The sequence below is a fragment of the Hyperoodon ampullatus genome, assembly GCF_949752795.1.
Source record: "Hyperoodon ampullatus genome assembly, chromosome: X".
NCBI classification, from domain to species: Eukaryota; Metazoa; Chordata; class Mammalia; order Artiodactyla; family Ziphiidae; genus Hyperoodon; species Hyperoodon ampullatus.
The window spans coordinates 48542821-48614909 of record NC_136913.1 but is presented as its reverse complement, the minus strand read 5'-3'; the positions used below and the strand labels follow the sequence as shown (position 1 = coordinate 48614909).

Sequence of the window (72089 nt, the reverse complement as noted above, 5' to 3'; positions counted from 1 at the left end):
GCTGAGGTTGCTGTTGGCCTCCGGGGCTCTTCCCTGGGCCCCGTCTCTTCTAAGGTTTTTATTCTTCCCAGGCCCAGGGAAGAGCCGTTAGTATTCCATATCTTAGTGAAAGGGGTTACCATCCACACATTTGATCTCTCAAATGAGATTCCCAAAAGTTGCCTTTGACACTTCCCTCCTTCTCACCCCTTTCCCTACATCCAATTATTCATAAAGTCTTGCTTTTTATTTCTTTAATATCTTCTGAATTCAATCACTTCTCATGACCTCCACTGCTACCACTCTAGGCCTAACCACAATCGTTGCTTACCTGGATGACTACTCTCCCTTTTTCCAGGAAGACATCTAATTCATACTCCTAATGGGTTAGGCAGCTAGAGTGGTGTTCTTTTTGGAACACAAATCTGTGTTGCATCCAAGCCTAGAACCCTTCAATAATATCTCAGCGTTCTCAGGATCAAGAGCAAAGTCTTTATCTTGGCATTCAAGGCTTGCCATGATTTGAAAGGGATGGGAATTTGGGGTACTAGAACTGGAAGAAAGGAAGGGCTGTGTCTAGTGTGAAATAAAGCCCTGTAGATGGGGGGAGAGAACCTAGGAGGCAAGAAAGTGGTGAGCTGATGTCACAAACTTGGAGGGAGCAACAATTTAGAGAAAAAGTCAGGAGAACAGAAGCCCACCATGAATATCTGTGAAGTATGTGTGTATGTGTGCATGTGTATGTTGAATTGCCCATAGAACATAGGGATTCATATTTTATTTGCTTAATAGAGGAAAAGGTGATTTCATAAAGCAGAAGACATAACCATTTGAATTACTTTTGATATAGGAAACATATTGAATATTAATTCTATAACTGACCACTGTGTTGACTTTTATTATGGTTTCTAACAACATTAACTGATGCTCTCAGGTTGTCCAGGCCTGCATTCATATACTCTGTAATTAATGATAATGTTGTCTACTTTCAATTTTTTATACATCTTATTTTGTTCTCTTGAATAGACCCAGTTATTGATACTTATGTGAATTTATTACGTGGTAAAGGTGCCATTTCAAATCAGTGGGGGAAAAGATGGATTAATTTGCACATGGTGTAGGGATGAGGCTATATTTTTGGAAAATAATTAATCCTTATACAAAATAAATGTTGGAGTGATCAAACATTTAAATGTAAATAATAAAGCCATAAAACTGCTTGGAATAAAATCAGTGATTATTATAACATAAGAGTGTGGAAAGCATCTCTAAGCATGAAGCAGAATCTAGTCATGGTAAAGAAAAACCTGATACATTTCACTACATAATAATTAAACCTTTTTGTATAGCAAATATTATCCTAAATAACATGGAAAATATGTGTAGTATATGCAACACATAAACGTGCAAGAGACATTGCTGGTGGAAATGTTATTCTGTGTATCTTTTTAAAGTTGACAAGTTTTGTATCAAAATGGAGTCAGCACTGCTTGTAATAGTAAATAAAAAATGGAAACAATCTAAATGTCTATGTATCCTGGACTGGTTAAATACATTATGGGACATTTACAGAGAAAAGATTATAGAGCAGTTAAGAAAAATGTGCACTATGGAAAGCTGTTTAGAATATACAACTGGGGAAAAAAAACAAAGCCTGGTCACAGAACAGTAGGTATAGTGTACCATTTGTGGGGAGAAAACCCAAATAATTAGTATATAAATAGAAACAAATCTGGAAGAATGTATATCAAAACGTTAATAGTGGTTATTTCTGGGGCATGAGATAAGGGTGGCCTTTCATTAGTATGTTACATATTTCTGCATAATTTGAAATTTCACAACTACAACACGTTACTTTTGCAATAAGCAATATATATATATATTTATATATATATATAAACATATTCAATGAATGAATCGCTTTGAGACGGTGGTTTTGGTTTGGAATGGCTTCAGACCGAGCCTGGTACAGTGGCATAAACACGGGCTTCGGCGTCAGACAGCCCTGAGCGGGGCCCCATTGCCCCACCCCCGAGGAAGGAGAAGGGGGGTGGCAGGGGGCTGCGGAAAGGGGCTGGGCTGGGCTGGGCTGGCTGCAGCTCTAGTCCAGGAGGCTGAGACTTCGAGAGAGACTGAGAGAGGGCAGACGAATTCCGGACTCGCTAGAGGACAAGGTGAGGGACGTTGAGATTGGGGTTTCCAGACAGTGGTTCCAGTCCCCTCGAACCTAGAGCCAGGCAGGTGGTCAATTTTTACTGCACCACTGCAGCTAGGGGAGAGGTTACTCGGAGTGGGATGTAGGCAACGAAGAAGACCAAGAGAGTAGTAGGCTGTATGGACTGGAGAGCAGAGGCTAGTTGAGGAAGAGGGGGAGAAAAACTGGGAACCGGGCGTGTTGAGTGGTGGACGGAGAATATGAGGGGGAAGGGGAATACTGAGGGGAAGTGGAAATTCAGAGAAGAAAACAGGGGATGTAGAGAAGGGTTAAGGAATACTGGGGGAGGGGGTGCAATGGTAGCATGAAGGAGGATGTAAGGAATGGGAATACGGAATTCTGTGGGGTAAATAGGAACGGCGATGGAGAAATAGGGAGCAGGGAGCAACGCAGAGGGAATACGGAGTAGTACGGAGTGGGGGATAAGGAATGAGGAGCGGGCGGGGGGAAGGGCAGACTGGCTGGGACGGAGGCCCCCTAGGGAGGCGGAAAGGGGCGGGGCCACTTCCGGCCTGGCGGGGGGAGGGCAGTCTGAGTTTATGAGGGGCTCAGAGGGAGTGGACGAACTCAGGAGTAGTAGAAGGACGAGGTGAGCAGAGGGGCCCAGCTCTGGATCCGAGCCCGGGAGGGGTCGGCCCCACCCTCTGGGATCTGGAGAAATCCTGCTCTAAGGACCGGATCGTACCGGATCCATCCGGCCGGGAAGGGAGGGGACAGGACCCTGTTTGGCTGGGCCCAAGATGGAATCACTAGCTAAATACTGATTTGAGGAGGGGGGTGTATTAGGGAAAGGGCGGAACCAAGATGCGCTTGGCCCCTGTTTGGAGGGGGGCGTATTATGAAAAAGGGCGGGACCGGACGGTGCTGTGGACTTGGGCTGGATGTCAGTAGGGGAGGGGCCTGGACCACCAGACGCTGCGACAATTTGAGAGCGAGGCTTGTTGGGGAGGGGGCGGGACCGAATGGTACTACGAACTTGGAGAGGGGCGTGTTGGAAAAAGGTACTGGACTGAGTCTCTATTACGCATGCGCACTATGGATCGCTGGAAAGGGGCGTGTAATGAAAGGCCAGCTTGGAGACAAGCCAGCTGCCGAATGCGCATGTGCACGTTGGACATCAAAGAAAGAGCTTCTGCTGGGAAAGCGGGCGGGGCTGAGATGGGCCCTGCAACGGATGCGCATGCGCACTGTCGACTTGCGGCTGGGGGTGGGTGTGCACTGGGAAAAGGGGCGGGGTCCTCAGAGCTGCCGCGCTGGCACATCTTCCTGGAGTAGGGGAGGGTACGGCTGCAGAGAATTGAGATCTAGGCGCTCTGGATTACTGAATTTGAGAACGGAGTCCTTGGGGGGGTGGGGGGAGGGTTTGGGATTGGGACCCTAGGGAAGGTGGGTATCAGCCTCCAGGCAGAGCGGGAGAGAGGACGTTAAGTGAGCTCGCCTCTTGACCCAGGCCTTTTCTCCTTCAGGCTCAGCTCTTGCCAGGCCAACTTGAGACATGTCTGACACAAGCGAGAGTGGTACGGGTCCGACCCCCTTCCAGGTAAGCCCTGCTTCCGCCCTCTCCCTAGCTGCTTTTGCTCTCCAGCCCCTGTTGCTGCCGCAAATCTCTTGGCACCTCCCCTCCCATCCCAGCCCTTCTCCATCTACCTCCCTGCTTTGTTGCCGCCTCCCTCCCCCAAGTAGGGGGAGGGGGGAGGGGAGGAAGGAGGGAGGAAGAAAGGCGGGAGGGAGGGTAGGCCCGCCCCTCTTCTGCTCAGAGGAAAGGGGGGCCTTGTTGGGCTGAGGTGGTCAGAGCGCACTGCAAGTAGGAGTTACTATAGGTCAGAGAAGTGAGGCCCTGGAATTTTGGGGCCATTTGCCTAGTTGGGGGTGGGGAGAAGGTCTGTGAGCTTCCCTGCTTCCTCTTGCAGGCTGAAGCTTCAGAAGAGGACCGTGGCTTGAAGATGCAGACCCTATTGACAGTGACCCAGAACTTGGAGGTCTCAGAGGCACCGAAGGCCTCAAAGGCACCAGAGGTCTCAAAGGCCACGAAGGTCTCAAATGCTGCAGGAGTTTCAAAGACCACAGAGGTCTCAAAGGCCACAGAGGCTCAGGAGGTATCTGCCACTCAGGCCTCAGCTACCACTAAGCTGACTGATACCCCGGTTCTGGCAGCTGAAACGAAGAATCCGGCAGCTGACACCAAGATGCAGAATACTGACCCTCAGGCTGTGACAGTGCCTGCTACTGAGACCAAAAAGGTCAGCTGTGGGGCTGATACGAAGGTCAATACAAAGACCCTGGAGACTGAGGCTGCTGCCTCTCAGGCTCTGGCAGATGAACCTGAGCCTGAGGGTGCAGCTGCACAGGCTCAGGAGAATCAGGATACTCGGCCCAAGGTCAAGGCCAAGAAAGCCCGAAAGGTAAGACCCTTGCCTTTCTGTTTCTCTCAGTTGGTTCATGGTTCTGTAAACCTTTAGAAAGTTCCCTCTGCTCATCAAGGCTGTGGCGGGACACTAAGAGAAATGTGATATAATTCCTGTTTTCAGAAAGCTCACAGACTGGTGGGCACATGAGACAGGAATACGAACAGCTGCAATCTGAACAAAATGCAGTTTATATTTACATAGTAGCTACCATATGTCAGGCCTTGAGCTAGGCACATTCACACAGGTTATCTCATTAAATCCTGAAAGTAATCTAGTTTTGTAGAGAAGGAAGCTGAGTCCCAGAGAGGTGGAGTGACATGTCCAGGGTGGTATAAGCGGAGCCAGTGGTGCACACAGGAGGAGGAGAAGCCTCAGGCCCCACCCTTGGGTTGCTCCTGGCCTGGTGGGAAGATGAAACTTCTGCTTGGAAAACAGTGAAAGACAAATCCAAGACTCAGGCTGTTACTACAAGGGTGGGATTAGAGGGGACTTCAGGAAGGGAGAAGATGAGGAAAAAGGACCATCTGCATCATCTGGCAATGTTGTGCTTGCTCTCCATTGATGCAGGTGAAGCATCTGAATGGGGAAGAGGATGGCAGCAGTGATCAGAGTCAGGCTTCTGGAACCACGGGCGGCCGAAGGATCTCAAAGGCCCTAATGGCCTCAATGGCCCGCAGGGCTTCAAGGGGCCCCATAGCCTTTTGGGCCCGCAGGGCATCAAGGACTCGGTTGGCTGCTTGGGCCCGGAGAGCTTTGCTTTCACTGAGGTCACCTAAGGCCCGTAGGGGCAAGGCTCGCCGCAGAGCCGCCAAGCTCCAGTCATCCCAAGAGCCTGAAACACCACCACCTCGGGATGTAGCCCTTTTGCAAGGGAGGGTAAGAAACCTGTCCTCTGGATTCAGCGTTATTCACTGCTTTGCCTGCCCTCTTCTCTGCCATCCTCTCAAGTCTTCTGCAAGCATGTTTTGATCGTTCCATCTTTTCCTCCTCTCCCAGGCCAATGATTTGGTGAAGTACCTGTTGGTTAAAGACCAGACGAAGATTCCCATCAAACGCTCAGGTAGAGTTCTACTGACCCTCCCTTCCCCCAGCTCTGTTCTCCATTGCCCTCTCCCCCATGTGCTGAGGCATTTCTTGCTCTCCTGCTCCCACTTATGTCCTCCTAAAGTTCTAATTTGGCAGTAGTAGTATCTCTGTTCATTAGCTCAGAACCTGTTTGTGCCACCCACAGCAGGGTTGGTAAAGGGTCTTTAGTTTCGGTATGGGGGCCACGCGGCTCCACTTCCGCCCAGGTGCTCGCAACACTCTCCCCTTGCAGACATGCTGAAGGACATCATCAAAGAATACACTGATGTGTACCCTGAAATCATTGAACGAGCAGGCTATTCCTTGGAGAAGGTGAAGGGGCAGACCTGGGGGATGGGTGCAATGGGGTAGCCTTGAATCAAACAAAGGTGTACATGTCTCTTCTGGGGGGTACCACAGAGAGTAATCCAGCCCCATCACTGTGCAGATGGGCAGACAGTGGCCTAGCAAGGGGCATAGACTAGCTTGAGGTCACACAGCAAGTCAGTGGTAAAATCACAGCTAGGACCCAAGCCACCCAGCTTAGTCCTGACTTCTGCCCACTGCTGGACATGTCCTATAATGTACTTCAGATGCTCTCTCTCCCTTTCATTCCCCACTCTCTGGCTGCCTAGATTCTCACTAATCACAAAGATGATGTTGATTAAAAATAATGCATTTGTTGCCTGTTTGCAGTATGCTGGCCACTCAGCTAAGTGCTTCAAGTGCATTATCTCACTGATGTTTCTCTCTCTCTCTCTCTCTCTCACACACACACACACACACACACACACACACACACACCCCTAGGCACAGGGGGAGCTGTGGGATGCCCAGGAAGCTGAATTCTGTGATCTCACAAGTTGTTTTCCACATCCGCAGGTATTTGGGATCCAATTAAAGGAAATTGATAAGAATGACCACTTGTACATTCTTCTCAGCACCTTAGAGCCCACTGATGCAGGCATACTAGGAACGTAAGCTGGGAAAGGGCTGGGGTGGGAGGGAGGCTTCTGCTTTTGTCCGTGGTACTACTCCATCCCTGTCCTCTCCCCACATCCCCTTAGGAAGTCAAGAAAGACAGAGCCTAAAAACCCCTATTCCAGCTCCTGCACGTAGTTGGAGCCCTGCATACAATAGTGATACCTGGTTATGATTGACTGGAGGGTGTAGAAGCCTGGGGCAGGGCACTCCTACTGTCAGGTTTTCTGTTTCTCCAGAAGCTTCCCAGGAAAGCAGGCCTGTCATTGCTTATCTCTTCCTGTTGGCCTTGGTAGAATGGTTCTCACAGGAGGGCTTCCTGGTATGAGTGGCTCATGATGCTTGAAGGGCAGGAACATCAGTGGGGCCATGCCTAGAATTCTCTTGGAGCTGAGGGGTCTGGGAGAGCAAGAAGGGACTCACATTGGCTGGATGTCCGGGTTGTACTGGGTTGACAAATACAAGTACAATTCTATCCTCTCAGCAACCTGGGGAGAGGAGAATGTGATTTTCCCATTTTATGAATAGGAGAGTCTAAGTGCCTTGCCCAGGGTCACATAGAGCTTGAAGCATAGACTGGGCAGAATTCTCTCATATCTGAAGAATCTGGGAGAAGCTAGCCTAGTGAGCTGGCTGGTGTTTTTTTTTTTGCAGATTGCTGCTGGATATAAACCTTCTCTCTGTCCCATTATTCCCCTAGGACCAAGGACTCACCAAAGCTGGGTCTCCTCATGGTGCTTCTTAGCATCATCTTCATGAATGGAAATAGGTCCAGTGAGGGTGAGTGGCTGGGCTGGCAGCTGAATGGGGGTCATGGTCGGAATTCCACATGTTCATTTTCTATCCCTGTTTCCTTTTGCCTCCCCTTGCAGCTGTCATCTGGGAGGTGCTGCGCAAGTTGGGGCTGCGCCCTGGGTATGACTGGGCTCTGTCAGTGCTTGCTGTCTGTTTTGTCCTTTGGCAAAAGAAGATGGTCCCAGGATTGCCTCAGCCTGGTGGTCTGGTGGAGTGGGCAGGGTTGCTGGACTGGGTAGAGGGTCCAGGGTTCTGACCTGGGTGGATGGGGAAATGGTCCTGAACTCTGCTGTCTGTCTCACTGACTCTTGGGCTTCTGTGGAGCTTCCATCTTATGTTGGAAGCCTCTTTTCCATGTTGGAAATGTCTCTGCCCACATCTGGGAAGTGCAACAGCCCCGATTATATTTATCTATGTATGTAATTATGTATGTATGTATGTATGTATTTTATCATTTTCTGCTGTCAGGATACATCATTCGCTTTTTGGGGATGTGAAGAAGCTCATTACTGATGAGTTTGTGAAGCAGAAGTAAGTGTCTGTTTAGTGTTCCTGTGTTCCATGCATTTTGCCTGTCTTAGAACTGAGTAATAAAGCTGTGGTGCACGTGCGTGTGTATATGTGTGCGTATGCAGGTGGTAGTTTATTCCTGAGGTGGTGGCAGAGAACAGAAGCACACATTTCCTGACCTACTTGTACTCTCACATATGCCTTTGGAACAATTCTTCAAGGGAGGGATTGTCATCACCAGTATTGTACGCGTGAGGAAACTGAAGCTGAGAGGTGAAGTAATTTGCTCAGGGTTATTATACAGGTAGCAAACGGAAAAGTTGTATTTAGATCCTGGCCCCAATACCTTGGTTCTTTTTTACTATGCTAGCTAAGGCTTCATAGAAATTAATCTCCATAAAGAAATGCCATAGAATGGTAGCTTTAAGCAACCAGGTACTGTGCTGGGGTCTTGACTAATACATCTCATTTCATTTTCATAACTACCCTGCAGAATAGCTGCTGTCACCTCATCCCCTGTATCAGTTGAGGAGCCTAGGGCTCGGAGAGTGGAAGTCTGAGCATGGCCCCGGCTGGTAAAGGATCCATTTGGACCTGAAGCCCAGACCTCCTGACTTTTCTGGCCAGGGCCCACCCTATTCTTGGTCCTTGGAGAAAATGTGTGCACTCATACAGGTGTACCAGCACACACCTGTGGGCTCACACACAAATGGTCGAGAGTATGCATGGAGTCCACTGCTCTTGGTTGACCGTTTCTTCCCGTACAGTCATTTTCTAGGGTGGACTGTCCCAGGGTTCAGCCAGGCCACAGACGAGCCCCATGGTGGGGTGTGCTCAGAGCAGGGGGCCTGAAGAAATGGCTCCTCTGTTTACAACACACCCAACAGGAACCTGGGTTATTGTGACAAGGGGCACAAAACTCGTGGCCTTCCTATGAACAAATACCCTACACGTGCCCCCTGCACCTCCACGTGGCTGCTGGGCAGGACCAGTGAGATAGGGCTGAATATTGGGAGAAAAGCTGCAGTATTTAGTGGGGGAGTTTGCCACCTAAATGCATGAGTGGGCCATGAGTGGTCTTACAGACATAAAGGCTTTGAACCTCTCTTTTCAAGGTACCTGGACTATGCCAGAGTCCCTAATAGCAATCCGCCTGAGTATGAGTTCTTCTGGGGCCTGCGCTCTTACTATGAGACCAGCAAGATGAAAGTCCTCAAGTTTGCCTGCAAGGTAATTGGAGAGCTGTCCAAGCCTGGCATACCAAGAGCATGGGGTGCCACTGTTTAGGGTAGGCTGTGTGCAGAGCAGCCTGCGGCTCATGCATGAACATTCTGAAGCCTGTATTAATGTGCAAACACTCTATCTGAATAGTTTAATCCTTACAACTGACATGTCATTGCCTTACTGCAGATGAGAAAACTCAGGCTCAGAGAGGTTGTCAAGTGTTATGTCCAAGGTCACAGAGATAGTAAGTGTCAGAGCAGGGATGGAATATTAGGTGTATAATTACTAGTAGTATTTATTGTATTACTATAATTTGCATCCTGTAGGTGCTCAGTGTTCAGATTCTGATCCTTCAGATGGTTGTTATTCCTGTTTCAGGTACAAAAGAAGGATCCCAAGGAATGGGCAGCTCAGTACCGAGAGGCAATGGAAGCAGATATGAAGGCTGCAGCTGAGGCTGCAGCTGAAGCCAAGGCAAGAGCTGAGATTAGAGCTCGGATGGGCATTGGGCTCGGCTCTGAGAATGCTGCTGGGCCCTGCAACTGGGACGAAGCTGATATTGGACCCTGGGCCAAAGCCCGGATCCAGACGGGAGCTGAAGCTAAAGCCAAAGCCCAGGAGAGTGGTGGTGCCAGCGCTGGTGCCAGTGCCAGTGGCAGCTTTGGTGCTAGCACCAGCCTGACAGCCACTCTCACGTTTGGGCTCTTCGCGGGCCTTGGTGGAGCTGGTGCCAGCACCAGTGGCAGCTCTGGTGCCTGTGGTTTCTCCTACAAGTGAGATTTCAGGTATCTATTTAGACTTGGGGGCAGGCGGGCCTCATGGGAATGGGATGAGGAGCTGGGTGGTTATAGGAAGGCCAAGGTTGGAGGACCACATGGAGAGTGTGAGAAAACACTACTTTTGGCATTTTATTCCTTCTTTTTTGGTGGATATCAATTGACTTTTTGATTTTCTTTTACTTGTGTTTTCAGATATTCCTAATCCCAGCAGTCTTTCTCTTCGAGCCAGGGTGCATCCTCAGAAACCTACTCAACACAGCACTCTAGGCAGCCACTATCAATCAATTGAAATTGACACTCTACATTAAATCTATTTGCCATTTCTGAGTTTATTGCTTTTTTTGGTGGGCTGTCACATTTTGGTATCACATTTTAAAATGAATTGGGAAAGTTTCCACCTCAGTCTGTGCTTAGCTTTAGGTGACATTGTCAAATAGAGTAAAATTAGAGCAAAATTAGCATGTCTCTCTAGGATAGGTTGGGCCCCATCTCTAGCCTATAGAGCAGGCAGGATTGCAGTGGTGTGAGGAGTCGTGGGGATTATAGGCATAGAGGACACACTTTGAAGAAGAGCCCTGAGGTGGGAAAGTCTGGAGCAGAAAAATAGAGGAGATTGAACATCAAGTATAGACTCTCCTTTTGAGAAATTTGCGTAAGACAAGAAGGAAGGAGAGGGAGGTAGCTAAAGGGAGATACAGGAACAAGTAGGGATTTTCTTGGGAAAAGAGAGAGAGACTTGAGCAGGCAGGAGCCAAAAGACAGGGAGATGTTGAAGGCTGGCTCGTGCAGCCCAATCCCTGAGGAGGTGGGTGGGGAGGACCTGTGGGAAGGGACTGTACAGAAAGGACTTGGAGAGGGGACTGTGGAAGGATGTTAGGCAGTGGGGAAGCCCCAGTAGAGCATGAAGCCTATGGTTTTTGGGAGACCCCTTCCCCGTGGCAAGGTGCTCAGTAATCTTGTAGGAATCAAGATGAGTGTTAGTTTATTCCAAGGTTTTCGTTCTGTTGTTTGGTTGTGGAATAAGGACAAGACCAAGGGCAGTGAGTGTCTGTCTGAATCTTCGTTACTGTATCCACAGTGACACATAGTAGGTTCACAGAATGGTGGAAGAGATGGACCATGGGAACCAGGCAGGCTTGGTGAGGAAGATGAGGAGATTGTGTGACAGACTGGGAGACAATGCAGGGGTTTGTGGACAGGAGTCTCTGAAGTCTGAACAAGGCAGAACATTAAGTGAATATACTAAATGCCTGCTACATGCCATGTTCTAGGTGTCTGGGAAGGAATGTTGAGAGAACTGGCAGGATAAACTGGGGCACTAGTCAGATGGTCAGACAATGGGATGATTATATTTAAGAAGACAGCAGAGAGAACTCTGGGTGATGAGAAGGTCCAAGGAGTAGGTGGTTAAACGGGAGAGAAGGTGATGGTTCCTAGACATGAGGGGTCAATGGCCTGGGAAGATGGGGTATTGGTTGGGTTATCCATTTGGACTGTGAAATCACCCAAGATGGAGGCAGGAGTTGGGGTAGGGAAGAGCACTGTGAGGCAAGTGCCAAAGTCCCTTCGTGTAGTTGAAGATGTCCTCCCAGCTCCAGTGCCCACTAAGGCATGCGGCCCGCAGGCAATCAGAGATCCACCTTTGTCCTGTTTTAGGGAGTATTTCCCTCGACCTTTCTTTCCAGGAAGCTCATCATCTAATTGCCACATTACCAGATTCCTTATCTGGGACAGAGTCTTGCAGACAATGAGGCTCTAGTAACAGCTGCCTTTCCCCTCCTGTAGACTGTAAGCAGTAAAGGAACAAGGTTTGCTGCTTAGGGAACAGGATCTAAAAAAGAAAAAGCTGCACCTGGAGCAAGGTAGTTCCTTGCCTGTGGTCATGGATTGAGACCTGCTTTTGCTGCCGAGGTTGTTCTTCACTGGAAGCAAAGTTTCTTCCATTAATTCCATAGGCCATGGTTCCCTCGGGGTGGATAGTACCTGGGAGAGGTAAACAAGGCCAGAGGCAGCTTAGACCTAGGAAGGACTCTCTAGTGGGTGGGCACCACGTCCGGGGCCCTCTCAGACTTCCAGGTGATGTCCATCTGAAAATGGAATGGGTTGGGGGGTGATGGTGAGGGGTAGCAAGGAACTTGGGGACTATGATTCTAATAAAAATTGAGTTCAGAGTGCTTGATAGAGATAAGGGTGAATCATAGTCATGAAGAACTCTGACCTTCCCACTTACCTTCCCTCTGCAGACCACTAGGTTTGCAGGGCTTCCTACCTCTTCTCCTTTCCTACAAGGCTTAGACTTGGACAGGACAAGTGATGGACTTTTTCTCACTACCCAAGTGTAAGGACTGAAGGCATGTGAGGCAGGGAGGACGAGATCAAGTCCAGTTCCAGGCAAGTGGGGAGTGGCCAGAGCTAGGAAGAGGGAGTGCCAGGGGAAATGGGGATAGACCCTGGTTCATGTTTTTTGTCAGCTTGGAGGTCACTATTACAATGAAAGAACTCCCACAGTATATCATTAATTCCAGATAATTCTAGAATGTATCATATATCCTCCATTTGGCTAGGAGTGGGAAAAGCCTCTAGAGCAGTTTATCTATTTTTTATTATCACCCCTCAAGAAGCCTATTTAGACATTTTTGTCCTAATTGCTACCCCCCATGAAATTTGAGTACCACAGATATACTGTATATCTATTTAATAACTATGTACATTTGCACTTTATACATAAGCTATTTTATTCAATACAGGGTTTATAATGACTAAATAAAATGTTTAAAAGTTTAACAATTTGTAAAAGCTATGAACATTTAACTATTTGCTGAGCAACTTTAAATGTAACCTATTTACACTGTAAGGTATCAGAGTACATATGTAAATTAGAAATTTATATAACTGATGATATTAGCAGTGTAATCAAAATTTTAAAATACTATTCAAACTTATTTTTTCAGCAGAAGTAAAACAGATGAAGTTTTAAATTAATTTCTTAAAAATTATTTTTAGTGTAATTAACTTTTAAGTGTTGCTTGATATGAGAAAACTTTTAACTAGCTGCTGGATATTCATTCAGGTATCATCAACATTTTTCTTTTCAGTACTTGGCATAATTAATGATAGATTGAATAACTTTTGTAGAATTAAATGAAAGCCATTTTTCTTTAATTCTCAAAGCCCAAACAACACACAGAGCCACTGAGGATCAAACATAAAGGCAGTCAATGGCAGCCAAAAGGCACAAGCAGGTCACTTCTGCAAGAATGAGCAATAGATTGAAAGTCTTCCAATCATAGTCATCTATTTGCCATGGTTTTGGAGTGTTGATCTTGCATACATTTTGTGTATTTTCCTCATTGTTGCTCATGTGAAACCCAAGAAAACCCAGTAACAGAAATTAAATATTAAAGAGTAAGATTCCTCAGGTAGGGCTGAGCTTTAGAGGGCCAAAAACTATTATAATTTTTGTGAAAGTTTTTTTGTGATTTTTGTCCCCCACAAGGACCAATTTTCACTCCCTTGTGGGGTGATTACCCACCATCCTATCTGCTCTTTACCCCTGCATTGAGAATAGAAACCCTACAGCAACATTTCACCTGGACTGAATAAAACAAGGTAGAATGAATGCTGAGTTGGGTGCGGGGAAGAAGAGAGAGAGAGAGGGAGGGAGAATGAGAGGAAGAAAAGAAAGGAAGGGAGGGAGGGAGGAAAAGAAAACAAGAAATATCTACTAGAGACCAACCATTTGTGAAAACAAAATGGATAACAATATTTTTCTCCAAACTTACACTTTCAAAAATGCTTTGGTCCAACATAATACTATTAATCCATGTACAATTGCCATTCATCCCTTCAAAAGGAGATCACCCCAAATCTTATTACCTACTATCTCCAGCCTCCAGTCTAGGAATTTTTGGGTGATGTCCTTTCCTTTTCTACCTGCCTTGCAACCCATTCTAGATATGCTACAAGCTATGAACTAGGTTGTACATTGAACCACCATGTCCTGTGAGTGTATGGGTATTGTATCTTTTGGATAATCTTTGGATCATCACTGTGTATGATGTGGATGAAGGTACTAAGGGGATTTCCTGGGACTCATATACTCATATATAGAGGGTAGATTAAGCCCTGCTCCAGTGGGTCCAGCAATCCTGAACTGCAAGTTGTGCGTTATGCTCCTGAGACGCTAGAGGTTGCCTCCACAATGACTGTGTGGAATCTGAGCTCTTGGAGGTCCTACCTGTATTGGCTGGCTATAATATGCATTGACCTTTTGCCACTGGACATGGCAGTGGTAGGGTCATGCAGTGAATCTCCTGAGTTCCAAACATGCTCTTCCTTACCCCATTGTGTAGCAGAGAGATTCCCTTATTCCCCTTGATAGTTGGGACCACTCATCCCAGCCACATAGTAAACACCCTTTTTTTTTGGCTATTGGTTCAATGTCATGAGGAGCTCCAAATGGCCAGGTGGAAGTCTCAACTTCCTGTGAATCAAAATTTTGCAATTGTTTCACTAAGTGAAGTGATGAGAGGTTCCATTCCCATTTCCACCCTTTGGTTTCTAGACCTGTGTATTCTGTTTATGGGAGAAAGAGCATCATATATTGGTCGTTGATTCACAGAATACACTGAATTCTGCAGGATGGCCCCCAGACCTCACAAAGTGTTGTTTCCTAACTGTCACCAAAACTAAATCTTCCATAGACCATCCCACACTTCTGCAAAGGCGGTTGCTTATGGGTGATTGCCCATCATCGTTAGACCATTTGTTTTACCTCTTTCACCGTGAAATGTGTTCCTTGACCAGAAAAAAAATATTGTATGGGATATCTCAATGATGTACAAACTGTGTAAAGTAATTAGAAAATCCAAGGATGGTGGTGCTGGTAAAAGCACCAGGGAAGGCAAATCCATTCCAGAATATGTGATTATTTCCATAAGGATAAATTGATGCCCACTCCCTGATGGAATAGGTCCAATGTAATCCCTCTGTCATCCAAGGATTTGTTGGTCTCCCCAGGAAATGGTGACATATTGGGGTTTCTGCTGTTGAGAAATTGGGCATTCAACAGTGTTGGTAGCCAAGTCAACCCATGTGATGGTAAATCCATGTCAAATCCCTGCATAACATCCATCCCTTCTACAATGGCAGTTTTGTTCACTGGCTCATCTAACAAGCACTAGAATGTCTAGAGAAAGAGGCTGACAGATTTCCACAGGCTGGGTCATCATGCTCCCTTTTGTAAGCATTCACATGAGACACAAATATTCTCACACTCAGCCCATTCCGAGAGATCCGTTCACTTACTCCTCATATATACGTACGCAAAGCAATTAGACTGTGCCTTACATGTAATAAGTGCTCTCTAAGTATTTTGCTGCCTTTTTGTTATTGCTCAGTTCTCCATTCTTGTTCCTTCCCAGTGTCTGACCATCTGACCATCTGACAAGACTGTTAATTGGCATTGATCAGTGTGCTGGCCAGGTCACTTTCTGAATTAAGAGATCAACCAGATGCACAGCTCCGAGTTTTGCCTCCTAGGAGAATTTCCCTTCCTTACTTCCCATCAGGGTCACATCTAAGTGGGGCTTAGTTCCTACTTATCATACAGCATCATCTGCAAACCATGCTCCTAGGTTTTTTCTTCTTTAGTGAGCTGGTTATTGGGAACTCACCACAAGGGCCTAGAAGTGAGCTCAGGGAGAGCAAGCAGTGTGGCACGAGTAGGGACTATGGGAGTTTGCACCTCCTATAACTCACTTTTGCTTTCAGGACCTGCTCCAGACTGACTTTGTTTATACCTCTACTCTTTGGTGATGGAGTGTTGTTATTGCCTGTCCAAATTTATGACTTGGCGGATCAGATGGCACCAAGCCTAGGATGGGCAGCTCAGTTTGCGTGGTCACTTGGGGTCCCATGGTTAGGTGTTCAAACTCTACCAGAGCCAGTGATTTAACTTTGTTAACTCAATCATCAGGTGCCAGGAGCTGTTTCTCAAAAGGAGGGTAATTATTTGACAAAGAGCAGGGCTTATGCTCCAAAACTCTAGAGACTTGTGCTTTGATTCTCTGCTTGGGGCTGGTCACAGGCCCCACGCAGCATCCCAATCTGTCACAGACGCTCACTCAACTCACTCAAACATTTACTCGTTCATTCAACAAACCTCTGCTAGTGACTACAGTGTTCATGGCCCGTGCTGAGTACTAGGGTGGCCTGTTCTCAAGAACAGTGAGGGAAACAGTGACAGCACCAAAAGGAACCACTTGGGTTTGTGGGAGCCCAGAGGAGCAAGTGATTCACCCTTCTTCTGCATATAAGTGTGTTATTAATCACAGATGTTGTGTGAGGAACATCTGCACAAATGTACAGTTACAGGCACACATTTTCATGTACAAATATAGGCATTGTGTACACGCATTCTAATTATGGAATATGAGTCAGCAGTCAGTGTGCTCTGGTGGAAGGAGTCCTGACTGGGAGACAGGCGACGAGGGTTAAACTACCCCAGCTCCCTCACAGGGTCCCCGTGTGGCCTGGGGCATGTCTCTGGCCCTCTCTGGCTTCATGCCTGCTGCCTGTAACATGCGAACAGCATTAGCTCACCCAACCTGGTCTTCGGGAGCATCACATTAGATAGTAGACGGGGAGCATCCAGAGTACTTTGTGCCCCAGGAGACTTATGTCTTCGCTAATTTATCTTCAGTTTACCGATTGAGTAAGCCATCTGCTTTTTGATGGCATTCTGACTGATGAAGAGAGTAAATGGGAAGGAAAAGGGGAATGAGTGAATGTGTGAGTAAGGAAAGAGTGGGTGAATGTAATGTGAGCAAATGCATGAATGAATCAGTAAATGTGAATGAGTGAATGACTGAATGAGTTGATCAGTAACCTTTTCCTATTTATTCTACTAAGGGATTCAGAGCCCACAGTTGCTTTCCTCTGGAATCACCACTGAGAATGGAAGGGCAATGGGAGGACAGTGTGAAGTGCAGGCTGCCCCAGAGGACATCATCTCAGGCCCTGTATGCCAGAGAGACGTCCTGGCTGCCAAGCTTGCTTCAAACTTCATCTCAAGGTGTTCGTTTTTTCATCTCAAGGTGTTTGAAGGCCACGCTGGCTACAGCAGAATCGCTATGTGAGCTGTGAGAATACAGATTCCTGGACCCCACCCTCCTGAAGTCTGCTTCAGGGGGTTGGGGAGGGGCCCAGGAACCTATCTTTTTAACCCATTTGCAAGTGAAGTTGATGTCCAGTCATATTGGAGAGCCACAGATCCGGCCTAGACGCCTCCGCTGAGGGACAAGTGGACAGGCACAGAGAAATCACCCATGTCATGTGGCCACTCTCACTAAACTGTTTAGCTTCGGATGTCCTACCTACTTGGACCCTGCTGACCCAGAGAGACAGTATGGAATACAGACGAGAGAGACAGACACAGACCTGGGTTCAAATCCCAGCTTTGACCTTCTCCAAAGGTGGGGCAGCAGGCAAATCACTCACTGGCTCTGCTTCAGTTTTCCCGTCTGTACGATGAGGACGTGCAATCGATGGCCCAGGACCACTGTGAGAATTTGAGAAAATTCCTCTCTGCAAATCACTGGTACAGAGTAATGAAGACCTGATGATAACTGTAATCATTAGCATTATCGAGCACTTACTAAGATCCAAGTATGGTTCCAAATGCTTTACATAAATGATCTCATTGAATTTGCACAAACACTGTCTATGAAAGAGGAGCTATTTTCCTTCCCGTGCTACAGATGAGGAGCCTGAGGCTTAGAGAGTGTGAATCACTTGTCCAGGGGCCCACAGGCAGCATCTGAGTCCTTGGAGCCTGCATGCTTAAACCCTAAGCTATAAATGGCAGCTCCCTCCCCCCTTCTCCTTAAAGGTTAAAACGGAGGGGAGAGCCAATCCTGTGGGGATAAAACAGAACAAAGACCTCTGAAAGGAAGGAAGCCAAGGGAATGTATGTAAGCAGGCGCCTCAGAGAGTATGGGGGCTCAGTTTGCCCCTAAGCTTCCTGACAGCTGTAGCAGGAAAGGGGGGCGGGGAGCAGAATTCCCTAGTTTCCATTTTCTGGAAAAAGGGAGGCACAGAGGCATGTCTAAATGGACATTTGTCTTGGGCTGAAATTCCAGAGGAGTTGATCTTGTGGCCAGCTCAGCAACCATCCGGGACCGGAAGTTCATCTGTGATTTCATGAGGCTCTAAAAGTCTTATTCACACACGTGATTCTGAGAGTCAAGAAGCCAGAGCGGGGAGGAAACACATGAAATTCTATCTAGAAGAGAACGTTGCTGGGCTGCAGTTTCCCACAGCAGTAAGGGGCATGGGAGGAGACCGAGGCCCTGACTGTGTATCTGTCTCTCTCCACAACACACACGACACGGTCTCTCCGGGAGGAGATCCAGGCTCCTGGGGACGTGACACTCCTCCAGAGACTGGGCTTGCGGGATGGATGGCAAATGAGCCAGGATGAAGTTGTGAGTGAGGGCCAGGCTGCCAGAGGCTGGGAGCTGAGTGGGGGCTGGGTCTGTCAGGCTGGGCCCGTGGAAGAGGCAGAGTAGGGGGAGCTGGTTGTAGGACTGGGAGAGGAATGTAGCATTTGGGCAGGTGGAGGGGCGTCGCAGGCCAAAGGAACAGCAGGCGGTGCAGGGCTTACTTCTCACCCTCCCCAGATATTGCCTCTTTTGATGGCCCTTTACCTGGCTTTCTGCCTGGCGAGCTCTCCATCCCACCTACCCCCTCCCCACCCATGCAGGTGAGGCTGAATCGCCCCCATCCACCAGGATTGAGAGGGGAGAGACCAGTGTCCGAATTACCTTCTGCGCGACACTGCAAGACCAGTCTGCCTTCTCCAGTTCAGGCATCAGGGCCGACTTCGTGGTCCAGTATGATGTAGTCATGGAGGACATCGTTGGAGACGTGCAGGAGAGAGGGCCAGGGGAATGGAAAGCGCGTGGGCTCTGCAGTCGGACAGGCCTGGGAAACAAGGCGCTGGCCCCCCCCAAGGTGTGCGTTTGTTTCTCCCTAGGGATCAGTGAGGACTAGTGAACACGGACAGGACGGTGTGTAGCGACACATGACTTCACACCTGGTGAGGCACATGTGTCCCCCAAAGCGTTGGAGACCCGGAACTGCATAAACTGAATCAAGATCCAGGTGAATACATTCCTAACTGAAGCAAGTCATAGCCCACTCTTAACCAGACCTTTTGGAAAGGAACCATTGGTCAGTGATTAGTCTCTCACACTTTCTGCAGCTCTGATACTCTCATGTTCCCTTGGGCTTTCTGGATGTCTCTAAGTTTTAAAAATTCTTTCTGCCTCACTTGAGCCATTTGCCTAAACAGGGAGCCCTTAAATTCTGAGCTCACACACTCACGAAGAATGTGAAGAGGTCCCTTCAGGCTCTACCAGACGGATAGAGGCTGATCCGGGACGCTTGGCTTGACAACAACAATTGCATGGCAGCCTGAGATGTCTGGTCCCAGCCTGCTTCTCCCACCACACCTCTCACTACCTCCAGCACACAAACCATCCTCCAGCTGCCCCACACTACGCCACACCACACACCAATGTCCCAAAGCACCTGAACCTGCCAGTCATCTGTGCCTGAGTATGTGCTCATACTATCTGCCACCCTGGGAATGTCTTCTCCCTCCTTTTTCCACTGGCAAGTGTCCTCCTCATCCCTGAAAACCTTGCTTCAGTGCCACCTCCATGATGACCCCACCCCACTCACAATTCCTCTCTCTGTTCTGGGCTAATATAGTGCTTTGGTTACACCTCTCCTCATGCACTTACTTATTCATTCATTCATTCACTCATTCATTCATATGTGGACTCCTCTCCATCAAGCAGGAAACTGCTTTAGCCCAGTCCTGCCCTCAGTGACTCTGGGAAGTCAGGAATGAGTTGGACACAGCCCCTCATCTCCCTTTGGAAATGTCCCATCCTGAGGTAACCCGATACATAGAGCCAGAGCAGTCATAAAAGGTTCTAAGGGCTGTGTATTAATCTGTAATGGGTTACGTATGCATACCACTGAGGAGGGTTTCACGAGAGCCTTCATGAACGAGTTGGCCTTTAAATTAGCATAGGCAAACTGAATAGACTTTACCCCCACCTGGGCCGATAGGATGAAGGGGAGGGCATGCAGAGAGAGGGGAATAGCATATGCAGAGGCACAGAGGTATGACAGAGGCCTGTTGTGTAAGGGGAATAGAAGGAATTCACTCTCTCAGAATAGGAGCTGAGGGTATCATGCCAGTAGGTGGCAGCAGGGCCTTAACCTGGTGTTCTGGGCTGTGTGTGTGTGTGCGTGTGTCTGTGTGTGTACGCGTGTGCGTGCACATGTGAACTGAGGCATTGTCTGCTTGTTCATTCTTTACCTCTCCACCATTGCCTGGAGTAAAGATACAGATAGAACAGATGGAACGAGACATTAAATAGTACGACTGATACTCCCATCCACTGTGTGCTATGATTCCTGCATCCCCCAACCAAGAACCCCTCAATTCACCTACCATTTTAATTGAGTATGCCCGCCTTTCAAAGCCCAACACACTCACTCCATGGGCACCTAATCCATTATGCCCACTGCTGGCTGATGTCAGGAACCCTGAAGTGAATCACACACAGAACTTATTCACTGTCTCCAGGTGAAACAGAGAGACACGAGAATGACACAAGATGAGAAGTGCTTTGTCAATGACAACATAAGTATGATGGAAGCCATCATGAGGGGTGAGGAGGTCAGGGAGCCTGACCTGGGTCGTAAAGAATTCAAAGAAGCGTACCAAGTTGGGAAGGGGGCTCTCAGAAGGCAAAGGCAGTCTAGTAAACTGAGGGCTGCATGATACAAAGAATGGAGGCTGGAAATATCCAGGGGTGTGTAGGGAACTACAAGTGGATTGGAGTTCCTGGAGTGTTGATTTGAGGCCCAAGAAATGCTAAGAGGTGAGACTGAAGGCCATGAGTGCTGCAGGGGCTTGATAAGGAACATAAAATTTATGTTGAACATGCCCAGGGAGCCCTGAGAGGGAATGACGCTATGAGGTTTGTGTTTAGAAACACCAGACCGTGCAGCTGCTGCAACGATGCATGGATGGGAGGGGCCCCAGGAGAAGCCGGGAAACCAGAGGGAAAGGAGCCCTAAATTTGGGCTTCATTAGTTTGGGATGGTGAGGAGGGTTGGGCCTGCGACATATCCAGCATATCAAACCAGCATGAATTTGTTGCTGGTTGGATGTGAGGAGTGAGGGACACAGGAGGATTCAGGGGTGACACTCAGGTTTGTGTCTGGAGTGACCATGTGGATGATGGTGCCTCTAAATGACAAAGATACACAAGGGTTAGATGGGAGGAAGGTAATGAATTTGTTGTTTGGGCAGCATACATTGGAGTCTTCAGCCATCCAAGGGAACAGGTCCAGTGGTGAGTGGGTATGAAGTTGTGGAGGGGGAAGTGTGAAGAGCATTGGACTGGGGAAAGAGTTGTGGGGTCAGCAGTGGAGATTCAGAGGTTGAATCCAAGAGAGCTAGGGAGGTGACCCAGGCCAAATGTATAGAGCCAGAAGAGCAGATCCAGGATGGCAGCTGCTAAGATAGAGTTTCCCAGTCTAGGTGCTCTTGATCTCCACAGCCCTTGGGGTATCTGGCTCCATGAGCTGCCATCAGCCTATTCAGGGCGGTAAATCCCCACCGCTTCCATCCATTGTGCTACACAAATGTAATCATTTTCTTTGCATGCCACGACAGACATATATTAGGCAACACTGTTTAAGGGATGGGGGGCGGAAATGGAGCTGAAGAAAGAGACTGAATCCGATGGGCCTGAGAGCTGGTAGGAGAATAAGGAGTGTTCATCCTCTCTGGATCCCAGGGGAAAAGATTCTTCTGAGGAGCAGAAGTGATTGTCAATTGTGAAATATATCAGGGAGGTGCAGTCTGATGAGAACTGCAATACACCCCCTGAGCTTTCCAACCAACTGGTCGTTGCTACCTTTGGTGAGAGATGGATCAGCGGTGGGGGTGGGAGCCAGTCTGCAGTGGGCAGAGGAGTAAACCGGAGGTGAGAAGATCATTGCAGCTGTTGAGTTCATTACCTTGGCATGCTACCGGGAAGAAAGGAGCTGATTTGAAATTTGCGTGGGATCGGGATGAATGGAGGTTGTCTTAGTGGATGGAAAAGACACCAACATTTTTAAACTCTAAAGAAGACCCATTTGGGTGCATGGGCTAGGTTGGAGAGTAGGAGTCTGGCTGGTGGAGGAGGTACTGGAGGCTGGGCATGCATGGGGTCAGGGAAGGATTGTTTTGTCTTTCAGTAGAGGGAGGAGGCATATAGGTGTGTGGACCCTGCGAAAGGGTGGGGTGGGCATTCCAAGGGACATGGCCTGATGCCTTTAATTTTTTCATGAAGAGGGAGGGGAGGCATTTCCTGAGAATGGGGTGGCATGACAGCTGAAGGGAGTGTGAGAGGTTGGTGACCTGGGTCATGCCTCTGGTTTATACAATAGGATGTGAGGTGTGGGACCACTGGTGAGCCTGGGACCATGGAGAGGTAGGCATGTGATTTTCCCAGAAGCTCTCACCTACCCAGGTATGGGAAGAACACAGAAGGACAGCTGGACTCTGCCTGTGGCTTGGGCAGTTGCAGGATGGTTGACCCAGGGCTTGGGGAACTGCTGTAGAGTGCCCGAAAATAGTGCAGACAAAGCCTACGCTTGTGCTTGTGAATTAATTCAAAGGCTGGGGTGGAGGGGAAGAGCAAGATGTCCTCCCATCTCCTTCCTGCTCTCCACCACCCCCCTCCCGCCCTCCAAGATGGGAGGAGATAGTGTGTCCAGCTTTGTGACCAGAGAATGCCTGAAGGGCTGAGAGGAAAATAAGCTGGTTATCCCAGGACAGAGCTTGCTTCAGGCTCCTGGGCAGCACAGACCCTCAGCAAGCCTATACTTCCTTAGGCTGAGCTGCCACTGGTCCTGGGGGCCCTTCCAGCTTCCCCCTCCCCTTCCCTCAACTGTCCCAGGCCCCAGGCTCTGCAGAAGGAGAGATGGAGTGGGGGAAGGGGGTCAGCAGCCAATCATATCCCCGATAGCCCAAGACATCTGCACCTGGTCTAACCAATCCCCTCTGAACAAATAGCTCACTCAGCCTCTGCTCCCTCCTCCCCTCCCTGCTCTGCCCAGCAACAGCAGAAGGGAGGTTTAAGGAGGAGAGGGAGGCCCTGCAAACTCCCAGCCCCTGGCAGCAATGGAGCCGGGCCTCAGGCTCACTCTACAGAGGGAGGTTAAAACAACACTCTCAGTTCCTGGAGCCCAGGCAAAACGTCCCTAGGGGCCCTCAAGACTATGCAAGCCCAGCTCTCACAGACAGGAACTCACATATTACAGAGATCCTGATCCCTGGAGCCTTGGGCCACAAGCCAGTCTCATTTTCTCCACAGCTCAGGGGCAGGCCCTGGGCTGGCAGCCTGACCAGCAGAGATACACTTCTGGGGGAGGAGATGGACATTGAGCAAACAATCCCACAAATGCCTATTTAATAGCAACCGTGATAAGGCCTAGGAAGGAAAAGAGCAGGGTTTTATGCAGCAAAATAACAGGGGACTTGATTTAGTCTGGCTTTCACAGTTTTTGTTGATTCCACTTCTTTTTTTCCAGATTTGCGATGGCTATTTTGTTCATTAGTTTGCACCCAGAAGCCTTCCACCTGTTAAGAAAAATGTGGTGTTTGTTATCGACGCGAGCGGCTCCATGTTTGGTACCAAAATGTAGCAGGTAATAAGGACCCCGGGGACCGTTCATTACTCTTGATTTAGAAAGCTCAGAAAGCAGAGAGTGCTGGTACAGTGGTTCCCTGAGACAAGACACCCTGCCATCTCATCACCTTTGGACCTTATAGGCCTAGGCCTACTTTAGAGTCTTGGTACCTTACATATCAGGAGCCACGTAGACATCGAGCCACAGAATCCTGGGAACACTGAAATATAGGAGTATGGGGCCTGAACCCATCAAGAGCCTCAACCACAAACCTCCAGGTCTCATAAAGGCTCAGAGTCATAGCGACTTTGGGCTAGAGTACTCTGGCATCATAAAGCATGAGTCAAAAACATTAAAACTGTAGTCATTTTAGATTCAGAACTGTCAAGGGGCCACAGCTTTGTTTTGTTTTGTTTTGTTTGACTATATAGACAGAAGAATACAGTGCACTGTCTTTATAGTACTTAGAAGCCATAGAGTCTTGGGTCCATCTAGGCTTCAGCCTTGTACCCCACCTACCAGAGCACCCTTGAAACAGAATCCTGGAGCCATAGTTCAAAGAGATTTTTACTTTAGAGCCTGAATCCATAAATTTCTGGATGCAGCATTTCAAAGCATCATACTCTAGGGTTCTAGAAATATACAGTTCTAGTGTCTTGGGACAGTGTAACCTTTTTACCTTGACATTTTGAACCACAGAGCCCATGGGACCTAAGGCTAACTGACTTGTGTTTTATGAGAATATAACGAAACTGGGAGAAGGAAGTATTGAAAACTGTCTCCTCTAGCCTTTAGTGTATGGGAAGGGATATACCCAACTCCAAACCTTTTTAGTCTTCCCATTTCATCTAAGGCAGGAAAAAAACTGAAAGAACTTATGATGAGCATATTCCAGGGGCTAGGTGCCCTAAAAGACTGAGACCTAATCCTAGAACTATAGAATGTTTCTCCTCCCCCCATGCATGACCATCATATCAGCTGGGTTCTTGTGTAAAAGCAGTAGGTTACAGTTGAAAGAACTGGAAGCCTGTACTCTATTTATGAAAGAGTCTCTAGGGAAATCCAAGATAGCATAGGAAACAAAAACAAGGACTCTAGAAACACTTTTAGCCTCTGACACCCACAACTGCAGCAACCAACAAACACAACCTAACTCCTAACAAGATAAACATAAAACCTCACACTAAAGGTCTATTTACTTCAGTTCCTTTTACCTCATACCCCATGTCTGGCTTTCAACAAAAATATACAAAGAGTGCTAAAAGGAAAAACACAATCTGAAGAAATGAATCAAGCATCAGAACCAAACTGATATGGCAGAGCTTAGAAATTATCAGACCAGGAATTTAAAATAAGTATGACCAATATGCTAAGGGTTCTAATGGGAAAAGTGGGCAACATACAAGAACAGATGGCAAATTTAAGCAGAGACGGATATCCTAAGAAAATTAAAAATAATACTAGAAATATAAAACACTGTAACAGGAATGAAAAATGCCTTTGGTGGGCTCATTAGGAGACTGAACATGGCCAAAGAAAGAATCAATGAACTTGAAGATATGACAATAGAAACTTCCCAAACTGAAAAGCAAAGAGAAAAAAAGAATGAAATATATATATATATATATATATATATATATATATATATATATATATATATATATATGGAATCTTAAAAAAAATGGTTCTGAAGAACCTAGGGGCAGGACAGGAATAAAGACACAGACGTAGAGAATGGACTTGAGGACACGGGGAGGGGGAAGGGTAAGCTGGGACGAAGTGAGAGAGTGGCTGGACTTATATATACTACCAAATGTAAAATAGATAGCTAGTGGGAAGCAGCCGCATAGCACAGGGAGATCAGCTCAGTGCTTTGTGACCATCTAGAGGGTTGGGATGGGGGGGTGGGATAGGGAGAGTGGGAGGGAGACGCAAGAGGGCGGAGATATGGGGATAGATGTATATGTATAGCTGATTCACTTTGTTGTAGAGCAGAAACTAACACATCATTGTAAAGCAATTATACTCCAATGAAGATGTTAAAAAAAAAAACAAAGACAAAATATCCAAGAACAGTGTACATGTACAAAAGTGTAACATGTGTAATGGGAATACCATAAGGAAAAGAAAGAGAGAAAGTAACAAAAGAAATAGTTGGAGGAATAACAGAATCAAATTTTCCAAAATAAATTACATCCATCAAACCACAGGTCCAGGAAGCTCAGAGAACACTAAGCAGGATAAATACCAAGAAATGTGCATGTAGGCATATCCTATTCGACCTGCAGAAAATTAAAGACAGAGAAAATCCTGTAAAAGCCCACAGAAAATAATATCTTACTTATAGAGGAACAGGAATAAGAATTACATTGAATTTCTCTTGAGAAACCATGCAAGGAAAAGGAGAGTGTAGTGAAATATTCAAAGTGTTGAAGGAAAAAACCACTCACTTTGAATTCTGTATGCAGCAAAATTGTCCTTCCAAAGTGAAAAATAAAGACTTTATCAGCCAAACAAATATTGAGAGAATTGTCACCAGTAGACCTGTCTTGCACAGCTAAATGTTAAAAGAAGTTCTCCATAGAGAATGAAAACGGGATAGCTCAGATACTTGGATCTACATAAAGAAAGGAAGATTGTTAGAGAAAGAATAAATAAAAGTAAAATAATATATTTTATTTTTTAACTAATTGATCTAACAGATAACGATTTGTTCAAAATAATAATAGCAACAATGTATCCAGTGAATATAGTTTACTGATAAGTGACATTAATGACAGCTATGTTATAAAGGACAAGATAGAGGAATTGGACTACTCTGTCACAAGGTATTTGAACTATTCATAAAGCTGTATAGTGTTATTTGAATGTGGACTGGAATTAGTTGTAAAGGCATGTTGCAAACTCCAGGGCAACCACTAAGAAATTTTCTTAACATAATGGATATGCTAAGAGACAAGAGACAATGGGACCATATAATACACTCGACTGAAACCAGAGAAGGCAGGAAAAGAGTAGGAGACAAAGAAAAAAAAAGGGAAACAGAGAAAACAGTTTAAAATACAGCAAATATTAATCTAATTATATCAGTAATCACTTTAATGATGACTTGTCTAAATATACCAATTAAAAGACAGAAGCTTCCATATAATATGTTTATGTATAGCTGATTCACTTTGTTATAGAGCAGAAACTGACACACCATTTTAAAGCAATTATACTCCAATAAAGATGTTAAAAAAAAAAAGTACGGCCGACTTAAAAATTGCTTAAAAATTTAAAAGACTAGATCTCATGTTAAGTGTTTTTACCATAACAAAATTTTAAAAATTAGGAAAAAAAGGCAGAAGCTGTCAGTGTCAATTAAAACAAAACAAAAACAAAAACCAACTATGTTTTCTACAAGAAGCCCATTTTAAATATAAAGACACAGATAGATAAAAGTAATGGGATGCAAAGAACATATACCATGCTAACACTAATCAAAAGAAAGCTGGAACAGTTCTATTAATTTCAGACCAAGTACACTTCAGAGCAAGTAAATTGTCAGGGATTAAAAGGTGCATTATATTATGGTAAAAGGGTCGATTCTCCAAAAAGACATAATAATCCTTAATGTGTATGCACCTAACATTAGAGTGTCAAAATACATGAGGCAAAAATTGATAGAACTGCAAGGATAAATGGACAAATGCACTATTGTAGCTGGAGACTTCAACTTCCCTATATCAGAAATGGACATATCCAGCAGGCAGAAAATCCATAAGGACATTGTTGAACTGAACAGCACCATCATTTAATTGAATCTAACTGACATCTACACAACGCTTCATCCAACAACAGCACAATACACATTTGCCCCAAGCTCATGTGGAACATTTGCCAAGATAGACTACATTGTGGGCCATAAAACACATCTTAACAAATTTAAAATAATATAAATCATACAAAGTATGCTCTCAGACTAAATGGAATAAAACTAGAAATCAGCAACAGAAAGATAGCTGGAAAATCTCAAAGTAATAGGAGATTAAACAACATACTTTTAAAAATGTAATCTGTCCCTGGATAACAGGAGATTCTCAGAGAAGGCCATCCTTTATGTGTCAGCCCTCTCAATGGAAGCAGGAATATGGTGCTCAGATCCTTTTTTCTTTTTTAAATATTTATTTATTTATTTATTTGGCTGCTCCAGGTCTTAGTTGCAGCGTGTGGAATCTTCTTTGTGGCATGTGGGATCTTTTTAGTTGCAGCATGTGGGATCTTTTTTTTTTTTTTTTTTTTTTTTTTAGTTACAGCATGCAGGATCTTTGTTGCCGCATGAGAACTCTTAGAAGCGGCATGTGGGATCTAGTTCCCTGACCAGGGATTGAACCGGGGCCCCCTGCATTGGGAGTGCAGAGTCTTAGCCACTGGACCACCAGGGAAGTCCCTGGTGCTCAGCTCCTGATCCCAGAATGTGTGACCTATCCCCTGAGTTCATCTTACGGCAGGAAAGATTTTGATCCCCTTAAAAGCATTCAAGGCATCTTCTATCAGTTTAAGATGTAGAGAAAGGCAAGCCACAAATGTCCTTCCTGTGGTTTCTAGAATCCACACCTCTATAAAAGGTTGAAGGTGTATATTATGCTTAAAATCACTGGATTTACCACCTCCAAAATACAGATTTGAGTCCCTGGTCCCTCAATGACTAGCTGTGTGACCTTGAGCTAGCCACTCCACTCTCTGAGCCTTAATGTCATCCCTTGTAAAATGAGGATAATATTAGTACCTTCTTCATTGTGTTGCTGTGAAGATGAAATGAGCTGATGCATCTAAAGTGCACTGCCAGGAGCATAGCAAGTATCCTATAAATGATACCCTAATACTAGAACCTACATATTGTATTCCCTGAGCGTAGCCCTATACTAAATTTTGTCAAGGAGAAAGGAGCCAAGAAGAAGTAGCAATCTCAGCCCTGTTCTCAGAGGACTCAAGATCTGTATGGAGAATGAAAATATTCCACGTAAGATAGTCAGCAAATAATGTGGGACAGGGAATATCTGGGTGCGAAGGGCATGGATCAGACTAGGCAATCAAGGAAGGGTGGCCCAGAGAAAGAGCAACTGAAGGAACTATGAAGGTATGAGTAAGTAAAGGACAAAGTTGTGGAGATGAAATGGAATCTAGGTTATCTGGAGGCTGGTGAGAAGACCAGCCTGGAAGAAACAAAAATTGAGGTAGAAGAACAGATTAGAGAGAACAGAGAACCAAAGCATGCAAAGTCATTGAAAGGTAGCTATAAATACCTGCCTGGAGTCATAAAGCTCTTAAACTTTAGGGCCCTCGAATCATTGAATCCTTGATCATGGGTTCAGAAACCATAGAACACATGAATCCTAGCTCTCTGAAAGCATAGAACTTGAACCTTCTAGACCACCACAGTCCAGTAGAACTTTTTTGATGATGGAAATGTTCTAAACAGTGTCCAGTACAGTAGCTACTGGCCACATGAGGTTATTGAACCCTTGAAATGTGGCTACTGCAAATGAAGAAACAGAATTTTAACTTTTTCTTTAATTTCAACTAACTTACATTTACATTTAAATAAATACATGTGGCTAGCAGTTACCATTGGACAGTACAGTTCTAGGCGTTCAGCCATTACAGCCTATAGAGCCTTTTGACCTAAGAATCCTAGACTTAAAGTGCTAGAGTCAGAGAACATTAAAACCATACAACACTTAGTACCTTGTATAGAAAGAGCCTTTCAGTCTTGAACAAGACCTCAAGTCTTGGTCCATCTCCTTCACATCATCTATATCCCACAGACTAAAAAGGCCATGAGTGTGATTCTTGGTAACCTGCCAGCCAGCGACTACTTCAACATCATCTCCTTTTCTGACACAGTTAGTGTCTGGAAAGCCAAAGGCTCCATCCAGGCCACCATCCAGAATGTCCACAGTGCCAAGGACTACCTGGGGCACATGGAAGCTGCTGGCTGTGTTAGACCTACCCACCCAAATTGGCAGGCTGTGGTGACATGGGAAATTCTTGAAACCCTCCCTTCATGCACCCATCCACTTCACCTCTCATAATGTCTGAAATATCACTGTTACATTTTACACAAATATGTCCCTTTTTCCTTCCGTGTTTCTTTGCCTAGTGGAAAGAGCACAGCTAAATCTCCATGTATTTTAGGACACATTCCTCTTTGGGGCTGAATTTCCTCCTCTTTAAAGCACATACTCAAAAGAATTTGCTGAAACTTTTGTTTTATATTTTATCAATAATCTAGATATTTATTTCTTAGTATTTGAGCAAGCTGCTGCCCTGATTGTGGCTTCTGATCAATGCTCTCTCAGACGATTACTGAAGTCTCCCCCACCCACCACCTCCTGACAACTCAGCCCTTTTTTCCCCTGTAGCATGGAGGTGGAGATGCTATCCTTGGGGATCTGCCAATCTGACTAGAGAATGAGACATCCCCCCAGGAAACAGTCAGAGCAGTCTGAGACAGGGAGTGATAAAAACCAAGGACATGTGGGCCCCACTGTCAAATCTCAGAGAGCCTGTGTGGGGGTGGGGATTTGAGAAGGATAAGCAACGGAAACAGTGTGAGCAAAGATAAGGAGATATGACTCTGCCTGGGAGGTTGGTGAGGTACCCAGTGTGTCCAATGGGGGTAGAAGTTACTAGAAAAAATGGTCTCACAGTCTGCTCTCCAATTAGGGACTGACATCAATGCAGCTCTGCTGGCAGCTGCTTCAGTGCTGAACCATAGAAACTAGGAGCCTGGGAGGGGCCCCAGTGTGGGAAGGATCCCTCTCATTATCTTCCTAACAGATGGGGAGCCCACGGCTGGAGTGATGACTCCCAGTGTGATCCGCTCCAACATCCATCAGGCACTGGACAACAGAGTGTCCCAAGGTCAGCTTGGCCTTTGGGGATGATGCTGACTTCCCACTGCTGTGTCGCTTGTCCCTAGAGAACCAAGGAGCAGCCTGGCGCATATATGAGGACACCAACACAGCCCTACAGCTGGAGGGCCTCTATGAAGAGATCTCCATGCCTCTGCTGGTAGATGTGCATCTGGACTACCTGGGTGGCTTGATTGGGGCCTCCCCTTGGGCCTTTTTCCAACTACTTTGGTGGTTCAGAGCTGGTGGTGGCAGGCCAAGTGAGCAGGAATTGGACATCTACCTGGCAACCCGTGGCCCCAGGGGTCAGCTTCTTGTGGCCTGCCACAGTGAGGTAGCCACCAACAACAGCCAGAAGGTCTTTGGTTGCCCAGGGGAGCCAGCCCCCAATGTAGCCCACTTCATACGCTGCCTCTGGGCCGACATCACCTCTGGAAAACTGCTGGAGACACACTTCCAAGCTCACGATGCCAGCACTCACCACCTGCTGGCTGCCAAAGTCCTCAACCTGTCCTTTGAATAAGATTTTGTCACACCTCTGACTTCACTGGTCATGGTGCAGCCCAAAGAAGCCACTGAAGAAGTCAGGAAACAGACTTTCACCGCAGATGGACTAAGCACCATCATGCCCTCATCCACCAGCAGTCATGGCCTAAGGGCAGGCACAGCCCAGCCAGCCTTGGTTCCCAAGGTTTCTCCCAAATCAAGGCTTGTGAAACCAAAGTTCTACTTATCCTCAACTACACCTGCCCAGTTCCAAGGAGTTGGAGCCACTAGGTCAGAGCCCTAATACCCTAGCCACCCTCACACACCCAAAGCCCCAAATTCCAGCACAACAGGATTCTGGCAACTTGGCTCAGCCAACATTTAGGATACCACCTGCTGCCATTGTGCCCTCATATTCTGGTGGTCTATTGCTTCTGAAGACCAGCACGCCATTACATCAGAATTCTGGTACCCTATTACCCATGAATTCCAAGACACAAGTCCCACCTCTGAATCCTAGCACCCCAGCCCAGCCCAAAGCTGGCTCTATGAAACATGTTACTTTGCTCTATTCCAAACCTGGTTCTCCATCACAACCTAAACTAGATGCCCCATCACACCACCAACCTGGGGTACTTACATCACAGTCACCCAAAAGCCCATCATAGCCCAGGGCTGGAGTCTCCACACATCAGATTGTCAAATACCCATCACACACCAGAGCAAGGGTTCCTGCTCCTAAGACCCCAAACAACCTGCCGTACCCTAGACCTGGGATCCTCTCACCCAAGACCCCTAAAATCCCATCACCTCTTAAACCTAGTGCCCCACCTCATCAAACTTCCCTAAGCTTATCACTTTCCAAACCTAAGACAACAATCCCCAATAAACCCAAAATCTCATTACCCCACAGGCCTGACAAACTCAGGTCCCCACCTCCTCAGAGCCTTAGCATACTTCCGAGCACTATCTCAAGTCCTACAAGTCCCAGCAGTTCCATGACAATTTCTGTCCTTGGAGAGCCCCTCCCTACTCTCTTTCACCCCACTCTGCCCTCTCTGCTGCCCCCTGGAAGGCTCTGGCATCAGCATGACCTGTTGCCAGAGCCCCAATGCACCAGGAAAATTCTGGGACCATCTGTGTCAGGAGTCCCGATGATGGGCCTACCCAACAGCTCCAGGCCTATGCCAGAAGGCAACCCCCCAAACCTGCCAGTCTTGCTGCCTTCTAGCACCCTCTCTGAGGCGGTCAGCCTGCTCCTTATCCCTGAGGAGCTACAGCTGCTCTCTGAATCAATGGAGGAGTCCAAATTTGTGGAGTCCTTGAACCCACCGGCTTTCTATACCTTCCTCACTCCTGACAAAGATGGTGAGTGCCATAGGCAAAAGGTCAAGCCACAAGGGGGGGGCAGTATGAATAGAGGGAACCAGGAACTAGAAGTATACAAAGCTTGTGCAGATTCTTGTGATTCAAGCTGCTTGCTTGCTTACTTTGAGACTTTGAACCAGCTACTTAACTTCTCTGGGCCTCAGCACATAGGCACAGAATTAGAGGCCCTGGGAGAGAAGGGATGTTAAGACTGGGGAATGCAAAGAAATGAACTGGCCAAGCTATGGCTTTGACATTTGCTTTGTTGGACAAGAGGATTGCTTATGCTTCCCAAGCAGAGAAGGGATGTGGGGTTATAAATTGGAGTATCACTGGGCAAGTCAGCTCTGATTGGTTCTTTTGTGCTCTATGAGCAGCCCTGCTTAATGAAAGGGATACAAAAATTGGGGAAGATGATGACAGTTGTCTTTAAATTTCCCAAAGACTGTGAAATAATAACAGTTTACATTTTTTAGCTCTTCCTATGTGCAGGTACTGCTCTACATATTGTACTTGTAGTCCTCATTTAATCCTCACCAAAAAACTCTTAATATCTGCATTTTACTCATGGGGAAACTGAAGCACAGAGAAGTGAGGTAACTTGTTCCACATCACATAGCTAGTAAGAGATTTGAACCTACATAATCCAGTCCCATGCTGAATGTGATTCACCACTTCACTATTCACCTTCCTGAGAGGAGTGACATTTCCTGGGGTGGCCTTGTAGGGCAGGATTAGAACCAGTTTGTGGTGGCAATAAGTCATAGAGAGAGAAATTTGGGCATGACATCCTTGACCTACCCCTCTCCTTCACCACCCTCCCTCCCAATATCCCATCCATCTTCAATTCCTGACACTGTTATCTTTAATATGCTTGTCAAATGCACCCACTTCTCACTACTTCAACTGTCACTATCCTAGGGCGACTACCATTGTGCCTCACTGACAAAACTGTTCCAGCCTCCTCACTGGTTTTCTTGCTTCCTCTCTTGAGATATTCTCTTGGTCATTCTCCCCCAGCAGCTGAAGGGATCATTTTTAAAATAAATTTATTTATTTTATTTTATTTTTATTTTTGGCTGTGTTGGGTCTTCGTTGCTGCACGCGGGCTCTCTCTAGCTGCAGCAAGCGGGGGCCACTCCTTGTTGCGGTGCGTGGGCTTCTCATTGCGGTGGCCTCTCTTGCTGTGGAGCACGAGCTCTAGGTGTATGGGGTTCAGTAGTTGAGGCACACAGGCTCAGTAGTTGTGGTGCACAGGCTTAGCTGCTCTGTGGCATGTGGGATCCTCCCGAGCCAGGGCTCGAACCCATGTCCCCTGCATTGGCAGGTGGATTCCTAACCACTGCGCCACCAGGGAAGCCCAAAGCGATCATTTAAAAACATAGATCACTTCATGTCCCTTCCCTACTTATCTCCTCTCAAGGGTTTCCTATCATACCTAGAATAAAGTCCAAATTCCTCTTTATGAGCTTCAAGGCCCTGCATGATCTGCCCTCTATCCCATACCTCTCTGACCTCACCTTCTCCCACTCACCTTCTGAACTCAAGCCCCAATGGCCTCCTGTTCCTCCAATGGGCCTTACCCCCATCCCTGCCTCCACTCAGGGACCTCTTCCAAGCTGTTCCCCCTGCTTGAAAATTGCTCTGACCTGCCTTGCCCTGCTCCCTCCCTACCACCCTCATCTCTTCCATTGCCACTCAAACTCCAGCTCATGCCTTAAATCTCAGGTCAAATGTTCTTCTCACCCCTTCCTACTGCCCCAGACTACGTCAAGGATCTGCAACTCCCTCCATCAATCTGTTCTTTTTTCTTATAGCATTTGTCACCATTAGTAATTATAATTTCATTCATGCCTGCCTTCCCAACCAAAATATGAGCTTCACCAGGTCAGAAATCATGACTGACTTTTTCACCACCATATCACTGATACTTGAACAGTGCCTGAATGAATAAATAAATGATCACATGAAGGCATGCATAAATGCTATAAGGAAAAATTTTGAACATAACTGAGCTTGAAAGACTAAGGTACTATGGAGAACATAAGGTCTCAGTCTTGGCAATGTGCAGGTCAGATTGGGAAGCCAGTGAAGACTCTCCCGGTCAGAAGGAGAGTCTCCCCTTTGGTGGGCCGAGGACATCTTTGCCCTCAGAGTGTGAAGGGTTTCTCTTATTTCTTTTACACTTGGCAGAAAATCCACATTGGGACAGCAATTCTGAGGAGATCCTGGGAGGAGCTGGAGACAGCATGGAATCTCAGGGAAGTTCTTCAGGGCTAGCACAAAGTGAACAAAGAGCTCCCCTGACAAAGATCCCTGAGCTTTCATTTCCATTCAGTTAGAATTTTCACAGGCATTGTGTGAGCCCAGAGGAGGGGCAATGTATTAATTTTCCATTGCTGCATAATAAATTACCACAAACTTAGTAGCTTAAAACACTCCTATTAATTATCTCACAGTTCTATGGGCCAGAAGTCTAGGCAAGAGTTAGTTAGGTTCTCTGCTCAGGATTTCATAAGACTAAAATAAGGGTGTCTATCAGACTGAGTTCTCATTGTCTTCCACGTTCGTTCAGGTTATTGGCAGAATTCAGTGCTTTGTATTAAGACTGAGATCGCTGTGGGATATTTTTGGGGTTTTTTTGTTTTCTTTGTTTTTTTCTGATTGTTGGCTAGCAGTCACTCTCAGCTTCTAGAGGCTCCTGGGGCCACTTTCAGATCCTAGAGGCTTCCTGCATTCCTTGCCATGTGGCCCCGTCCATCTTCCAAAGACAGCCATGGAGAATCTCCCTCCTGTTAAATACTTCTCATACTTCAAATCCCTCTGACATCTCTGCCTCTGATCTCCAGACCCAGATTTAAAGGGCTCATGTGATTAGGTCACGCCCACTTGGATAATCTCCTTATTTCATCAACTGCACCACATACCATGACCTATTTATGGGAGTGATAACTCACCATATCACACCCTGAGGATTTTACAGGGTGTGTATACTGGGGAATCTTGGGGGGCATCTTAGAATTCTACCTACCACAGGCAGAGAGCAAGAGAAAATAACATTTGAGTTGGCCTGGAAGAATAACTAGAAATTGATCCTTAGTAGCTAAAGGAAGGAGAACATTCCAGGTGGCAGGAAAAAACAGAAGCAAAGGGTCACTAGCAAGATAAGGCAGGGCACTCATAAGAATAGTCAGTTCAGTTGGGCTGGAGCACGCAGAGAAGTCTGGAGAGCTAGGCAGGGACTAGATATCAGAAAAGACTTAAATGCTGAGCTCAGGATTTTGGGGTTTATTTTGGAGGAGGTGACTGAGAGGCCAGGGGGCCCCAGAGTACCTAGGAATGTAATAGATCAGTCTCTTACCAACATAGTCCCCCCCCCCTTTTTTTATTTTTTGCAGTATGCGGACCTCTCACTGTTGTGGCCTCTCCCGTTGCGGAGCACAGGCTCCAGACGCGCAGGCTCAGCGGCCATGGCTCATGGGCCTAGCCACTCCGCGACATGTGGGATCTTCCTGGACCGGGGCACGAACCCATGTCCCCTGCATTGGCAGGCGGACTCTCAACCACTGCGCCACCAGGGAAGCCCTCCTCCTCTCTTTTGTAGGCACGTTACCAAGCATCTTCACCTTCTCATCCTCGGGCAAGCCAGCCACCCTCGCTGTCCTGTTTGAGTACAGGACAGCTTGTGCACTAGAACTGGGGCTGGGCTGTCTCTCTGGGGAAATAGACATGGCCTCCTACCTTCTCCTCTCTCCTTCCCTCCCCTCCTCTCCCATTCCTTCTGATCTCAAGTGACCTCAGCGTGCAGTGACTTGAAGCAGGGTTTTGGTTCCCAGTCAGAGATTGAGGTCAGGTCGTGACAGTGAGAGCACCAAATCCTAGCCACTAGACCAGTGGCCCTAGCCTTTCAGCTTTGCAGAAAAGAATTCCCACAAAGATGGAAAGTAGTGAAACAAGTAAAGTATTTATTAGAAGGAAAAAGAGACAGTACATGTGGATAGACACAGGGGCGGACTCAGAAAGAGAGTAACGCCCTCATGGTAGTTTAAATCACTTATATGGGGCATTTCTTCTGGGTTTCCTTTGGCCAATCATTTTGATTTGCCTGGTTCAGAGTCCGTATTTGGTATACCTCAGGATCCTCCCAATGTGTGCACCAAGATGGATTCCACCCAAGAGGGCTATGGGTAGTTTTGTGTCACTCCCCTTTTGACCTCCAAGGACCTTTCTAGTTGGGAAGATCTCCTTGACTTTGAGAATGAGAACTATATGGTCTCTTATCTTCTATCTGAGCAGGGCCCAGCCTCCTCTCTCAATTGTCCTGTTATTCTCATCTTAGAGTATTGGTCCACAGGTATTGAATCTCCAATAGCTTACCCTGGGGGGGGGCATCTACCTCCTGCCTCAAATACCCCGTGAGAGACATAGCCCCCAAGAAATATTTAAGGGGAAGATGAAGGACAAAGGTCTATCTTCCATAGCTTCTTCAGGCTGGCAAGGGTCTTGTAGACCCTACCTAGTTGGGGTCACAGAACTCTTGCCCTGTCTCATTAAGGGGACCCAGGGTGATTTCTGTTGTTATTTCGGCAGGATTGGCTGTGGGGAGTGGTTGGAGTCCCTGCACCAGCATTGTCCCATGTTGCCCTAGAGAAAACAAACTAAATAATTAGATTAAAGAAGCAGGGGCTAAAGACTAGTAAAAGACTACTATAATCAGAGACTCAAGCAAGGGTAGGAAGCTGGTTATACAAGGTCAGCATATCTTTGTTAATCTCAGGCTTAAAATTTTAGTATATTTCTCTATTTCTAAAATGGAAGTTCTGAACCTGTTGGTTCCAGGTCTCCTTCTTGGACTGAAAGGTCTTGGTGCAGATTTGCAACAGTATGGAAGACAACAGAGCACTAGGCAAAATATAACATAAATCAGTATGGCTGAAACAAGGAAGGTTATAAGAAAATGGAAACCTCCCACCAGAGAGGTTCTTTTTCTTTGGTTCATGATTTTATTTTTACACAACATTGTAAAGCAACCATACTCCAATAAAAATTAATTAAAAAAAAAGAATGCTGGTATAGGAAGGCATGACAGTTCACAATTGCTTAATTCTTAGATATCACTAGAAATTAAAGTTTTTAAGATTAAAGAATTCTAATGAATACATGTAATTATAATTACTAGAACCGATAAAGGAAACAACTGTGTATACCAAAAAATAATTAATTAATTAATTTATCTTTTGAGTGAACTTAATTAGAATCTAATATTAATTCTATTTTTAATTTCATTTTAAGAATATTACTATACTTTTACTTTTAAAGCCACTTCCTGTTACATTTTTTAAATCCCTTTCTTTTTTTATTAATTTTTATTGGAGTATGGTTGCTTTACAATGTTGTGTTAGCCTCCACTGCACAACAAAATGAATCAGCCATACGCATACAGATGTCCCCTCCCATTTTGGACTTCCCTCCCACTTAGATTATCACAGTACATTAGAAATGTTTTAATATCTTGTGGGATCCAGGAAAACAAGCTGGAGAACCAGTTTTCAATTTTCCCTCCCATAATAGCGAGGATTAGTGGTTAATTGTCTGCTGAAGCCAGGTGGCTTGTTGTTGAATTTTCTCAATGTTGATCTCTACCTGGGAAGAGGTGTTAATGTATGTGCAGCAAGAAGTGTTGGCAACTGCACATACCCCTCCTTGTTCTGCCAACAGATAATCCAGGGCCAGTCGGTTGTCAAGTACCACTTTGGCCAGCGAATCTAGAGACTTCTGTAAACTAGTGAAAGAGTTAGCAGTACTGTTACCTATGGTAGTGAGAGTATGAGACAAGTTTCGAAGGACATGTTGGTGGGTGGCTACTCCCCGCCATGGTAACAATGTATACCTAAAGAAATAGGCATCTCCATCTGGGATGCCACCAGGTAAATCTCGAGTTAATTGAGTGAACAGTTTTAATTAAGTGGCCCAGTGTTTGGATTCGTTTAAGGAGTGGATTAAGAAAGGGGTAATCAAGGTTCCCAGCATACACTGTGTGGGCATAGAGTTATTTTGTAGGCAATTAATGGTGCATGGTTTTTTATCTACCTAGCATATGAAAACGTATCCTGGCAGGACACGGTAGACTAACTCACCCAAAGTTTTAAAACCTAGCCATCCGGTGGGGGAAGGGTAAGCTGGGACGAAGTGAGAGAGTAGCATTGACATATATACACTACCAAATGTAAAATAGGTAGCTAGTGGGAAGCAGCTGCATAGCACAGGGAGATCAGCTCGGTGCTTTGTGATTATCTAGAGGGGTGGGATAGGGAGGATGGGAGGGAGGCTCAAGAGGGAGGGGATATGGGGATATATGTGTACATATAGCTGATTCACTTTGTTATACAGCAGAAATTAACACAAAATTGTAAAGCAATTATACTCCAATAAAGATGTTAAAAAAAAAAGACCTAGCCATCCAATTCTATTGTTATGGAAAACTTCTCCAGCTACAAATACAACCTGTTCCATCCACATCCGTCCTGCTATCTGCTTCTCCTGTGTGGATCGTTCTTCCTTTGGGTAGTGAGTTAGAGTTTGAGCACAAATAAGTAACTGGAATTCTGGCTTGGGGGGTCATTATAAAACGCTGGGGTGCTTTAATACCAGTTCTTTGTCCTCCCTGTTTGACTTCATATTCTTCTTCTGTTGCTAAGGGGAGGGTTAGGCAAGAGACATTAGAATTTTCTTCAGTAGGAAAATGAACAATTCTGACTCTGTACATTACTGTTCTGAGCCTTGGGTCTCTGGTAGAAGACCATTTTCCATCAGGAACTTGGCTAAAATTCCTTACAGGATGGACAAGAGGGTTGCTCTGGTCCACAATGGACTTAGCTCAGGGTAAACAAATCCAGCATTCTGTCAAAAGAGTGGAGGAAGCAAGAGTTTGTACAATGCGAACCAGAGTTGCTGTCCATCCTGTGGATAAGGGAAATAGGCATAGAAAAGCTAAGGCTTCATAGTAGCACCAGTCAGAGTCATATTTAAATCACCTAGCGTGGGCAGAGAGGTTTAGTACATTCCAAGAGCAAAGGTGAGAGCAAAGAAGACAATAGTTATCTAAATCTACCAGAGCCTATCAATTATTCTGTAAGTGGATTGGAGTACCGGAAGGCAAGAAGGAAGATAGTGGCTATGGGTACTTAGCCTAAGGTCTAAGAAGTCTTTTTGTCCTTTTCAAATAAAAGTTTCAGGTCTTGGAGAGGTTCATTCATCCACCTGGAATTTTCAGGCTTTCCTGGGTCCTCCGGATCCTGTGGAGACTCGGAGGAAGGGGTGGATTCACAGGAATGGCTGGAATGTGGGTCTTCAGGTTCTTGCAACGTATCAGTGGAAACAGGTTTAACCCTGGACAAATGAACCCAGCTGGTGACCCCCTGGAGTTTAACTGCTATAGGAGTGCTCAGCAGGACTTGGTAGGGACCCCTCCATTTTGTGAGTAGCTGATGACCAGGGGACTCATTTTTCCAGGTCTTTAAAAGTTCCCAATCTCCAGGTTTTACAACAGAGTGACTGGGACTGTCATCTGGAGAGGGCTGTACTCTGTTGCCATGCTCTTGTATAGCCTCTGCACCTGGCCTAGGTTTATAATGTATTTAAGATGAACCTGGGTTTCTGGGTCAGTTAGCATGTCCAGAGTAAGGAATGTCCTTCTGTATGTCATTTCAAAAGGGCTTAACTTAGTGGTTGTTTTAGGAGCTGCTCTGACCCTTAAGAGGGCTATTGGCAGCAAGCAATACCACGACTCTTTTCCTGATGGAGTTTGCCCAAGGTTTTCTTCAATTAGCCTGTTCCACTTTTCCTGAAGACTGCGGTCTCCAGGATGAACGGAGGTTGTATTTAATCCCTAAAGCCTGAAAAATCTGTTGAGTGATCTTTGCTACAAACGAAGGTCCATTGTCACTCTGAAGGTGATGGGGCAACCTGAATCTAGGAATACTTTCCTTTAGGAGAGCCTTAGCCACTTCAGTTGCTTTCTCTGTTCTAGTGGGGAAGACCTCTATCCATCCAGTAAAAGTATCTATAAAAACTAGTAAGTACTTGAAACCCTGGAAAGAGAGCATCTGAGTGAAATCTATTTGCCAGTCCTCTCCTGGGTAAGTCCTACATTGCTGGACTTGGGTTAACAAGAGGGGGAGGCTTGAAGTTGCCTCCTGCATTATGGGTGGCACAAAGGGCACAGGCTCAAGTAACTCTTTTCATTGTCTCCGGGAGCCTTTTCCCTGTAAAAAGACAGAAAACAATTATAAACATTGCATCTCTCCCCAGATGGAGAGAATCATGTAGCCCTTTAATAATTTTCCATTGGTCAGAGAGAGGTATGAGCAATTTCTGATCTATGTGCCACGAGCCATCCATTCCCTTAGTTCCTCCTCTGTCTCATGCCCAGTTCTCTTTGGAAGTTGAGTACCTGGGTATAACGTTAGAAGGGGTAAGAGATGGGATTAATGCCATTTCGGTTATGGGCATCAAGACTGCTTTCTTTGTTTCCTGATTTGCCCTGTTGTTTCCTTGGGAAATTTGAGAAGTTCCCTTTTGGTGCCCATGGCAGTGAATGACTGTTATCTGTTTTGGTTTTTGAACTACTTCTATGAGATGTAAAATCTCAGCCCTATATTTTATAGGGAAATTTCTTGCATTTAGGAGTCTTCTCTCTTTGCAGATAGCTGTGTGGTCATGTAAAACAAGGAAGGTATATTTTGAGTCAGTGTATATATTTACAATCTTTCCTTCCCCTAGGATTAAGGCTTGGGTTAGAGCTATCAGTTCAGCCTTTTGGGCTGAGGTGTTAGGTGGCAAAGGTTTTGCTTCTATGACACTATGCATGCTCACAACAGTATACCCTGTCCCCCTAACTCCATCTTTAATGAAACTACTGCCATCAGTAAACCATTCTTCCTCAGGGTTTTCTATGGCCTGGTCTGTTAGGTCAGACCTATAGGCATAGACCTGGTCAAGGGTTTTGAGGCAAGAATGTGTTAGCTCTGGGCTTTCGGCAGACATTAGTGTAGTGGCGTTAAAAGTGTGGCACGTTTTGAGGGTTAGCTCTGGGGAGTCAAGGAGCAAAGCCTGGTACTTAATAAGACGACCTCCAGTTAACCAGTTGTGGCCTTTTATATCTAGAATCCCTTGCACTTGATGAGGGGTCTGGACTTCCAGTGGCTGTTCAAAGGCGAGCTTGTTGGCTTCTTCCACTAATAAATCAGTGGCAGCTACTGCCCGGAGGCAGCCAGGCCAAACTCGGGCCATGGAGTCTAGGTGCTTGGAAAAGTAGCCTATAGGCTGAGGAACTTCCCCTAGATTCTATATAAGGACACCAAAAGCTGTCCCCTGCTTTTCAGCCACGTACAAGATCAATGGCTTTTCAAACTGGGGAGACCCAGAGCAGGGGCTCTGGTGATGACCTGCTTGATATCATTAAAAGCCTTTTCTTATTCCCCATTCCAAAGTAATAGTTCTGTATCTGGGCCTTTAGTGTCTTCATATAGGGGCTTAGCCATTAGCCTGAATCCTGGAATCCAAATTCTACAAAATCCTGCCATGCCCAAAAAGGTACGGAGATGTTTCTTTGTCTTTGGTGCACTTAGGCCTAATATAGCTTGTTTTCTATCTGGAGATAACTGTCTACTTCCAGGGTTTATAATGATCCCAGATATTTAACTTGTTGCTTTGAGATTTGTGCCTTTATCTGAGAGACTCTGTAACCCCAGGCCCCAAGGATATTAAGGACTTCAATGGTATTTTGATCTGAGGCCTCCATGGAGGGACTACATATTAATATATCATCTACATACTGTATAATAGCCCCTTCTTTCAGGTGTATTTCCCTTAGTTCCTTTCCTAGGGCTTGGGTGAAAAAGTGTGGACTGTCCCAAAACCCCTGAGGCAATGCTGTCCAGGTATATTGTTGCATTTGGCCTGAGTCGGGGTTAGTCCACTAGAAGGCAAATAGATATTGTGATGAGGGATGAACTGGGATGCAAAAAAAAGGCATCCTTGAGGTCAAGTACAGTAAACCACTTAGTGTCCTCAGGGATTTGGGCTAATATGTTATAAGGATTGGCCATGAGGGGATGTATAGTGACCACTGCGTCGTTTACTGCCCTAAGGTCTTGTACCATCCTATAGTCCCCATTTGGCTTAACAACTAGCCTAATAGGAGTATCGCACGGAGACTGGCAGGGCACCAAGAGGCCATGCGTTAAGAATTTATCTACGAGGGGTTGTAAACTCTTCTTCACTTCCAACTTTATAGGGTATTGTCTCTTGTTAGGGTAGGCAGCTTCTGGTCTATGGCTAATTCTTACAGTTGGGCATTTATGGCCCTCCCAGGGATTCCTTTGTCCCATACTGAAGTGTCCACTCCTTGTAGAATATGGCTGGGAATAGGACCTTGCTCTTCCAGTTGGTCTGCCTTAGTCAGAGTCAAGATAAGGGGCTGCTCAGGGCCTCCTAACTGGAATATGGCCCTGAGGGAGCTCAGAAGGTCTCTCCTCAGTAGTGGGGTGGGACACTCAGGTACAACTAAAAAGGCATGCGAAATAACCACTGCTCAAATTGGCAAGTGAGAAGCCCGGTAAAGTAATGGGTGCTAAGCTTTTCATCAACACCAGTCACAGTACAGCTTTTGGAGGAAAGAGGTCTAGAGTGAGAAATTAAGACAGAGCGAGCGGCTCCCATATCAATTAAAAAATCAATCTTCTTTCCTGACACATCAAGGACTACTCAGGGCTCCTCGATGAAGATAGACATATCATTGGGGGGAGCCACCAGAATCCCCAGCCCACCTCAGTGGTCGAGCATGGCCATCTTGGGAGCGGGAGCCCCCCTTCTCCTTTGGGACTGAGGGCAGTCCCTCTTCCAATGACCTATTTGTTTGCAGGTTGGGCATGACCTGGGGGACTCTTTCTGGCAATCTTGGGGCCACTGGCCAGTTGACTTACATTTGTAGCATTCCCCCTTGTTGGTCTTACCTCCAGATGGAGAGTTGGACTTTCTTGGCCCCCTTGGTTTGTCCTGAGGTTGCAAGGCATGGCTGACAGCAACACCTATCAGTTTTGCATGAGCCCTGGCCTGTCTTTTCTCATGTTGGGTTCTCTCTTCCCTCTCAGCTTGATCTTGATTATTAAATACCCCAAATGCCACATCTAGGAGTTGGGGCATGGGTGTTTGTAGGACTAATTGTAATCTTTGGAGTTTCCATTTCATATCAGGGGCGGACTGACTAATAAAGTGTTGTGTTGTCCCAGCAGGGGCTGACTTTCAGAAGTGGAGGGATCTATGTTGCTATACTTCCTAAAAGTCTCCACAAGCTGCCCATGAAAGAGGGCTGGATTTTCTTCTTCTTCTTGGGTCATTCCTTTAACCTTTTCATAATTAACCGACTTTTTGATACACTTTCTCATCCCTTCTAATACACATTGGAGCATATGCTTCCTGGCTTCTGTTCCTGCCTGCAAATTATAATTGCAAGGGGGTTCCTGATTTGGGACTGCATCTCCACCCATAGCATAATGTTTGGGTTGGTGTCTGGCAAGCTGGTTGGCATGTCCCTGGGCTGCTGTCCAGATTCTCTGTTTTTCCTCAGGAGTACAGCAAATGGATAGAATTACTTGGACATCCTTCCAAGTTAAGTCATGAAACCCTTCAACAAACTTACTAGGGTCTTCAGAAAATTGGCCCCGTTTCTGTTTGCATTGGGCTAAGTCAGTTAAAGAGAAGGGCATATGTACTCTGATTGTCCCTTCTCCATTTGCCACTTCCATAAGAAGGCATAGTTTCCCTGATCCTGGGTGATAGGAAGCTCCACTGCGAGTTACCCAGGAAGGACTAGCCTCTCTTGGGGTAATGGAGGGTCTGGTGGGACATAAGGAGGTGCAGTTTGGGGTCAGTCAGAGGGAGCAAGAGAAGTAGGTGGCTGCGGAGAAGTAGGGATACTGTCAGGAGTAGGAGGAGCTAGGTTTCCCCCTGAGAGATGGGAGAGCTTAGAAGGGGGATCATCTAAAATGTCAGGACAGTTTTCTGGTTCCCCAGGTTTTGAATTATAAGAGCCATATAAGGCGGGATTTTGGTAAAGGACCATGAAAGCCTGAATATAAGGAACTTCAGTCCACTTTCCCATCCTGCAGCAATAGAGATCCAATTGCAGAATGGTATTGTAATTTAGAGACCCATTTTCAGGCCATTTTTCTCCATTCCCTAACTTAAACAAAGGCCAGGCACCATTATAGTAGAACTTAAGTTTTTCCTTTCTTAGCCCTTCTATTTTAAAAAATTTCCGATTCTTAAGGATACACTCCAGAGGTGTCTCTTCTTGCTTGGAGGGGGATCCTCCTATGTTGAGTAACTTGCAAGTGAGAACAAGAGAGAGCTTCTAGAATTGAATCTGGCATTCTGGAAACATTTATCAGGAGGCTTTAACCTGAAGGGGTTCAGGGCATCGCCCAAATTCTCTTCAAACCTGATGAGGTTTCAAGCGTCCTCTACTCTCCCATCGATTTCTGACCAGACATCTCTGGTCTTCCATGGTAACTTGTGCAAGCCTTCTCCCCCAGCATGGCCAGGGGAGGACCTTCGAACCAGTGCAGACCAGTTGCCAGGACTTTCCTTAGGAGGGATCCCTTGTCTATAGAGCTTATGTCCTGTAATAAGTCTTCCTATGCTGGAGTGTATTCCTCGTGACTGAGCATCTACAAAGTTTATAATTCAGGCTTCTGGGTAATGGCCAGCCAGATAGGCTGTCCATAGCAGTGTGTAGGCTGCCAAGACCTGGAGTGAAGGGGGGTCCCATAGATGCAAAGAGGAACCCTTGGAGAAATTGGAGTTGGGTGCTATGGAAGATGCCACAGGGTTCAAGGTTCCAGGGCCGGGAGGTGGAGAAATTCTCATAGTAAATTTCTGGGTGTTGAGTGAGGTGAGAGACTAGACAGCAAAAGAACCCAAAATCCTTTGCCCTGTCTGGCAGCTAAGATAGAACTGGGAAGGGTCTGACAATTTTGTCTCATACAGGCAGCACTGGGTTTGTCAGTGGCGGGGATGCAGTTTAGGAATGATGTCCAGGAAATCCTTCCCTAAAAGGACTCGGAGATATGAAGTGAGAAAGAGACCTTGTTGTGCAAGTAATTTCTGAAAGAAAAGCGTAGTGGAGGGTTCCATACGGGACAATGAGAGAGAGAGAGTGAGAGAGAGAAAAAGAGACCCCTTGGGTTCCTTCTCAGTTGGAAATCACGTTTCCACCATGTCCCAAAGGATAGCATCAGCTGTCACCCAAGTGTTATTTGAATCTGCACGGCCTGGGGAATCCGCCTGCCACCCTCAATGTTGTTGGGGGTAGCCACAACGCTGTGAGCAGACAGAGGTTATGCCCTGCAGGTCTTGAAAAGAAAGTGAAGTGGAGAGTGAGAAAGAAAATAAGAGCGAAAATCAGGGGCCTCAAGCCGCAGCTGGGTGAAACCCACTGTTTACCTTGAATGCCTGAATTCCCAGGTTTCGGAACCAAATATGATCTTGGGTGCCTCAGCCTGCAGCAGTTTGAAGCAGAGTTTCTGTTCCTGGCCAGAGATGGAGGTCAGGTCATGGCAGTAAGAGCAGCAAATCTTAGCCACTAGACCAGTGGTCAGTGACAAGGCTCTGGCCCTTCAGCTTTGCAGAAAAGAATTCCCACAAAGATGGAAAGCAGTGAAACAAGTAAAGTATTTATTAGGAGGAAAAAGAGTACAGTACGCGTGTATAGACACAGGGACTGACTCAAAAAGAGAGTCACGCCCTCGTGGTAGTTTAAATCACTTATATGGGGCATTTCTTCCAGGTTTCCTTTAGCCAAACATTTTGATTTGCCTGGTTCAGAGTCCGTATTTGGTATATCTCAGGATCCTCCCAATGTGTGCGCCAAGATGGTTGCCACCCAAGAGGCCTATGGGTAGTTGACATCACTTACTATGGGGTGGCGCCCCCTCCCTTTTTGACCTCCAAGGAGCCTTTCTAGTTGGGAAGGTCTCCTTGACTTTGAGAATGAGAAATATGTGGTCTCTTATCTTCTATCTGAGCAGGGCCCAGCCTCCTCTCTCAGTTGTCCTGCTATGCTCATCTTGGAGTTTCTGTCCACAGGGAACGAATCTCCAATTGCTTACCCTGGGGTGCCCATCTACCTCCTGCCTCACTTTTAGGACCATAACTTCAGAGTTGTGCCTCCTGCCTTGCAGTGGATGGGGACACCCACTTTGTGATCCACATCCCATGCTCAAAAGAGAGGATCCACTTCACACTAGATGGGTGTCCAGGGGACCTACTACAGCTCATAGATGACCCAAAGGCAGGTGAGAGCCCCAAAGACTCTACCTCATATAACTCCACAGCCAGATATACACATGTCAACACCCCCAGACATCTGTGGGCTAATACAAACACATAGCAGGGCACTGCACTAACACACAAGTACATACCCAGACACATGGAAACACACACAAATATACCCTAACACCAAGACACTCACAGATACACATACACACACACTAGGGAATACAGTAAACTCACAAAAATACACATCTAGGCACATATATTTTGACACTTTCCACACCTACACATAATAACATACAAATAGGCATCCAGATACACAGAGATGCACAACACATGCTCAGATATACACAATGACACATATATCAACACACTCAGACACACATACATGCGCTGGTAACCTCACTCATCCCAATACACAAGAATTCAACATACATAGGTACACATACTCTGCTACTCTAGACATAAAAAACATACCAAAACACAAATACCATGGCACACAGCCAGATGCATGCACACTGACACCCCCAGTTATACAATATGTACCAACACACAACCAGACACACACAACATAATATATTCACCAAGACTTATAACACCAACATATCCAGAGACACATATACACATACAACCAAAAAAAAATACATGCTCTACCATAACACCTTCCCCAAATACGCAGATGCACTGATATGTCCAGAGATACTCATATGAACAGAACTAAACACACACATTTACACACTCAGAGGCAAGCACATACATGCAAACAGCCCCACTGGGGTAAGCATGCACAGGTATACATACATGTTCATACACTGCACAGGAAGGAGCAGCTAGATGGACTGTGGTAGAAGCACTTTCCTCAGGAGCTGCTCTCTAACTACAGATCTGTACCAATTCATCTGAACTTCAGTCTCTGAGACTTCACCCCTCCTGTGCTGTGGGTGACTATGTGAATGACCATGTGAAAGCCTGTGCTCCCAGCAAGCATTCTTCTCCCTCCAGGGCTGCATGTACGTGGACAGCTGCTGGGGACACCATCAAGGCCAGGGCACAAGGACCTACTTCCAGACCATCACAGTTACTAAAGACAAACCCCGGACCTACCCTATCACGATCACCACAGTTCCATATCCATACAAGGTGAGGGTACCTTGCTTCTGTCCTGGGACCAGTCGGCCCTACTGAAGAGGTCCCAGCTGGAGCTCCATGTGGCTGCCGCAGCCCACCTCATCCTCTGCCTTGGGCCCCACCTTGAATTCCTAGTCCTCCAGCACCGCTACCAGAACCCCAGCACCCCACAACTAGCCCACCTGGGGCTCTACGTGATCAATGGCTCAGGTCTCAGCCCCTTGGCCCGTGGCCTGCTGGAAAAGTGGTACTGAGGCTGATAGTGATCAGAGAGCACCAGTCCCAAGAGAGACTCTGCCAGGGTGAAAGGCCAATGAGCCCCCAGCACCTTGACCCTCAAACCACAAAGAGGAATCAGAGCCAAGCTGTGTCCTTGGAGAGCTCCTGGTCTAGGAAGAAGACAGACCCAGGACTTCCCTGTGGGCACAGTGGTTAAGAATCCGCCTGCCAATGCAGGGGACATGGGTTCGAGCCCTGGCCTGGGAAGATCCCACATGCCACAGAGCAACTAAGCCCATGTGCCACAACTATGGAGCCTTTGCTCTAAAGCCTGTGAGCCACAACTACTGAGCCCATGTGCCACAACTACTGAAGCCCATGCGCCTAGAACCCATGCTCCACAGCAAAGAGAAGCCACCACAATGAGAAACCCACGCACCACAATGAAGAGCAGGCCCTGCTTGCCACAACTAGAGAAAGCCCACACACAGAAATGAAAACCCTATGCAGCAATAAATAAATAAATAAATATATATATATATATATATATATATATATATATATGTATGTATGTATGTATGTATAAGACAGACCCAGGCAGAGTGATCCCAGGGAGTTATCAGTGCTAGACAGACAGCAGTCCAGGGAGCTGGAGGAACCCAAGGTGAGGCATCTTGCCCAGCTTTGGAGTTCAAGAAAGGTCTCCTATAAGAGAGAGACCCACACCGAGTCTGGAAAGTTGAGCAAACGTGTAGAGGAAAGGAATGGAGATTGGAGGAGATGGAGCTGAAGTGATCAGACAAGAGTGCCAGCATGAGGAATTTGGCTTTTTCCTGAAGGCAATGGGAGTCATGAAAAGGCATAAGCAGGTGAAAGATACAGTCAGATCTGAGTATTACAAAGATCCCTCTGGAGGCTGCTGTAAAGGGGGATTGCAGGAAGCCAGACTGTAGGTCAGGAGACACTAGCAGAACCTGAGGCAGAGGTACACGTCAAAGAGTTTGGGCAGTGATGGTGGGTTGGACAGATATTTTTACTTCCTCTGAACCTCCTCACTTATCCAATCTGCCTTGTCATCTCCTTCAAGCCGGACTGAACCCCTTCTACTGCCATCTCATCCACTTTGGCTCTCTACTTTCATACTACTGTCCCATCTGGCTCCTCCACGTTTCACACAATGCTCAGTCTCTTCTCTCCTCCAGGCCTTTGCTGTCCCTCCTCCCTCCCACTTTTCCTTTTAGGTTTCCTGCTTTAGGATCCTCTCAGAGCTGTCAGTAGGACTGAGGCCACTGCCTTAACTGGTGCTGCATCTCTCTCCCTCAGGACAGTTCCAGCATGCGGACATCCAGCTGGTGGCAGGGCCTATGGGGCCAAGCTTGAGGAGGCACCAGGACCCAGATGTGCCTGTGATCCTAGGCAAGAGACTGCTGAAGGACTCACCAAGGCTGCCACCCCTCTGGGCTTCCTGCTGGCTGGTGAAGCACTCTCATGTACAGTGGCTGCTGGGCCACCCCTACATTGCCTATGTCCTGTGATGGCCCCTGAACCCCAGAGCAGGAGACCTGACTTTTGGAGACCCAGAGGCCAGGGCATAGGGTGAGCCAGGAACAAAGCCCCGAGGACGTGGAAACACACAGGGACATGCACACTAACACATGCACTAGGTGACACATATACCAGAACACACACACAAAGACATGCAGATCTATGGATCTAGAGGCTTAGGGACTTCTGCCTCCTCACAGTCCTTACTGTCTCCAGTCTCTACTCTTTCCAATCCATACTCCACAGCAGCCTTAGAAGTGACTTCCTTAAAACAAAAAACTGAGGCACCAGTCCTGCTCACGACCTTCTCTGGCTCCCATGACATATTTAAAGCTCTTACAGTTCCCCTAACAAACAATGCTCTCTCCCACCAATGGGCCTTTGCATGTGCTTTTCCTTCTATGTGGGACTCCCTTCCTTGGCTTCATGCAGGTAAATTTTACATATTCTTCAAGTCTTAGTTGTCTATTTCCTCTAGGAGGCCTTCCCTGACCCCTCCCATAGATTGAGTGTGGTCCCCTCCTGTTACCATAGCCCACTCCCACATTCCATTCAAGCTAACCTATCATACTGTGTAGTAATCATCTATTTACTTGTCTGGATCCCTTGCTTAGACTGTGAGCTCTTTGAGGGCAAGGACATTTTCTGAATCATCTATGTATCCCCAGGGCCTAGCACATAGTAGGTGCTTAGTAAATATTTGCTGAATGAATGAACCAAAAAGGATCCCATGACACAGCAGTAGACACACACATGTACTACTCACAACCAAAGGCATGGAATCACACACAGAAAGACAACAACGAGGACACAGACATGGATGGGTAAATAGAGTAGAGACATGTGGAAACACAAGGACCTCAAAATAAAGAGAATAGACATAAGGGCATGTAGACATACAAAGAGGGGGCAGGAAGCCAGAGTGACAGTATCAGGGACATAAACCCAGAGAAACAGATGCCCACTTGCTGGGCTTCTGTATCCCCATTTTGAGGTGCTGTCCCTGTCAAAAACAAAGAGGCAGGGAGAAAAAAATGAGGTCACCCAGGGACAAGCACACAATGACTAATGTGAAGACACTGAGACATAACAGCATACAAATGAAAAGATAGAGATTCACAGAGATCCAAACACAGGAGCAGAGGAATCAAGACACACAGGGTCACAGAAGTAACCAGGGGGACATTGGTCAAAACCACAGACCAAGACACCAAGGACAGAGAGGTAGAAACACATAGACATGATGACATGCAGACATGGAGTGGGGGATGAGAAGAGAACACAGAGATACAAGACCAGAGACCTATAAGGACATAGAAACAGAGATGTTACACAGATCCAGACTTGGTGACAAAGACCCAAGGACACACGTACATGCAGAGAAACACATTAAGAGTGAGACAGGAGCATAGACTTATATATTTAGAGATCCAGCGACTAAGACATGGGGATGCAGACACCTCAACAGTGACAAACACCACCAAAGATATAAGTTTCAGACCAGGTAACAGAGACATAAGGACAGACAAAATAGAGGCCCAGGAATAATGGGGACATTGTGACACAATGATGGGGACATTGTGACACAATGACAGGGACACAGGAATTCAGAGACAGAAATCTTAGAACAAGTAGACATGGGGATGTGAACTCACAAACACAATCATATGGATACAGGCTAGACATAGGGACAAAAACACAGGCACACTTCTGGAAGCATCAAGATAGGAATAAAGAAACCTAGACACAGAGAAACAGATACACAGAACACAAGCAAATGGGCAAAGACACAGAATCAAGATACACTTGGTTTACCCAGAAATAGAGACACACAAAAAGGCAGCCAAGGCCACAGATGAAAGGATGGGGACAGTGAATCAGACCCAAGGACACATAAATAGTGGGTCAAAAATAAAAAGACATGGATCCAGACACCAGACACAAACAGAGACAGGGACACGGACGTGGTGAGTCAGATCAAAACTATACCAGGGACAGAGCAAGACGAAAAGAGGAACAGATACAGAGAGACACCCTGACAAATAGACCCATAGAAACAAGAACACAGTCATGGGAATCTAGAGAAAAAGATCAATGGACTAAGAAAGAGAGGCACTGAGACACAGAGCAACTTAAGACACAGCAACATCAAGAAAATAATACAGAAACACTGGCAAAATCTGGCGAAAATAAATAGAGAAGTAGGATAAATACCAAATCACAGACATGGAGAGCCCCAGAGATGCATAGACTCAGAGACTCACCAACCAAGGGCACATGGAAGGAGGCATGTGCAGATTCATTAATATAGACAGTAGAACACAGAGGCTCAGAGAAAGACACCCAGACAGGAATATAGAGACTCCAGGACACACTTACACTGGATCACAAAAGTTCAGGGATATGCAAAACTTGGGGATGCACAAAGACAGGAGCACACAGATACTGGAACACAGAGGCTCATGGGTGCCCTGACATGGAGATGAACAGACACTAGATCTTAGATCACATGCAAAGACTCAGGAACATGCAGACTCAAAGATGAACAATGACTCGAGGACACAATAAAGACTCAGGAAAGTGCAAAGATTCAGGAACATGTAAAGACTCAGGAACACAAAAAAGGATACACAAACAGGGACACATAAAACCTGGGACACACACACACACTGGGACACAAGGAAACTGGGGTATAGAGACTGAGGCACACAAAAACTGAAACTCAGAGACACACAGGAGCATGTTGAGACTGGGACACACAGACAATAGAATATAAATATTGAGGCACACAGACATAAGGACATATAAAAACACTGAGACACACAGACATTTTACCTCACAAACAGTGGAACAAGCAAACACTGGAATATACATACACTGAGGCACACTGACATTGGAACACACAGAAACTGGGACACATCATGGGACATACAGTTATTGAGGCACATAGAGACACAGAACCACCATAGAACCACCACAGAACTGGATCAAACAGATGTTGTGACACACAAACACTGGGCTACAGGTACTGAAGTACACAAAAACACTGAAACTAAGAGACATATGCAACATGGAAATAGTCACTGGGGTACACAAACCATGGGACATATAAAAATTGAGGAACACAGATACCAGAACATTCACAGACATCAAGACACACAGACACTAGAACATACAGTCGTTAGGACATAAACAGATATTGGGACACCCAAGCATTAGAGTACAGACAGGCTGTGATCTACAGATACTGGGAGTTATATATACACTGTGACACACAGTCATTTTGACACACAGACTGTTGCACAGTCAGTAGACAGAAACAGGGACTTATAGACATTGAGGTACATAGACACTGGGATACATAAACATTGAGACACACAGATACTTGGGTGTACAGACACTGGGACACAGTCCCTGAGACACATAGACACTTGGATGTACAGAAACACAGGGATACAGTCAGTAGGGCACCTAGGCACTGGGAAACAAGGTACACAGACACTGAGACAAACAACCACTGGGACTTACAGACCCTGAGACACACAAACACTGACACATAGAGATGTTGTGGTACACACTGGAACATACAAACATTGGGGTCCTCAGAAACTAGGACATACAGACACCAGAAAACATACAGATACTGGCATATACAGTAGCAAACACTTAAACCTACAGATTCAAGGACACGCAAACACTAGGACATACAGACAGTGTGATATAGTCCCTGAGGCACACAAACACTGAAACTCAGACAGAATACAACATGCTGACATAGGAACACAGTCACTGAAACATGTAGACACTGGGATACCCAGACTCAAACACACAGAAACTGGGGTACAGACACTAAGGCACACAAAACACTGAAATACATAGACACACTGCAACATGCTTACTCTGGGACACACAGTCACTTTGGAACACACAAACACTGGGACATACAGACATTGACAGACAATAGAACATACAGTCCATTGGGATTTGCATAGACACTAGGACACATAGACACTGGAACTTACAGACATGAAGATACAGTGACACTGGGACGTATAGACACTCTTTTCACAGATATTAAAATACACAGACACTAGTATGAAAACACTAGGGCACACAGACTGGGATAGAAACTGAGGCACATAGAAACACTGAAACTGAGCTATACAACCAACATGCTGACACTATGACACACAGACACTGGGGGCACATGGACACTAATGCACTTATTTACAGAGATAGAGAAGTTGGTATACATAGACATTGTGGTACATAGACACTGAGACACATAGAACTTGAGACACATAGAAACTTTGATATACAGTGACATGGGGATATATATTCATTGAGACACTCAGACACTGGGAATGTAGATACTGGTGCATAGTCACTAGGATACACAGATTCTGGGATATACAGGCACTGGAACACATAGATATTGGTGCACACACACAAGGTACCCAGACATTGGGACACACCAACTCTGGGACATTAACAGGTTCTATGAAACACAGACACCAGGAAACACAAGCATCGGGATACACAAACACTGAAGCATACAGATATAGGAACACACAGAAAGTAAGGCTCATAAACACTGGGATATACTGTCATCAGGAAATATACAGCATTGGAACATACAGTAAATAGGATGCATAGACACTGGAAAACAGGAGTTAGTACATACTGACAATAAGAACAACTGACTGGGACACAGAAACACAGGCACACTTGGTCAGTGGGACACACAGAGACATTGTAACACAGAGACCCTGGGACACACACACTGGGACACAGAGACTAGGACAAACAGTCATTGGAACATACCCAGACCCTGCAACTCACAGACCCTAGGAAACACAGACATTGAGATATACAGCCACTGGGACATATTAAAACTGGAAAAACAAAGACTCTGAGATATACACAGATGCTAAGATAATATCACTGTTCAATATAGTCATTGGGACATGTACAGACACTGGGGCACAGAGACACTGGCATTTACACATAAGGGTAAATACCAACAGCAGGAAACACGGTGCTGGGATATTCAAACACTGACCCCAAGACACATAGACACTTGGGCATAGAGAAAAGCTATGACATACAGTCATTAGGACATACAAACACTGGAACACAGAGACACCAGGGCATAAAGACATTAGGACACACAGAAACTAAAACATTTGGACACAGTGTCACTGGGATATACACAAACACGGTGACACTCAAAGGTTGAGACACAAAGACACTGGGATACACAAACAGTGGGAGACATAGAAATGGGACACAAAGGATCTGAGGGTGTTCTTGATGCCAGGCCTTGTAGGACATTTACCATTGCTTTACCATTGACAAAGAAGAGAAAAGGAGAGACTAGGAGAGGGAGTGGTCTCATACTGAGCCTTGTGACAGGGGTAAGCATGAGAGTGCTCTAGTGAGGAGAATGGGTGGCAGGGTAAAATGAGTATAGTGGAAAGAGGGAGTGTGGATGAGAAATGTGAGTTTTCTTCCAGGGCCAGTAGAACCAGTGCAGCTTGGGGCAAGGGATGGTGTTTGAAGCCAGACTTGAGGAGCTTGGTCTGATAGGATGGGAGGAGAGGAGAGGGGAGAAGAGAATGCCTTTCTGAGGTGTTAGTGGGTGTGAATGCACAAACACAAAACTCTATTCTTGGTGCACATTCACACTCCTTTTTCTTAATTGAATATTTTAATATTTCATTTAAAATATTATATTAGTTTCAGATGTACAACATAGTGATTCAATATTTTTATAGATTATACTCCATTAAAAGTTATTACAGATTCACTTTGTTATAAAGCAGAAACTAATAAAAAAAAAAGAAAAAAAAAGTTATTACAAAATAATGGCTGTAATTCCTTTTTCTGTACAATATACCTTGTTGCTTATCTATTTTATACATGGTAGTTTGTATCTCTTAATCCCATACCCTTAACTTGCCCCTCCCCACTTCCTTCTCCGCACTGGTAACCACTAGTTTGTTTTCTGTATCTATGAGTCTGTTTCTGTTTCACTATATACATTCATTTGTATTATTTTTTACATCCCACGTATAAGTGATATCATATAGTATTTGTCATTCTCTGTCAGAGTCATTTCACTTAGCCTAATATTCTCTAGGTCCATCCATCCACAATGTTGCAAATGACAGAATTACATTCTTTTTATGGCTGAGTTACGTGTATGTGTATGTGTATGTATATATATATATGCATATGTATATATATCTTCTTTATCCATTCATCTGTCGATGGACACTTAGGTTGCTTCCATATTTTGGCAATTATAAAATATGCTGTTATAAACATCAGGTACATGTATCTTTTGAATTAACATTTTTGTTTTTTCTAGATATATACCCAGGAGTGGAATTGCTGGATCATATGGTAGTCCTATTTTTAGTTTTTTGAGGAACCTCCATACTGTCTTCCATAGTGGCTGCACCAATTTATATTCCCACCAACAGTGTACAAGGGTTCCCTTTTCTCTACATCCTTGCAACATTTGTTATTTGTTGACTTTTTGAAGATAGTCATACTGACAGATGTGAGCTGATATCTTGTTGTTTTGATTTGCACTTCTCTAATAATTAGTGATGTCAAGCATCTTTTTATGTGCCTATTGGCCATGCATATGTCTTCTTTGGAAAAATGTCTATTCAGGTCTTCTGCCCAGTTTTTAATTGGGTTGTTTGATTTTTTGATGTTGAGTTGTATGAGCTGTTTATATATTTTGGATATTAACCCTTTATTGGTCATATCATTTGCAAATAATTTCTCCCATCAGGTAGGTTGTCTTTTCATTTCGTCAATGGTTTCCTTTGTTGTGCAAAAGCTTTTAAGTTTAATTAGGTCTTATTTCTTTAGTTTTTAAAATTTCATTTGCTGTAGGAGACAGATCCAAAAAAATATAGTTACAATTTATGTCAAAGAGTGTTCTGCCTATATTTTCTTCTAAGAGTTTTATGGTTTCAGGTCTTATGTTTAGGTATTTAATCCATTTTGAGTTTATTTTTTGTATATGGTGTGATAAAATATTCTAATTTCATTCTTTTACATGTAGCTGTCCAGTTTTCCCAGTACTACTTATTGAAGAGACTGTCTTTTCTCCTCCTTTGTTGTATATTAATGGGCCGTAAGCGTGTGGGTTTATTTCTGCACTATCTGTTCTGTTCCACTGACCTATGTGTCTGTTTTTGTGCCAGTACCATGTTGGTTTGACTACTGCAGCTTTGTAGTATAGTATGAAGTCAGGGAGTGTGATACCTCTAGCTTTGTTCTTTTTCCTCAGGGTTGCTTTGGCAATTCTTTCATGGTTCCACATAAATTTTAGGATTATTTGCTCTAGTTCTGTGGAAAATGTCATGGGTAATTTGATAGGGATTGCATTAAATCTGTAGACTGCTTTGGGCAGTATGGCCATTTTAACAATGTTAATTCTTCCAATACAAGAACATGGGATATTTTTCCATTTCTTTGTATCATCTTCAATTTCCTTTATCAATGTTTTATAGTTGTCAGAGTATAGGTCTTTTACCTCCTTGGTTAATTAATCTACCAGATAATAAGAATGCTAACTGAATTGGGGGAAAGAATAGATGAACACAGTGAGAATTTTTAAAAGGAACTCAAAAATATAGAAAAGAAGCAGTCAGAACTGAAGAATACAATAACTGAAAGGAAAAACACACAACAAGGAATAAACAGCAGACTAGGTGATATAGCAAAATGCATAAGTGATCTGAGAGATAGAATATTGGAAATCAACCAATCAGAACAGCAAAAAGAAAAGAAGTTTTAATGAGAACGATTTAAGGGATATTTGGGATAACATCAAGCATAGCAATATTCACCTTATAGGGGTTCCAGAAGGAGAAGAGAGAGAAGGGATTTGAAATTTTATTTAATGAAATCATGGGTGAAAACGTCCCAACCTGAAGAAGGAAACAGATATCCAAGCACAGGAAACACAGAGGGTCTCAATCAAGAGGAACTCAAACAGACCCACACCAAGACATGTCATAATTAATATGGTAAAAGTTAAATATAAAGAGAGAATTATAAAGGCAGTAAGAGGAAAACAAAGGGTTATATACAAGGGAACACCCACAAGGCTATCAGTTGATTTTTTGGCAAATATTTTGTAGGTCAGAAGGGAGTGGCATAATATATTCAGAGTGTTGAAAAGGAAAAATCTGCAACCTAGGATATTCTACCCAGCAATATTATCATTTAGAATTGAACAATAGATAAAGAAGTTCTCAGACAAGCAAAACCTAAAGAGTTCATCAATATTAAACCCACCCTAAAGAAATGTTCAAGGGTCTTCTTTAAGTGGAAAGAAAAGACTATAACAAGAAGTAAGAATTTATAGGAAAGGAAAAATCCCAATACTAAAGGCAAGTATATAGTAGGGACTGAGTTTCACCATTTAAATAAGCTACTATGAAGATTAAAAGATAAAAAAAATTGTAAAAGCAATTATAACTACAATAAACCATTAAGGGATAAACATGAAGACGTAAAATGTGACATCAGAAACAAAAATGTGGGGCTGGGGGATAAAAATGTACATATTTTAGAATGTGTTTGAGCTTAAATGACTGCCAGTTTTAGAAAAGTATGTATAGTTATAGGTTAACATATGTGAACACCCTGGTAACCACAAGTCAAAAACTTACAATAGATACACAGACACTAAAAAGAAAGAGATGCAAATAATGCTAAAGAAAATCATCAACCCAAAAAGGAAGAAATGAACAGAGAAAAACTACAAAAACAACTGAAAAACAAGTAATAAAATGGCAGTATGTATCTTTCAATAATCACATTATATATCCATGGAATAAATGATCCAATCAAAAGACCTAAGGTGCCGACTGAATAAAAAAACAACACTTATCTGTATGCTGCCTACAGGAGACTCACTTCAGAGCTAAAGACACACAGACAGAAAGTTAACAGATAGAAAAAGACATTTTATGTAAAAAGAAAAGACAAGAAAGGGAAGGTAGCAATACTCATATCAGACAAAATAGGATTTATAACAAAGTCTATAACAAAAGACAAAAGAGGGCATTATATAATGATAAAGGGATTAGTACAAGAAGAGAATATTGCACTCATTAACATAAACACACTGAAAACAGGAGCACCTAAGTATACAAAGCAAACACTAACAGAAATAAAGGGTGAAACTGACAATAATACAATGAGAGTAGGCAACTTTAACACCCTAGTTACATCAGTGAACATATCATCTGGACTGAAAATTAATAAGGCAAGAGTAGTCTTGACTCACAGAAAGATAGACAAGATGAAAAGGCAGAGGGCTATGTACCAGATGAAGGAACAAGATAAAACCCCAGAAAAACAACTAAATGAAGTGGAAATAGGCAACCTTCCAAAAAAAAAGAACTCAGAATAATGATAGTGAAGATGATCCAGGACCTCAGAAAAAGAATGGAGGCAAAGATCGAGAAGATGCAAGAAACGTTTAACAAACACCTAGAAGAATTAAAGAACAAATAAACAGAGATGAACAGTAAAATAACTGAAATGAAAACTACGCTAGAAGGAATCAAGAGCAGAATAACTGTGGCAGAAGAAAAGATAAGTGACCTGGAAGACAGAATTGTGGAATTCACTGCTGTGGAACAGAATAAAGAAAAAAGAATGAAAAGAAATGAAGACAGCCTAAGAGACCTCTGGGACAAGATTAAACACAACAACATTTGCATTATAGGGGTCCCAGAAGGAAAAGACAGAGAAAATGTTTGAAGAGATTATAGTCAAAAATTTCCCTAACATGGGAAAGGAAATAGCCACCCAAGTTCAGGCAGTGCAGCGAGTCCCACACAGAATAAACCCAAGGAGAAACACACTGAGACACATAGTAATCAAATTGGCAAAAATTAAAGACAAAGAAAAATTATTGAAAGCAGCAAGGGAAAAATGACAAATAACATACAAGGGAACTCCCATAGGTTAACAGCTGATTTCTCAGCAGAAACTCTACAAGCCAGAAGGGACTGGCATAATATACTTAAAGTGATGAAAGGGAAGAACCTACAACTAAGATTACTCTACGCAGCAAGGATCTCATTCAGATTGAGAAATCATAAGCTTTACAGACAAGCAAAAGCTAACAAAATTCAGCACCACAAAACCAGCTCTACAACAAATGCTAAAGGAACTTCTCTAAGTGGGAAACACAAGAGAAGAAAAGGACCTACAAAAACAAACACAAAGCAATTAAGAAAATGGTCATAGGATCATATATATTGATAATTAATTTTTTAACATCTTTATTGGAGTATAATTTCTTTACAGTGGTGTGTTGGTTTCTGCTTTATAACAAAGTGAATCAGTTATACATATACATATGTTCCCATATCTCTTCCCTCTTGTGTCTCCCTCCCTCCCACCCTCCTTAACCCACCAATCTAGGTGGTCACAAACCACCGAGCTGATCTCCCTGTGCTATGCAGCTGCTTCCCACTAGCTATCTATTTTAAGTTTGGTAGTGTATATATGTCCATGCCACTCTCTCACTTTGTCACAGCTTACCCTTCCCCCTCCCCATATCCTCAAGTCCATTCTCAAGGAGGTCTGTGTCTTTATTCCCATCTTACCACTAGGTTCTTCATGACCTTTTTTGATTCTTAGATTCCATATATATGTGTTAGCATACGGTATTTATTCTTCTCTTTCTGACTTACTTCACTCTGTATGACAGACTCTAGGTCCATCCACCTCACTACAAATAACTCAATTTTGTTTCGTTTTATGGCTGAGTAATATTCCATTGCATACATGTGTGACATCTTCTTTATCCATTCATCTATTGATGGACACTTAGGTTGTTTCCATATCCTGGTTATTGCAAATAGAGTTGCAATGAACATATAGGTACATGACTCTTTTTGAATTATAGTTTACCTTAAACGTGAATGTATTAAATGCTCCAACCAAAAGACACAGGCTAGCTGAATGGATACAGAAACAAGACCCATATATATAATGTCTAAAAGACACCAACTTCAGACCTATGGACACATACAGATTGAAACTGAGGGGATGGATAAAGATATTCCATGCAAATGGAAATCAAAAGAAAGCTGGAGTAGCAATACTCATATCATATAAAATAGACTTTAAAATAAAGAATGTTACAAGAGATAAGGAAGGACACTACATAATGATCAAGGGATCAATCCAAGAAGAAGATACAACAATTATAAATATATATGCCCCCAACATAGGAGCACCCCAATACATAAGGCAACTGCTAACAGCTATAAAAGAGGAAATTGACAGTAACACAATAATAGTGCGGGACTTTAACACCTCACTTACACCAATGGACAGATCATCCAAAATGAAAATAAATAAGGAAACAGAGGCTTTAAATGACACAATAGACTAGATAGATTTAATTGATATTTAGAGGACATTCCATCCAAAAACAGCAAATTACACATTTTTCTCAAGTGCACATGGAACATTCTCCACTATAGATCACATCTTGGGTCACAAATCAAGCCTCAGTAAATTTAAGAAAATTGAAATCATATCAAGCATCTTTTCTGATCACAACGCTATGAGATTAGAAATGAATTAAAGGGGAAAAAACGTAAAAAACACAAACACATGGAGTCTAAACAATACGTTACTAAATTACCAACAGATCACTGAGGAAATCAAAGAGGAAATCAAAAAATACCTAGAGAAAAATGACAATGCAAACACGATGATCCAAAACCTATTGGATGCAGCAAAAGCAGTTCTAAGATGGACGTTTATAGCTATACAAGCCTACCTCAAGAAACAAGAAAAAGCTCAAATAAACAATCTACCTTACACCTAAAGGGACTAGAGAAAGAAGAACAAACAAAACCCAAAGTTAGCAGAAGGAAAGAAATCATAAAGATCAGAGCAGAAATAAATGAAACAGAAACAAAGAAAACAATAGCAAATATCAATAAAACTAAAAGCTGGTTTCTTGAGAAGATAAACAAAGTTGATAAACCATTAACCAGACTCATCAAGAAAAAGAGGGAGAGGACTCAAATCAATAAAATTAGAAATGAAAAAGGAGAAATTACAACAGACACCACAGAAATACAAAGCATCCTAAGAGACTACTACAAGTAACTCTATGCCAATAATAATCGACTACCTGAAAGAAACGGGCAAATTCTTAGAAAGGTATAACCTTTCAAGACTGAACCAGGAAGAAACAGAAAATATCAACATACAAGTCACAAGTAATGAAATTGAAACTGTGATTAAAAATCTTCCAACAAACAAAAGTCCAGGACCAGATGGCTTCACAGGTGAATTCTATCAAACATTTAGAGAAGAGCTAACACCCATCCTTCTCAAACTCTTCCAAAAATTTGCAGAGGATGGAACACTCCCAAACTCATTCTATGAGGCCACCATCACCCTGATACCAAAACCAGACAAAGATACTACAAAAAAAGAAAATTACAGACCAATATCACTGATGAATATAGATGCAAAAATCCTCAACAAAATACTAGCAAACAGAATCCAGCAACACAGGAAAAGGATCATACACCATGATCAAGTGGGATTTATCCCAGGGATGCAAGGAGTCATCAATATATGCAAATCAATCAGTGTGTTACACCATATTAACAAATTGAAGAATAAAATCCATATGATTTTCTCAATAGATGCAGAAAAAGCTTTGACAAAATGCAACACCCATTTATGATAAACACTCTCCAGAAATTTGGCATAGAGGGAACCTACCTCAAAATAATAAATGCCCTATATGACAAACCCACAGCAAACATCTTTCTCAACGGTGAAAAACTGAAAGCATTTCCTCTAGATCAGGAACAAGACAAGGATGTGCACTCTAGCCACTATTATTCAACATAGTTTTAGAAGTCCTATCCACGGCAATCAGAGAAGAAAAAGAAATAAAAAGAATCCAAATTGGAAAAGAAGAAGTAAAACTGTCACTGTTTGCAGATGACATGATACTACACATAGAGAATCCTAAAAATGCGACCAGAAAACTACTAGAGCTAATCAATGAATTTGGTAAAGTTGCAGGATACAAAATTAATGCACAGAAATCTCTTGCATTCCTATACAATAATGATGAGAAATCTGAAAGAGAAATTAAGGAAACATTCCCATATACTATTGCAAGAAAAAGAATAAAATACCTAGGAATAAACTTACCTATGGAGACAAAAGACCTGTATGCAGAAAACTGTAAGACACTGATGAAAGAAATTAAGATGATACAAACAGATGGAGAGACATACCATGTTCTTGGATTGGAAGAATCAACATTTTGAAAATGACTATACTACCCAAAGCAATGCAATCCCTACCAAATTACCAATGGCATTTTTTAAAGAACTAGAACAAAAAATCTTAAAATATGTATGGAGCCACAAAAGACCCTGATTAGCCAAAGCAGTCTTGATGGAAAAAAACCGAGCTGGAGGAATCTGATTCCCTGACTTCAGACTATACTACAAAGCTATAGTAATCAAGACAATATGGTACTGGCACAAAAACAGAAACATAGATCAATGGAGATAGAAATCCCAAAGATAAACCCACGCACCTATGGTCAACTAATCTATGACAAAGGAGGCAAGGATATACAATGGAGAAAAGACAGTCTCTTCAGTAAGTGGTGCTGGGAAAACTGGAGAGCTACATGTAAAAGAATGAAACTAGAACACTCCCTAACACCATACACAAAAATAAACTCAAAAGGGATTAGAGACCTAAATGTAAGTCCGGACACTATACAACTATTAGAGGAAAACATAGGAACAACACTCTTTGACATAAATCAGAGCAAGGTCTTTTTTTGATCCACCTCCTAGATTAATGGAAATAACAAAAATAAACAAATGGGACCTAATGAAACTTAAAATCTTTTGCACAGCAAAGGAAACCATAAACAAGAAGAAAAGACAACCCTCAGAATGGGAGAAAATATTTGCAAATGAATCAACGGCCAAAGGATTAATCTCCAAAATATATAAACAGCTCATGCAGATCAATGTTAAAAAAAACAAACAACCTAATTAAAAAATGGGCAGAAGACTTAAGTATACATTTCTCCAAAGAAGACATACAGATGGCCAAGAAGCAAATGAAAACTGCTCAACATCACTAATTATTAGAGAAATTCAAATCAAAACTACAATGAGGTATCACCTCACACCAGTTAGAATGGGCATCATCAGAAAATCTACAAACAACAAATGAGAGGGTGTGGAGAAAAGGGAACCCCCTTGCACTGTTGGTAGGAATGTAAATTGATACAGCCACTATGGAGAACAGTATGAAGGTTCCTTAAAAATCTAAAAATAGAATTACCATATGATCCAGCAATCCCACTCCTGGGCATATACCCAGCGAAAGCCATAATTCAAAAAGACACATGCTGGGCTTCCCTGGTGGCACAGTGGTTGGGAGTCCGCCTGCTGATGCAGGGTACATGGGTTCATGCCCCGGTCTGGGAGGATCCCACATGCTACAGAGCGGCTGGGCCCATGAGTCATGGCCGCTGAGCCTGCACGTCTGGAGCCTGTGCTCCACAGCGGGAGAGGCCACAGTGGTGAGAGGCCCGTGTACCGCAAAAAAAAAAAAAAAAAAAATACACATGCACCCCAATGTTCATTGCAGCACTATTTACAGTAGCCAGGTCATGGAAGCAACCTAAATGCCCATCGACAGACGAATGAATAAAGAAGTTGTGGTACATATATACAATGGATTATTACTCAGCCATAAAAAGGAATGAAGTTGGGTCATTCATTGAGACGTGGATGGAGACTGTCATACAGAGTAAAGTAAGTCAGAAAGAGAAAAACAAATATCATATATTAACGCATATATGTCGAACCTAGAAAAATGGTACAGATGAACCAGTTTGCAGGGCAGAAATAGAGACACAGATGTAGAGAACAAACGTATGGACACCAAGAGGGGAAAGAGGCAGGACAGGGGTGGTTGTGGTGTGAGGAATTGGGCGATTGGGATTGACATGTATACACTGATGTGTATAAAATTGATGACTAATAAGAACCTGCTGTATAAAAAAATAAATAAAATAAATTTCAAAAATGAAAATGGCAGACTTAAGCCTTAACACGTTACATTACATTTATATTAAATATAAATCAACTAAATATACCAATTAAGACTGAGATTGTCAAAAAAAAGACTGAGATTGTCAAAGTAAGTTAAAAAAAATAACATGACCTAACTACATGCTGACTACAAGAAATTTACTTCAAACATGATGACTTAGGTATGTTGAAATCAAAAGGATGGAAAAAGATATATCATTCAAATATTAATCAAAAGAGATCAGGAGTGGCTATGTTAATATCTGTGATGGTTAATTTTATACATCAACTTGGCTGGGCTATGGTGTCCATGTGTATGGTCAAACACTATTCCGGGTGTTTCTGTGAGGGTGTTTTTGGATGAGATTAACATTTATATCAGTAGACTTTAAGTAAATCCAAATGCCTTCCATATTGTGGAGGGACTACCATTTGAAGGTCTGAATAGAACAAAAGACTGACTTTCCCAGGCAAGACAGTATTCTGCCAGCAGTATAGCCTTTGGATTTTAACTGCAACATCAGTTCTTTTCTGGGTCTCCAGCCTGATAGCCTTCAGACTTGACTGCAGGTTTTGGACCTGCCAGCCTACATAATCATATGGGCCATTCCTTAAAATAAATCTCTCTCTATATATATACACATACTATTTGTTCTGTTTCTCTGGAGAACCCTGACTAATACAATATCAGGTAAAGTAGATTTCAGAGCAAAAAAAATTTACATGCACAGAGAGGGATATCATATAATGATAAAAAGGTCAATCCACCAAAAAGAGATAGTAATCCTAAATGTGTATGCACTAAACAACGGACTGAAAAATATGTGAAGTAAAAACTTATAGAACTGAAAATAGAAACATGCAAATTCATAATTTTATCTGGGGACTTCAATATGGCTTGTTCAACAATAGATAGAACAACCAGACAGAAAATCAACAATAATGTACCATAACTGAATACTACCATGAAACAACAGGATCTAATCATCATTTATAGACTACTTCATCCAACAACAGAATACAGAGTCTTCTTAAGTACCCAAAGACCATGTCCTGGGCCATGAAAAACACCTCAACTAATTTAAAAGAATTGAAATCATACAGAATACATTTTATGACTACAATAAAATCATATTAGAAATGAGTAACAGAAAGATAACTGGAAAATCTCCAAAGGCTTGGAAACTAAACAACATATTTCTAAATAATCCATGAGTCTTGGGCTCTTTATAAAGCATTGGCAGAGTTAATAGAAACCAAGAGTGTATGATAAAGGACCCTGGGACTTGTGCCAGGAAGTAGTCATTACACCCACAAACTGGAAAGGAGTATGAACCTGGCAGAAAAGGCCGCTCTATCAGGAGATGAGACCTTAAGAATAGAAATATTGTAATGGTCAGTACATGCCTCAGGACAAAGAGCCAAAGAAATAAATACCCAGAACTCATTTGTTTTCTACCCTCTAATGTCCTATCCCCTGGTAAGCATTTACATCCCTCCACTCTGTGCCTATCCCTAGAATTCCATCCACATAACTAGCCTCCAGACTTGTTTGTCACCAATTTTCCTATCATATTCTTTCCTAGTCCCAGACTATCAGTAAACTCATTCAGCCATTGGACACAAATCAATAAAGTCTAAACTCAGGACATCTCTCCTCCTAACAAAATGAACAAGTAAATGTACCTCCCAAAACTCTGCTCAGTGGCAGGATTTTACTTCACTTCAGCCTCTCGTGGATACCCCTGAATTGGACTATAATGCAATAGTCATAGACTTCCACCTGATGCCACCATACTTGCAAACCCATCTATAAACCAGGAGTGTGCTGTTTCCTCCTCTACTAGCTGGTTATAGTGAACTCCCCATAAAGCAATAAGGTGAGTTCAGTAACAGGTGTTGAAGCAGTGGGAATCAGTATCATCAGAGTATGATCCAGTTGCTCATACACTCTACTTGTGCCTTTTGATCCTGTTTTGGTCTGTTCTCATACATACCATTCAATTTAACAAAGGAACAGCACAACATATATCCAATATTCTGATTTGGTGGAATAGAACAGTTCATGACAAACATTTTCGGGCACATAATCACTTGCTGTCCTAGATTCAGGAGGTTAGTCACTACCAAGACCAAATAGCAGGTCAGAAGCTGTTTTTCGAATGGAGGATAGTTAGCAGGAAAAAGCATACTTTATTCCAAAACCTTAAGAGCCTGTGATTTTTCTGTGATGTATTCCAACAGCTCCACAATGCATATCTAACTGCACAGATATTTCTGATACCATTTTGTCTAATGGATCATAAGGCTCATGAGGTAAAACAGTTTGCACACTGGCCTGAATCACTGTAGAGCCTTCTTTTGCTCCAGGTCCCACTCAAAAACCTTATGGACAATCCAGCAAATACAAGAGTACAACTTGCCTAAATGCAGTGTAACATGCCTCCAAAATCAGTGCAACAAGTTGTCTCTCACTTTTTTTTGTCTCTCACTTTTGAAAATACAACCCAATATACCTCAGACCACTAATCCTCTACAGACTTCATCAATATGGATAGTTCCTGAATATTTATATTTTATCTCCCAATGATTATCATGCATGTTTCATACTTAGCCATCTAAAAGCCTTCTACTTCCTGCCCAATACTTCCATTTATTATCTAATGTCAATACATATAATGGACCAGTGCAATGTTTTTCAGAAAATCAAGATGATTACTGTCCTTCCAGACCTGACAATGCAGGAGACTTGATATAGGCCTGAACAAAAGAGTGAAAGCACTCTATTTTCCTTGCTATACAAATGTAAGCTGCTTTTGATTTTCAATCCTGACAGAGATGGGGGAAAGCACTTGCTAGGTAGCCACATACTAATTTCCAGTGACTGCCAATTTTCCTAAAAAGACTACATAAGAAATCATAAACATGAATGTCATCACCACCTGATTAAGTGTGTAATACTTGAATAATTTACCAAAACCCATCTGAATTTTCAATACTACAGAGATGAAATAAATCGGCATGCATATGGTAAGAGTAGTTGAAGAAAAAGGAGAAACAGAACAAGAACAAGAAAAAGAAGAACAAGAACAACAAGGTGGCAAAACAGAGACATTTCAGTAATTTAAAAGTTGAATTATTTCATTTCCAGCAGCCCTGGACTAAAAGAAAAGTTATAGGATGACCTCTGGGCAACAAGAAAATGATGCCACTAAGAAATCTGTATTTACACAGAAGAATGAAGTGCACCAGAAATTGTTACCAAATGGTTAAGCATATAAGATAAAAGCATGACAACAATAGGGAAAAAAAGCTAGGAGGAGAAAAATGGAAGTATTCTATTGTAAGTTTTTTATACTATACATTAAATAGTATAATAAACTTTAAGAAAGACTGTAATATATCAAAGATATACACAGTAAATGTTAAAGCAACAGCTAAAATTAAAAAAACAAAGAGTTATAACTAATAAGCCAATTAATTATATTAATGGAATCATAAAAATACTCCATTAGTCCTAAAGGAGGAAGAAAAAGAGGGAAAAGCGATTATACAAAAGAGCAGACTAAAAGAAAACAAAGAGCAAAATAATAGACTCAACCTTAGCAATTTCAACAACCATTAAAAGGAAATGGTCTACATGCCCACATGCAATCAGGCAGAGATTGCCATACTGGATAAAAAGCAAGACCCAATTATATGCTGCATACTAGAAACACACTTTAAATGTAAAGGCAAGGTCAGAGCGCAGGGAGAGGACTGGGGTTGGCAGCGTGAACACAGCCTGAAGGGGCTAATGCGCCACAGCTAGCCGGGAGGGAGTCCGGGAAAAAGTCTAGACCTGCCGAAGAGGCAAGACACTTCTTCTTCCCTCTTTGTTTCCTGGTGCGCGAGGAGAGGGGATTAAGAGCGCTGCTTAAAGGAGCTCCAGAGACGGGCGCGAACCACGGCTGAAAGCGCAGACCCCAGAGACGGGCGTGGGACGCTGGTACTGCTGCTGCTGCCGCCAAGAGGCCTGTATGCAAGCGCAGGTCACTGTCCACGCCCCCTTTCCGAGGAGGCTGTGCAGCCCACCACTGCCGGGGTCCCAGGATCCAGGGACGGCTTCCGCGAGAGAGCGCACGGTGTGCCTCGGGCTGGTACAATGTCACGTTGGCCGCTGCCGCCGCAGGCTCACCCTGCACTCCGTGCCCCTCCCTCCCCCCTGGCCTGAGAGAGCCAGAGTCCCCGAAGCGGCTGCTCCTTTAACCCTGTCCTGTCTGACCAAAGAACAGACGCCCTCTGGCGACCTACACGCAGAGGCGGGGCAAATCCAAAGCTGAGACCCGGGAGCTGTGAGAACAAAGAAGAGAAAGGTAAATCTCTCCCAGCAGCCTCAGAAGCAGCGGATTAAAGCTACACAATCAACTTGATGTACCCTGCATCTGTGAAATACATGAGTAGACAATGAATCATCCCAAATTGAGGAGCCGTGTGGATGAAAGGTTCTTGGTGCTGCAACCAGGAGTCAGTGCTGTGCCTCTGAGGTGGGAGAGCCAACTTCAGAACACTGGTCCACAAGAGACCTCCCAACTCCACATAATATCAAATGGCGAAAATCTTCCAGAGATCTCCATCTCAACACCAGCACCCAGCTTCACTCAACGACCAGCAAGCTACAGTGCTGGACACCCTATGACAAACAACTAGCAAGACAGGAACACAACACCACCCATTAGCCGAGAGGCTGCCTAAAATCATAAGTAGTCCACAGACACACCAAAACACACCACCAGATGTGGACCTGCCCTCCAGAAAGACAAGATCCAGCCTCATCCACCAGAACACAGGCACTAGTCCCCTCCACCAGGAAGCCTACACAACCCACTGAACCAAACTTAGCCACTGGGGACAGACACCAAAAACAACAGGAACTACGAACCTGCAGCCTGCAAAAAGGAGACCCCAAACACAGTAAGATAAGCAAAATGAGAAGACAGAAAAACACAGAGCAGGTGAAGAAGCAAGATAAAAACCCACCAGACCTAAGAAATGAAGAGGAAATAGGCAGTCTACCTGAAAAAGAATTCAGAATAATGATAGTAAAGATGATCCAAAACCTTGGAAATAGAATACACAAATGCAAGAAACAGTTAACAAGGACCTAGAAGAACTAAAGATGAATCAAGCAATGATTAGAAACACAATAAATGAAATAAAAAATACTCTAGATGGGATCAATAGCAGAATAACTGAGGCAGAAGAATAGATAAGTGATGTGGAAGATAAAATAGTGGAAATAACTACTGCAGACCAGAAGAAAGAAAAAAAGAATGAAAAGAACAGAGGACAGTCTCAGAGACCTCTGGGACAACATTAAATGCACCAACGTTCGAATTATAGGGGTTCCAGAAGAAGAAGAGAAAAAGAAAGGGACTGAGAAAATATTTGAAGAGAATATAGTTGAAAACTTCCCTAATATGGGAAAGGAAATAGCTAATCAAGTCCAGGAGGCACAGAGAGTCCCATACAGGATAAATCCAAGGAGAAATATGCCAAGACGCAATATTAATCCAACTGTCAAAAATTAAATACAAACAAAATATATTAAAAGCAGCAAGGGAAAAACAACAAATAACACACAAGGGAATCCCCATCAGGTTAACAGCTGATCTTTCAGCAGAATCTCAGCAAGCCAAAAGGGACTGGCAGGACATATTTAAAGTGATGAAGGAGAAAAACCTGCAATCAAGATTACTCTACCCAGCAAGGTTCTCATTCAGAATTGATGGAGAAATTAAAACCTTTACAGACAAGCAAAAGCTGAGACAGTTCAGCACCACCAAACCAGCTTTACAACACATGCTAAAGGAAATTCTCTAGGCAAGAAACACAACAGAAGGAAAAGACCTACAATAACAAACGCAAAGCAAGTAAGAAAATGGGAATAGGAACATACATATCGATAATTACTTTAAATGCAAATGGACTAAATGCTCCCACCAAAAGACACAGATTGGCTGAATGGATACAAATACAAGACCCATATATATGCTGTCTACAAGAAAATCACTTCAGACCTAGGGACACATACAGACTGAAAGTAAGGGGATGGAAAAAGATATTCCATGCAAATGGAAATCAAAAGAAAGCTGGAGTAGCAATTCTCATATCAGACAAAATAGACTTTAAAATAAAGACTACTAGAAGAGACAAAGGAGGACACTACATAATGATCAAGGGATCAATCCAAGAAGAAGATATAACAATTGTAAATATTTATGCACCCAGCATAGGAGCACCTCAATACATATAAGGCAAATAATAACAGCCATAAAAGGGGAAATCGATAGTAACACATTCATGGCAGGGAACTTTAACACCCCACTTTCACCAATGGACAGATCATCCAAAATGAAAATAAATAAGGAAACACAAGCTTTAAATGATACATTAAACAAGATGGACTTAATTGATATTTATAGGACATTCCATCAAAAAACAACAGAATACACATTTTTCTCAAGTGCTTATGGAATATTCTCCAGGATAGATCATATTTTGGTTCACAAATCAAGCCATGGTAAATTTAAGAAAATTGAAATTGTATCAAGTATCTTTTCCGACCACAACGCTATGAGACTAGATATCGATTACAGGAAAAGATCTGTAAAAAATATAAACACATGGAGGCTAAACAATACACTACTTAATAACGAAGTGATCACTGAAGAAATCAAAGAGGAAGTAAGAAAATACATAGAAACAAATGACAATGGAGACACGATGACCCAAAACCTATGGGATGCAGCAAAAGCAGTTCTAAGAGGGAACTTTATAGCAATACAATCCCACCTTAAAAAACAGGAAACATCTCGAATAAACAACCTAAACTTGCACCTAAAGCAATTAGAGAAAGAAGAACAAAAACATCCCAAAATTAGCAGAAGGAAAGAAAGCATAAAAATCATATCAGAAATAAATGAAAAAGAAATGAAGGAAATGATAGCAAAGATCAATAAAACTAAAAGCGGGTTCTTTGAGAAGATAAACAAAATTAATAGACCATTAGCCTGATTCATCAAGAAAAAAAGGGAGAAGACTCAAATCAATAGAATTAGCAATGAAAAAGGAGAAGTAACTACTGACACTGCAGAAATACAAAAGATCATGAGGGATCACTACAAGCAACTCTATGCCAATAAAATGGACAACCTGGAAGAAATGGACAAATTCTTAGAAAT

The 72089-nt window shown here is 44.0% G+C and overlaps 2 protein-coding genes across 2 annotated transcripts; both read left to right on the top strand.

The window, feature by feature from the left end:
• Positions 1 to 3689: 3689 nt before the first annotated feature.
• LOC307069874 (melanoma-associated antigen D2) lies at positions 3690 to 10280 on the top strand (the record flags this gene model as incomplete). The annotated part of the gene is made up of 12 exons (XM_079728184.1): positions 3690 to 3734; positions 4105 to 4596; positions 5170 to 5478; positions 5599 to 5662; positions 5921 to 6000; positions 6550 to 6644; positions 7349 to 7428; positions 7521 to 7563; positions 7912 to 7974; positions 9069 to 9183; positions 9556 to 9962; positions 10149 to 10280. 11 exons carry the CDS (start codon positions 3690 to 3692, stop codon positions 9952 to 9954), a joined length of 1785 nt encoding a protein of 594 aa, XP_079584310.1. The 3' UTR covers positions 9955 to 9962; positions 10149 to 10280.
• A 7223-nt stretch (positions 10281 to 17503) lies between these two features.
• Positions 17504 to 49695, top strand: ITIH6 (inter-alpha-trypsin inhibitor heavy chain family member 6; the record flags this gene model as incomplete). Its single annotated transcript, XM_079728006.1, is given in 22 exon segments — positions 17504 to 17519; positions 18721 to 18971; positions 23628 to 23651; positions 23655 to 23738; positions 23742 to 23744; positions 29537 to 29708; positions 30438 to 30493; positions 30497 to 30631; positions 30633 to 30838; positions 30840 to 30886; positions 30889 to 31145; positions 31149 to 31375; positions 31377 to 31776; positions 31780 to 32479; positions 34673 to 34765; positions 36084 to 36119; positions 46723 to 46836; positions 47816 to 47870; positions 47872 to 47930; positions 47933 to 48175; positions 48178 to 48185; positions 49489 to 49695. Coding segments are annotated over 22 exon segments (3393 nt in total).
• Between the last annotated feature and the right edge of the window lie 22394 nt (positions 49696 to 72089).